This window comes from Strix aluco, chromosome 3 (assembly GCF_031877795.1).
Source record: "Strix aluco isolate bStrAlu1 chromosome 3, bStrAlu1.hap1, whole genome shotgun sequence".
NCBI classification, from domain to species: domain Eukaryota; kingdom Metazoa; phylum Chordata; class Aves; order Strigiformes; family Strigidae; genus Strix; species Strix aluco.
This window is the reverse complement of record NC_133933.1, coordinates 117,684,098-117,756,186: the sequence shown is the minus strand read 5'-3', so window position 1 is coordinate 117,756,186 and position 72,089 is coordinate 117,684,098. Positions and strand designations below refer to the sequence as shown.

Genomic DNA, 72,089 nt, shown 5'->3' with positions numbered 1-72,089 from the left:
GGTGACCATCTGGCGTCCATGACTGTATGTTTGAGTATTAATCTAAGTCATTATTTTGTCAGTCTTACACACACACAGACCACCCAGCACCTTACTGGCCCTACTGCTCAATGCCATAACAGCACCTTTGTTTCTCCCTCAGGAGTGTCATTTGTGCATTGCAGACTACCTAAGGGCTGTTTCCTGCCCACGTGTTCTTAGGCCTTCTGCAAAAACACAGTCTCTCCAGAGGGAAGAATGAGGTTTAATACTGCTGCAACAAAACTTTAGGAAATATATCCAGAGTTATAATTAATTACATCAATATACATTTCCAGTCTCTTTTGGAATCTAATTATATTCTTGCCCTTGAATGTCTGTAGCTGTGACTTCCACAAGCTAATTACAGGTTGGCTGGAAAAGTATTTCCTCCTATCCCTATAGGGGATAGTTTTTGCTTTTCACATTTTTATCATGTCCATCTCCTGCTATGAGTGGCCTGTTTCCAAGTTTCTTGAGCACTGTCAATTTGTTTTGAATAGCTTCTCAAAATACTTTCTTCAGAAGGTAATAATCTTTACTGCATATAAACTGCAGATGAGGACATTTCTGATTTACAGAAGAGTACTTCAGTGATCTCCATGTGGATTGTGTAAAAAAATGGGCTGCCTAACTATGTTTGTGTTTCTGATCTTGACTTCAAATTGAGCTGAAAAGTCTTGGCTAAGCTATCTGTGAAGTGGTCCAGTTTATTCTCTTGAGTCATATTGATTCAGCATCACTTCTAGATGACATGTCTTTATGCTACAGAAATTTAATTTGTCAATAATCAGAACAAAGTCCTGCATAAGTGTTAGAGATCTACACCTTTAATTCAGACACAGGCAGCCCTTGGTCACTGGTAGGACACTTGCTGGCCTCTAAATAGAAGGAATCTTCTCAGGCAGATCTAATAGCTCCTAAAAGTCAAGGCCAAAATACCTAAGCTCTATTGTATGCATGCTTGTGTAGCTACAGCTCTTTATCCCTCCAAGCGTGTACTCTCTTCATTCTGGTGCAAATTCCTTTCTTACAGAAGTTGACAGATAAAACATTTATTTAAAAATGTATTCCCATACCCAGCCACATTAAGGGTACAATTGCTCACCATATTCAGGCATGTTTTTCCATACAGACTTTCAAGAGGACTTGGCATCACCCACATCTTTATATATTTGATTTATTTTGAGAACTTACTCATTTCTCCCTAGTCCCCAGCACCAAATAATACAGGAGAGTTCAGTGCACAAAAAAACAAAGAGAAGCTGAAAGTAGAGCGAAAGAGTGGATTACTTGCCTACAAAATAAAAAGGTTTATGTAGGAGCACATTTAAAAATGCTTTAACAACATTAGAGCTATATATTAGAAATAGATATGTATATAGAGCCTATCTTCATCTTGTGCCTCATTTATACCTTCTCATTTACCATTCATGATACTAATGACATCTGAATTTTCAGCATCAGTGGTTGAGACCACAGATTTAAATACCATGATGAAGAAAGTTGTTTTTGACTGACAGCTCTGTCCAGCAGCACGCCCACCAGCGCTGACCAATACATCAGTGAATTTCCATTGAAAGCACATAGAAGTCAACGAGGAACTGCCAGGGCCCTGACAGATCTGAATGTCCCAAATTTGGATGATAATATCTGCTCCATAGGATTTGTATAGGGATCCCTTATGATCATCATCCAAATCTCAAATAGAAGGGAAACAATGACATCCATCTCACATGAGGTATGGAAACGAATTGTAACAAAATAAACCACTGCTCAGTGGGAGGAAGAAAAAAAAAAAGATGCAAACCTGGTCACAAAGATCTTGGGCAAGCATTGTGCAAATAACAAACTTGTAAATAAGAAACAGATCTTTGTAGTTCTGAGGCCAGTTAGGTATCTAATGGCATGTTGGTGCCTTATTTATCCAGCAACATGTGTGGTCATTGTCTTCCTTTCTTTGGTGGAAGATCAGTCAGACTCAGCTGCATCCCCTTTTCCCTGGCCCAAGTAAATAATCCCATGAAGTTCTCTAGAGCAGAAAATCAGGCTAAGGAGCCTAGGGTCTCAGAAATACTATCTCTTACGTAGTAGAGGTAAATCACAAACAGGTATCACTTTACAGATTTTCTCTCTCCTTTGTTTTCTGTAGTAAAACTACAACCTCTCCGCTTGTGCATTTGACCCTCAGTCCTCGTTCCTCCAAAATCCCAGCAAGACTATTTCATTTGAGGGAAACAACAACAGAACTACCAGCTGCAGAAGCTCAAGACCTCCCTGATTCCAGAGTCTTATGAGGTTCCTTTCCACCCCAAACTATCTGTACACCCAACTCCCCAAGAAACAACGATAAAACATGCTAAAGAACATGAATCTGTCTATGCAACAGCACAGCTTACTCTTTAAGAGATGAGAGGGCCTGGGGCCAGTCAGTTCCACACACTTGTGAGGGTCAGCTGTTGTTTACTGAAAGAAGTACTAGAAAAGAGATTGCAAAAGAGAAATGGGCTCCTAACACAGCCCCTGAAGCAGGGGGCTCTGAGGGAGGCACTCATAATAAATAGTAGAGTTTCATTTGAGCACTTCCCTAATTTTCATGAGTCAGAAATTTCTCTTTGAACGAGATATGATAGGAAGTGCTCCCAGCACTGGATAAACAAATTGATTGCTCCAAATGTAGGAGGGACTGCCCCTCATTCAGTGAAGGGCAGAAATGCATACTGGGTCCCAGCTGAGCAGGAAGGGCTTCAACTAGAGTCTGACCACTTTAGCCAAGACACTCTGTGCCAACCCAGTCAATGTTTTATCTGCTCTTGCCCCCATTTCTAAGTAACATTAGTGTTGTTAATTTCTGCAGAGTTACAGGGTGGCAGTTTTGAATCTTATTTCTCTATACTGTGTACACTTTTTTTTTTTTTTTTTTTTACACAGATGTCCTATAAGCTCTTCATCCTCTAGCTTTCTTACACCTCTGAAACAGATAATGGGCAATTTTGGGCATCTTCAGCTCCTCTTTGCCCCAAAGCCCACTGCTGTGTGAAGTGTCATAGGAAAGGAGAAAGATGTTAGTGTGTCTTTTCAGGAAACCAAGAATAACTGCTCCAAACTAGTCAGTACCTCTTATCATACACCTCCATAATCCTCAAAAAGGTCAGAGACCTGTGTCAGTACACTGAAGTATTTCAGATGACTCCCTGGTACTCTCTGCACGAGGTGGGGAAGGCAGGCACAATGATGGGATTTTCTCACAACACTTTTTAAATCCAAGGAAGGATGTAGCCTTTTCCTGTTAGGGGAATTTCCAAGAGCAGGAGTCAAAATCTCATTTCTGGTATGTATAATCTCTTGAGTCAGTAATATCTTACCCAAGCAGATAAAAAATTCACTTTGTTTCTTTTCTGGCTGCATTTAAGCTCTCCAGTTTCCCTTTGTTAGCATATTCAGTGGGCATCTCCCACAGCTCCAAGGCATTTCAAGGCAGGTTAATACACTTTGGGACTGACCTGAAAACAGGGTCTGAGCAGTCCTTTGAGTCTCTCTTAATGCACCAACTTGGCCTGCAGTAGATCAAGTTACTCACTATGCACAAATAGTTAGGTTGAGTTTGTTAAGCATATCTGCTCTTTTTTGCACCATGATTTTGCTAGAAATGCATGGATATTAGATGGTAGACACCAAAATGGGGATCTCTGGGGAATGACATATTGCAGAATCAAAACGAGGTTGCATAAGATCATACCCTCTCAATTCTTCCTACCAGAAATGAAGAATCAGTAGTCTCAGCATATCAAACAAGAAAGGTGGTGGCCTGCAGGACTCAGCAAATCAGACTAATTCAGCTCTAAAATGAATTTGATTTTCGTATTGTAAGAAAAAAATAATTCTCCTTTTATGTGACAATTTTGAGTTGTGTATGTAATATAAGCAACGCACCAGCTCTCATCTTCTCAGGTGATATAATTGTGTAGCTGAGCTAATTCACAGCCACTGAGATCTTTTCCAAACTTCTATTCCAGGGCCGAGAGGCATAACAGATTGAATATAACTACAAATAGCTATAGGCTTTGTCCTCTTTTCATGCATTTATGATTTAATCTTAAAGTCAATGCTGTTACAACTTTGTTTACTGAACGTTTAATTTGCTGAGCACACAGAATTCCAGCTGAAGCTAATGTGAATTGCAGGTGCTCAAACTGCTGAAAAATAAACTGCCCCTTTTGTATTTAAATGTATGTTAATAGGGATCCATCAGGTTGCTGTGCTTCCACAATGATTAAAACATCAAAGAAGTCATAAATATATTCATAAATAAATAATAATTTGGAAAAAAAACCCACCAAACATTAAATTGTACTTCCTGTCCTTCATCCCAGCTCTTCCCCAAGGGCTTGATCAAAACTTCCTGATGTCAGTTAAAACCCTTCTTTTGCATTTAGTGGACTTTGAACCAGGCTCTAAATGCCTGAGAAGAGAGATAAGCCTATATGACCTGAACACATGCTAGTCTGGGCTACCAGGTTCCAGAGAAAGTCAGCACCGGAGGATGAGACATGGAACACTGTATGTGGCTTTCCCAACCCAGTGTCAGAGCAGCAAGCCCAGGGACCCTGGCAGGTAACAAAGGGTTTGCTGCACAGCAAACCAGGGCAGGGCTGCAAAAACACATTTGTAGGCAGGGGGTTGTTCACCCTGCCAGCTCTGTAAGGCAGAGCTCATGGGCTAAGCACGAAGTCATGTTAACAGGATGTCAAGGGAGATTATGTATCATTTCTGCCATTCATTTCCTTTCCTGGACTTCAGCCTAACTCTTCAGTTCTTTTCAGGACATTTCAGAAACCATTACATAAAGCGAAAACCTCAGGCTTGCATCTAAAATCCAAAATTAAGCTGTTATTCATAACTCCTGATCACCTTCAGAGACAGATAAAGAACAAACAATGCCACTGGCCAATACACTGGCCAACCTTTTGGGGGTCATCTGGCATTGGTTATGTGACTGAGAAGCTGGTTAGGCATTAGGACCACAAGCATGGGAGGAAAGAGAAAGGAAAAAAATCTCCCCTACCCATCATTGTTCAGTGTAGCTATGCTATGGAGTAAATTCGTAGTTGACACAGTAACCTTACTATTACAGCCTTGTCTGTGGCAATACATCCTTCAGCCATCCCCGTTACCTCCCTCCCCTCCCCACACATCATGTTGAGAGCTGCAAGATATGGAGGTAAGAAGGTGGCTGCTTTGGGGCATAGGTTGGTTGTTATAAGATTTATAGTTGTAGGAACAGAATCAGCTATTGCCCTTTAATATTTTTTAAAAGTAGTTATTTCTGCATCTGTGAAGGAAACGGAACATTAATGTAAATTGTGGCCTTTCTCGCAAACTTCCAACACATTCATTTCTTGGCCTTTACTAGAATGAAAACCCAGCTGGTGTGTTGTGTACATCCCAGGACCAAGTGTTCACCATACCTCTCTACTGATTCAAAATTGCACACTTCTGAGAGGAAATTTTATTTATTGTAGGGGCAAGAATGTATTGTGAGTCACTGTGCTTTTCTGCTGTCTGCATTAAACTGGAGTGAAATTGAAATCATACTTCAGTCCTATTTAAATGCCTTTTCTTGGCAGGAAGAATGAAAGTTTGGCCTCCGAACTCTGACTGGCAGCATGCTGCTTGGTTGGTAGCTAACTCTCAGCCTTATTGGGTCCTCCCTGTTGTCAACAGGACAGATCTTGTCCAACAAAAGCAACATCCTGTCAGCTACTCCTTCTTCCAGGAACCTGTCTTTTCCTCCCCCGCAACTGCTCTCTTTCTCCAGGTTCAGGCAAGAAAACAGTGATGCATGAAACGGATAGAGTTACAGAAGGAATAGCCATCAGACCTTAAATTCATGCTTTCTATGAGCTGTATAATATTCTTCCCCATTCATAAGGTCATTAAGGAATGAAATGCAGTCTCCTTTTTTAGCTGGTAAGGAGAATTAGATAAAGGGGAAAAAATGCTTTCATGTGAGGAAGTCATAAGGAAAGAAGGGGAGATATTCTTAGGCCTTTCTCCAAATATCTCAGGAAGACAGTCTTGAGGATGCAGCTACAGGAATCCCAACAAGGAAAACTGAGTTCTTTGGGACAGGGAGGGCAGCCAGCCAGGTAATACAAAGACAATGCTCAGCTTCCTGCCAGCATCCTGCCACTGAGACAAGATCCCACACTTTAAAGCTCTTCTTAAGGGCATATCATAATTTATTTCCAGATGTTAGAAAACATCTGTGTAGAAGTGGAGCATGCTGGGAAGAATGAGAAAAGGAGGAGGGAATGAGGAGGGCTGTAGAGGAAGTTTCAGTTTCTTATTGCAGGCTAGACAGGAGATAGCCCCTTCTTTGATGCTCTCTTCTCTGGAATTCAATATTCCCCCTTCTTTAGCCCAGCAGATTGGGAGAGAGAAGGTGGAGAAACACAATCCATCAAAAAGGAGGGGGAAGCGGAGCCACTCATTGGGATGCAACTAGCAGAGCGATACAAAAGCCCTGCCATTACTCCCAAGGGAGACTCATGACCTCAGATAGTACAGGAGCAGGAGAAGACCAGGTGTTAGCCAAGGAACACGAGTATCTCTCTTCATAAAGGAAATCTATGGAAGAGAGATTGCCTGCTTTCACAAGGGGAAAGGAAAAGGCTGAAAAGCTGACCTAGAAACAGGGGATAACACACACAATGGGGAACATGCAAGAGAACTGATGACAGCCTTAGGCATGACTTCAATATAGTGTAATAATTTACAGGAATGGATTAGCTGAGAACATCCCATAAAGAGTGCACTGTGTTTTCAATTAATACTTAGGTATATACCATGATTATAAAATACCTCAGGGCTATCCATTTTTCAGTGACGTGTCTATATTAATCCTGTATTTTTTTTCACTAAGTGATGGCTGCTACTGACTGCTAAGAATGTTCTGCTTCAGTAAACTTTGATTTTACTTGCAGTTGTGCATTTATTAGGCAAGATTATCATCATCCAAGTTTCCAGGGTTGGGAATTCATTTGAAAAATATGGTCTATTTGCATTTAATTATCACATATTTACTGAGGAAAAATATAAACACGCCTGTTTTAGGCAAGGAATGGAGCCAGTAATGTACTGCAGACTTGGGATTGTGCTTTTTAATATAATCAAACTACTGTTATAAATAATTCACAGTTTCCACTGTGGAAAAAAACTGAATATGGTTTTCCTGATACTTTGTTTTTTTAAAAAAAATGTAAAAAGCAAGGATATTTTACAGAATGACAAAATTACTGAGACAAATTTTTCTTATCATATGAGATATTATTAAAATTCACCTTGAAAGAGGATGTAAAGGGGAGAAAAATCCCCTTTATGAGAACTAGCTACCAGTTTGATCTGCTAGAAGAAGAAAAAGAAGAAATATATTCTTATAAGACACCAAAGCTAACCAACAAGTTGACAAGATGAGGAAATGTCAAGTTAAGTTTTGGGAAACAAATCCTCTGTTCAAAGTTCACATAGTTCCAGTCACTGCGCAGACCTCTTACAATATCCCCAATATAATTGACTCGCAAAAAGGAGATGAGGGATTCTGACTTTACATCAGAAAGGCAGAATTGCAGAATTATTGAACTGATATTAGACAAGAGAAACAAATCTCATGGCATTTCAGAATTTCTGCATGAGTGATTTTCTTGTCCATCTGCTGTGGTGTCCTCTGTACAGATTTTGGTGGGCTGAAACAGAAAGATCAGCTTCTTTTCAACAAAGGACTTTCATCCTTCCACAACGAGCTAGAGGGACTGTCATTGACAGTCAACACCTAGCCCAAAATACTTTCTCCCTGTAGAACATGTTGCACTCAGATTGCATTAGACTAGAAAAGATAGGCCTGTAGGTTACTGGTGGGCTGATGGGTGGGTGCTGACTGCTGAGCCAAAGAGCATGTAGCCTGGGGGCAAGTTCGTAGGACTGAAGTGAGGGGCTATACACTGGTAAAAAGTAAAGCTGAAGATGTCAGTAGGGTTTGTGGGGCATTTCATGGGACCACATGAAGGTGACTAGGAAGAGATAAGCAACTCTTTGGACTCCACTGTAGACACCTAGCTCACATGTAAACACCTACACTGTCAGAGACCTAAGCAAGTGTCTTATGATATTTGAGATGTACAAGATGTGCTGGTGTGACAGACATGACACAGACCTTACAGAAGACCTGTGTTTTCTCTACCAGCAACTGAAGGCTAGTCAGACTAGCCCAACATGTTCCAAACAGTGCCAGACACCTATATTTAGGTAATTGAATCCCACCTTGGGTGAGGAACTTAGGTGTTGCTCAGTGGCTCCAGAAAGGGACCCAGTAACCAAGAGCCACTCATATTACTGAGAAGAAAGGAAACATGCCATATCAAACAAGGTGGGGAAGCATCCCATGTAATAACAGCTATGGAAGGGGCAGATAATCCTTCATGAGAGTAAATTCAGGAGTCAGCACAAGAGACTTCCCCAGATACATCATTTCATGCTGATAATTCCCCTGCTGTGATCTTGTTGCATTATAAAAATAAATAATTATTGCCTAAAAGTTCAACTTTAAGCAATTTCAAAGTGGGTTTTACCTCTTTTTAGTTTGATTTTATTTTGACACTCCTAGAACATTTGCTTGAAAAGTATTGTAAATATATTTATTACTACTGGTTTCATTTATTATTACTGAACAAATGAATACTAATGTCTATTCCTGCTACTACAAGAAACATAATACCCCCTTTCATTATATTGCTCTGTAATTACTAGATTTTACTTTTCAGCTTCCTTCCTTATCTTTAGACAGTGTGAATATTGTCAGCTTTGTCGTGTCTGCCTTCCATAGTCTTGAACTTGGGGATTGGTGTATCAAGTAATATAATGATTTCTCTACAATGGTATGTTCTTCCAAAAAAAACCAACACTCAGTGAGATGCTAATAGCATGAGGCAGATCCAATTTTATATTTTTGCTAAACATTTCAAGAGCCTCTATCTTTGTGCTAACCAAATCATTCCTTGCTTTTGAAATTACTTGCATAACAATTTTTTACCTCTGAATTTGATTTCTTCTACCTGCCTTTTTAAAAAATAAAAATGGTATAGGGTTGTATATGTTGCCAGAAGCAAGTAAATTTATATCATCAGCTAAAGATTTGTGACAACTAGAACTTCAGTCCTAGGTTTAAAAGACATTGCTGCACAACCCCTTTTTTTTTTCATTCAGTTCACCACTGCTGTCAATAGGTCTACTTAGGTGTGTAAGACTCATTCATATGAATATGTATTTGCAGTTATGTCCCATGAAGAAAACAAAAAAAGCTTCAGGCAATTGGCCAGCTGATTGTTGATGACTTGACATTTATACAACTCATTCTCCCCATGAACAATAACATTTATTGTGCTGAGAGTTCAGGAACTAAGTATAACAGGAACCAGCAAAAGATGGCTAAAATTAAAGCAAGACAAAAAGGAAGGCCATAATGCAGAACCATGGCTGTTAATTTCCCTTCAGAAATGTGAAGGAAAAACAGGACCATTCTTTCATCCATTCTTCTCCTCAAAAAAAAAAAAACCACAAAAACTACGCAGATACAGACCACAGAAACTCCAGAACCGAGATCCCGGTTTGCAGAGATTCAGCTTCTGCCCAATGGGCATAATTAAGAGTGTGGGATGACTGTAAATGAAAGCAAGACTTAAGCTGAATATGGAGTATCTTATCCCAGTATCCACTGGTACTAAAGAGAATGGCATCCTGAGGACTGAAACACACACACCCATCTGTGCGCATACCACAGTATTCAAAGGGAATGAGATATGGCAGCCCCACAGAAAGACAACAAGGAAAAAAAAATATCACTGTGCTCTTTTTTTTTTTCTACATTTCCTGAAAAAACACCTAAAATATTAACTCCAATCATTTTGCTCAATAAGGAACCAAATTCTGAGAGAGCAGATGTGGTTACTTTTGATGAACAGTAAGTAGTTTTAAAGTTTCTGGAAATGTTTAGATTTCATTTAGGAATTGGAAAGAAAAGTCATTCAGTGGACCTATAGAACATCTAAAATGAAATTCTAGTCCCAGTGAGGTCAATGACTGGGATTTTATTCCCTTCAGCATGTCCACCACAAAACTTTTCAAAAAAAACATGTAGAACCTAGATGGCAGATTCAGCCTTAGTTTTTTTCAATATTGGCTAAATCACTTATGATATTCAACCATAAGAGTCTTTAGTTCTCAGAAAATACGTAACTGATTAGAATTAACTAGGAGTAAGAAGCAGAACATATGCCTATGGTCTATGTTAGTAAATTGATTTTTGTGATGCCATAGTACTGTATGTAAAACATAAAATTGTAAGTCATGGAGAATCCCCCTAAAAATAGAGGAATCAGCCTGATTTTAATCTGGAATAGCTGGAACATCCTGATGCTGGTTTAAGAAGGATCTTTGTGACAAAGACAGTTTCTCCTCTAAAGTGTATGTTCTCTTACAGCATCTGGTCTACAGTATCTTGAAGAGAAACAAGACTAAGAAAATCAAGATAGAAAAGGTGAATGTCAGCAAACCTATCCCTCCACCTGAAAAGTATCTTGGATATGCATGGCTTCATATTTAATCCCTCTTCTGATGGCAATTAGTAATTAGCAACACCCTATTCAGATGACCACATAAAGAAGTTAATATTTAACTATATTGTCCAGGAAAGACAAAAACAATATTTCTTGTGAGCATTATGGCTCATGCTCAGGTAGAAAAACATCATAAGAATTCCCTGTCATACAGCATTTCACAGTCCAGCTTTCAGATGTTCTTCGAAACAAAAACTAAGCAGCTGTGAAACAATAAGCCTCAAAATAAAAAAATTAAAAAAAAAAAAAAAAAGGCAAAAATTCCCTGTTGTGTTTTGATCTTATTAGATTGAGGTTGAGTAGTTTGGGTCAATTTTTCTTTTATCAGTGTGGTTTACATGTTGCTACCAAACGTTTTAATACAGCGTATTTACAAACTATCACTATAAAGAACAGAAAAGCAAAACAAAACTGTTAGAATGAGCTTATTCTTACTGCATGCACACCAGCCCTACTTCAGCAAAGAACGGCCTTATTGTTTAACAGATTGAGACATACTAAGGCAAAATCAAGTGACTTGCTGTCTGCTGGACAAACTATTGACTGGAACATGATAATTTATGCTGATTTCAAAAGGCCAAATCTTACAAAATCTAAATTAAATTCTACTACAGCACATTCAAGTTTGATTGAATGTAATATGAGTTGGGGATACTGGTTGGGCTATAGCATAAAGCCTTAACTGTCTTGAGGCAATTATGAAAATTAAAAATTGCCTCTGTTTTCATTTTCTGTGTGACTCTCCAAGCATGTGGGGAATAGAAGGGAGGGATATATCCCTTTCAGACTGTGTATTTTGGAGGGGAGAAACTGTGCAATAGTGGCTTTTCTATAGCAATAATTTGCTTCTCCAGATTACTGCATTCCTCAATTCATGATTCAGGAGCCACAGCACCATTCACAGAACAGCAGGAAGCACAAAAGGAGAAAATGGGATGGGAAGAAAACGGAAGGGAAGAGCAAAATTAGTAGATTCAGATCAGGAAGATGCTGGATGACCATGGAGACTGAAGTTCTATCTATCTGTTTGCTGCATTTCTTCCATTCAGCTATTTACCTTTTTTCCTGTTGGAATTAACACCACCAGTCACCTGAGTCATTCTGCCCCAGAAGATCCTCAGTGAAAGGAAAATCTGTGAGATGAGGCATTTACAACCTGCTTCTTTCTTGCTAGTGCCTCTGCTTAACCCTGTTTATATGAAAGGAACTACGCAGAGCAGGCTAATAAAAAAGCCCTGTGTCATGCAGCATGAGACCAACTTGTTCCTCACCTAGCTGAACAGAAGAGACCACAGAATGGACTCTGGTTTTGTCTCTATATAAATACATTTACATGAAGACCTAAGTCATTTCAAATTACAGTCATATATAAATATATACTTTTAATATATAGTATATACTATATGCTATTAATTATATGTAATATTTACATAGATGTAAGATTTTAATAATATCTTATTTCTAAATATAAACAATAATACAAAATACTTACAAATGAGATTAAATATTAAATCATGCTGTGGTTAATTCTTCAGTACCGTGACCCATATGATAGCAAAACTCAGCATCAGGCACAGTTATTTCCAAACACAGGTGTGGAATTTGACAGACAGCTATCTCCAACATAAGAAACAGTATCACACATTCTGGGGAGTGAAAAACCATACTCCTGAATGTTCCCAGCCTGAAATGGCCAAATAAGTGTTTCTCAAATTGCCCTGATAATGTGCATCATTTTTATTATCTTTTATTTCTGATGTTTGGGATATTCTGCAGAGGAATATTGAGTTGCTAAGCAATAATGTATACTACTAAAACCACTAAACCACAAAACTTTTAAAAACCGCTGCTCTTATAGAATATAATTTCTGAGAGGTCTAGAAATTACAGGGAAGTTTAATCTCCTGTTCTGTCCTTCTGTATCTCACCTGGAGTGACCAGTGAAAGGTGACCTTGGACACAGATACCCAAAAAATGGTGATGACATGGAACAAATTAATATTTTTCACAGGAAAAGTACCCAGCCAGAGCTGCATTCCTTTCAGTGTCATATAAGCAGTTGAATGAAATAAGATTACAACACAGTAGTTAGAGAGTTGTGCTTGCAACATTTCTTGGCTTTTATAGTTCAGTTCAGCTTCACAAACAAATAACAAACAAGTCAGGCCTCCAAAACACACACAGGTTGTTTAAAAACTGTGAACCTTTAAAAAAATAACACATCTGAAGATACTTTATGCATTTCTGTCATTTTAGTTTTACTGTGCAATCGTAAGAGACATAAACACAAAGTTTAAACCAGAGACAGAAGAAAAAAAACTCCAAACGATGAAGTCTTAAGAAAAATACTAAAACTACAAAACTTTTTTTAAAAGATGAGGGGAGACAGCACTACAGTACAAGCTGGAAAGATATCGTGTGAATCTACGAAACTCTTGTATGTGTTGAGTACTGCTTGGGAATTGTGCATTGCTATGGGGGGGGCGGGGAGGGAAGTGACAGAGTAACAACAGAAAAAAAAGGGACTGTGGAACATATCCAGTTGTGAGAGGGGAGGAGAGAGGGCTCTGCATTCCTCTTTGTCTAATTTAACATTTTAATCTAATTTTTAAAAAAAAATAAGTTAACCTCTACTCTTCCCACCCTAATTCGCAACCTCACCTTCATGAAGGCTGTTCATTTTGAATAGAAATATGAAGTGAGCGAAACCCCAGAAGGAAGGGGGTTTTGTTATAATTAACCTACCGTAATTAATAGATCAGTAAATGTGTATTGCATTAACCTCCAGCAAGTGCTAAGTACAGGCAATTTGCAACAATATCCCTCTACAATAGCATTTCCTATTGCAAGAAACACCATACTGGTTTATAAAGAAGAGGACTACATTCCTTCCCCTTATGAAGACATTGAGTTTGCCCTTGCAACACTTTTTTTCACATGAAACTATCTAGAGATTGGGGGGTGTGTAGCAAAACTGAGCCATGCTGCAGCGCTGCCTCTCAGGGCTCTCCCAAACTACACAGCCCTGCGCACCCTGAACGCTACTGCAGCTGCAGCGCAGCTGTGGAGACCGCCGTGGCAGCTCCAGCCTGATGCCCACCTGAGTCTGCCAGTGCTGGCTTCAGGTGAGAAGATGCTTTGAGACCCCAAGCAGGGGCTTTGCAGGCTGCATGCAGCCTGCAGGACACCCTTGGAGAATTCTGGCTATGGACTATTTGAAACTGGATCCAAACATCAGAGATGAATTGATATGGGCAGCTCATTAGGGTGGCACAGGCACCTTGCAGCCATGACTATCATGAAAAAAGCCTTGTTCCTGACAGTATTTCCACCACTAGTCAGGACTAAGCATAAATTATATATTCACAAAATGAACAACAGCAATAAACCCAAGAACTCCACAAAACATCAGCGTTTATCAGGAAGGATCACTGTTGATGCACACCTTGTTGGTTTTATAAACCAGTAAACCATGCTTATCAAATGAGTAAATTTAAACTTTTCAAAAATCTTCTCCTATTTCTTTTTTTCTCACAAATCTGAAGAAGGTGATTGCTTACTCTTAAGTATAGTAATACAACATGTAATGTAATATAGGGTTGGATATAACTAAAAAGACTGTTGCTTTAAAAAAAAAAAAACTTTAGAAAATATACTGCATGGTTTCTCTTGGACTGATATTCCAAGGCATACTGGGAGCATCTAAAATTACAAACAATGTCTCAGTTTATGAGATTTTTATGTGACCTTTTTTCAGAGCAAGACCATGAAAAGAAAATTATTCCATTGTTTTCATTTACCCTTAATAGATTATCTTCTGAGTACAGTTGCTGAAGTAGATTATTATATTTTGCTTTCCTTTCAAAAGCTCAGTTAAAACCTGCTTAGGTTCTGTGAGAAATGGGTTTTACAATATTAGGTCAGTTGCAGCTAAAGTTCATACATAAGATTTGTTTTCTTTGTGCAAATACCCCCAAAGAATTCAATTAGAACAAAGCAGATGCCTTGTCTGAAGAATAGGAGGCTGCTGATCTCATAAGATAGGACATACTGTACTTGATCCTAAAACTATTCAACCATTCTAATATATTAGGTTTACTTTAATAGTCATAAGGACCCCCAGTTCTAAGCATATCCAGACTTGATTATGCTGCCATATACAAACATAGAGAAAAACAACTTGTCCTTGTCCCGAAGAAATTGCAATCCAAGTACACATTTTAATAGGGTTAACATATGCATAGTTATACTCTACCTTATTATCTATAAATACATACTTGTATGTATAAAAATACCCAGTTGTACACATACTTCTTTTATTTCCTACACTTAATTTTATTGTTCAAGGCTCACAGAAACCACCGGGAATGTAAATTATTACATTGATTTTCTTGTGTCAGGCTAGAAGTAGGATACAGCTCTCCTGATTTCTGGTGACTACAAGGTTGCCATCTATATTTGATCAAGACTTTTTGGCTCCTGTTTTAAAAAACAAAAGAGTTTCCAGGCAGTGGGTGTAGAGTGCCACTCATCTGATCAAATATCAGTGTCTACTTTGGGATGAGATTATTTGCCTTCTAGGGTCCATGGGCTCTGCTGGTCGGGTCTCTATGAACTGTACAGGAACTGTGACATCCTTCCTGCAGAAACCTAAAGCTCAGAGGGCTGAAATCCACTTGAGGGTATTTAAGGACTGAACTGGTTGGTTCCCCTGTTCTTTTTATATATATGCACACAGTAACACAAATTTTCAATTACAAAACTTGTATATTTGCATGGGCAAGGATTTCCTGAAAAGGTGAAGGAAAGGGTCCTGCTACCTCCCATCAGCCTCCCTCTCAAACAGCAGACATAGCATGTTGCAAACCTCCAGCCTACAGAAGTGCCAAACCTTTCCCCAGCTCTTGCTGAAGCTGTGATGCTCTGAAGCAACTGGGGAATACGTCACTATTTCCTGTTTCAGCTTCTTATCCAGCTTGGTGCAGAGATATGTGAGAAACAGAATGGTACTGTCCCCACCCCCTCTCTCATTGAGGATTGTTCATTTATGCATGTGCACGCACAACCTTATGCACATGCGCAGGCACACAATCCATCTCCACTTTTACATAAGATCCTGTTTGCTGAAGAAAGACAAGAAGTTCCAAGCTTTTACTTATTCAGAATACAATTTTGCAAGAGTTACATGTGTAATTCACCATGGATGATAGGGTTGCAACATCAGGCATGAACCAGTATAGAGAGCTGTCTTGAAGCAATTCATGTCCTGCAATACCATTGGCTAAAGATGAACAGACTGCCAGGATTTTATTGCTATTTTTGTAGGAGGAGGGAGTGAAATATATCATTGCTTGGACATTTTATCTGTATCAAGGCCGAATCTTACAGATGTAGTCTTTGATACCCTGCTGGTAACTGTTAGCTATGCCAGGGTAACACAGAGATGGGCATACACCAAACAGCTGAGCTGCACTGATACTAAATGGATTTTTTTAATATGTCATTTTAAATCTACCATTAGACTTTTTTTTCATTGTTTATAAACATGCATTTCCACAACAACACTGGAAAAAAAAAAAAAAAGCAAAAAAGACCTGTCCCAAACCCCACACACTCCTGTGATAGATATGGGATGGCTTAAGCTGCAAAACCCAGCTCTGGCCATCAGCTGGGAGATGCACTTACATTTGTTTAAATCCCAGGAAGCAGACACATTTCAAGCTATTATCATTATGCTATTTTCATCTTTGCTTTGGAGACTAAAAAATTAGTGTTAGATCCTCAGCAAAATTATAACACCAAATAAATATTATGTAAGGGCAGTATATAAACAGGTTATAGAAGGGCAGAATAACATCATAAAGGGAAAGTATTTGTGACTCATTTTTTCTAATTTTTTAGTTTTCCTAATGTGCAGCATACAATTGAAATAAATGGAAACTTTAAGAAATATTCTACATAAGGCAGAGTCCAAAAATGCAGAAGGTTATGCAAGGCTAACTGTAAAAATAAGCAGATGAGTCCTCTAAAATAATATTGCAACATTTTTTGGCTTGCATTTATTGGTTGCCATAGGATTTTTACTCAGTGAGCAACTGCTAAACACAAGGCTGCCTCATACCATAGCTTGGCTTTTAAGAGAAGAAAAACATTAACATTGTTTAATGAACACACTTGTCTGGAGAAGTATTAGCAAATGCTAGGAACTCATTTCCCTACTGCCTGAAACCAAAGAGATTTGCAAGTGTTGCGTTTATTCTGCTGTGCCCGATTTGAATCTTTGTCTCTGACAACAGGCAAATCTCTTTCCCAAACAAAAAGCAACTTGTTTTTGCAGGAAGTTGTGGGGAGAGAAAGTCTAAGAGCAAACAGGTTAAAGTGCCATGCTCACAACAGAAAGGGTCACAAGGCACCTTTAACGAGCTATTTGAGTTACACCAGCTGCTTCTGGAGCCAGAGAGCACATCCTCTGTTGGACACTATAGGAAAGAAATGAGAAATGCTTTTCTAAAGCATTTAATGTCTCTACTTAACAAACAGGTGGTAGTTTTTTATTTCACTAGGTGCACATCCCACATGGAGGTGTAACAAGGAAAATAAAATAGTGACATGCATAAAAAGTAAATAAATGCATTTGCTCTTCATCTTTTATTCAGTCTCCCAGTATCTCTCGATACATCAACGTTCATCATTACCATTTTTTATTTCGATGATTTGTGCTGCCTCTGCTGTTGGGTTTATTTCTGGGTTTTGTCCAGCGACCGCTTGATGTAAAAGGCTTAAAGCAGTCCACGTGTGCCCATGAATGAGTGCTTACTCACGTATTACATAAGGGTCAGGCCTCCTTTGGCTTGAAACCCTCTGGGCCAACAGTGTTTGAAAGCTTCCTTCACAAGTGGCCATTTCTGAAGGGGGAAGGAGAGCATTTTCCCACATAAATTACATGTGTATTTACATTTTTAAATGTACCCAAGTGTTGACACCTAGGAATCTCTCAAGCTAATGAGACAATAGTGTTCTGAACCTTAGGTTTTCAAAAGTTAAGGTCTTCTGGACCACCCTACATGGATGCCCATATAGATGTGCCCACCCACTGCTATCTGAGATGCTCAAGGGCACCACACCACATCTCCAGCTGTCTCGTCGCAAAAGAGCCTTCTTCCATAGCTCCTGTGTCACATCTGCAAGCCTTGTATAGATGTCTTGGATACTTGGTGTATTTCAAAAGGAACAAGACATTTCTGTGTATGCAAATAAATTTGGGCTCTGGCAAGCAGGGAGGATTAATCCCATTTAACTTTAGACATCTATGTCTGAGATAGTCACACTGAGCTCCTTTTATAGTCAGCAGAGAGAAATACAGTTGTCAACATTTAGCTGGACAAATCCCACCCCCAAATTCCACTTGTGTAGGCCATAACTCCTAGCTTCAATAGCATTAGATGATCTGAATCTTGTCCTTGTCCTACCTGTATGTGTAAAGCTGGCAGTGGGTTTCTCTGCCGCTCTGTGAGAAACTTGATTTAAGAAATGAGAGGCAGAAAAAAGCTTGGGCTTGTCTATTCTGACTCCAGAAGTGCAGTCGGCCTCCCCTTCTGTGCTCTGACAGGATAACCTTTTGTTGTGAAAACAATCTTGGAACAAGCTTTGAAATTGCCCTAAATATCACAAGGTTAGCTCTAGTTCTGCAGTAATGAGGGGGGAGGGGGAGATAACTGGGCCTGTTATTGAAGGATGGTGGACTGGTGAGGGCTCTCCCTCTGCCATTTCATTTGAGAGAAGGGAAAGATGTTTAGGAACCATGGAAGCACCTGAGAAGGGTCTGGTAGGGAATGTGGCCCACACTCACAAAAAGGTGTTGGATTCATTAGCTCATCTCAAGTGCATCTACACCAATGCTCGCAGTATGAGCAACAAACAGGGGGAGCTTGACGCCATGATGCAGCACGAGAACTATGACATAGTAGCTATAACAGAAACATGGTGGGATGCCTCACACGACTGGAGTGCAGCAATTGATGGCTACAAGCTCTTCAGGAGGGATAGACAGGGAAGGAGAGGTGGTGGAGTGCCCCTGTATGTAAGAGAATGCTATGACAGCTCAGAAATCAAGTATAGTGATAACAGGGTTGAGAGCGTTTGGATTAGTTTAAGGGCCAATAAAGCAGATCTTGCTGTGGGAGTCAGCTATAGACCTCCCAACCAAAGCAGTGAGGTGGATGAAGCTTTCTATAAACAGTTGGGAGAAATCTCGCGGTCACTTGCCGTTGTTCTTGTGGGGGACTTTAACCTCCCGGGTATCTGCTGGGATCACAGCACAGCAGAGAGGGAACAATCCAGGAGGTTCCTGGAATGTGTGGAGAATAACTTCCTCACACAGCTGATGAGTGAGCCGACCAGGGAAGGTGCCCTCCTGGACCTGCTTCTGTGAACAGGGAAGAGCTTGTGGGGGAAGTAAAGGTTGGAGGCCGTCTAGGGTGCAGGGATCATGAGATGATTGAGTTTTCAATCCTTGGAGAAACAGAGGGGTTAGTAAAACTGCCACCTTAGACTTCCGCAGGGCAAACTTTGGCCTGTTCAAAAGACTGATTAACAAAATCCCTTGGGAGGCTGCCCTGAAGGATATGGGAATCCAGGAAGGCTGGACATACTTCAGGAGAGAAGTCTTAAAGGCACAGGAGCAGGCTGTTCCCGTGTGCCGAAAAACAAACAGGCGGGGAAGGAGACCAGCCTGGCTAAACAGGGACCTTTGGCTGGATCTCAAGAACAAAAGGAGAATCTATGACCTCTGGAAGAGGGGGCAGGTCTCTCATGAAGACTATAAAGATGTAGTGAAGTTATGCAGGGAGAGCATTAGGAGAGCCAAAGCACAACTAGAACTCAACTTGGCTACAGCTGTTAAGGATAATGAAAAATGTTTCTATAAATTCATTAACAGCAAAAGGAGGATTAGGGAAAATCTCCCTCCTTTATTGGATGCAGAGGGAAACATGGTAACTAAGGATGAGGAAAAGGCTGAGGTGCTCAACGCCTACTTTGCCTCAGTCTTTAGCAGTGGAACTGGCTGTTCCCTGCACACCCAGCCTCATGAGCTGGGAGATGGGGAGGGGAAGCATATTGAGGTCAGCACAGTTGAAGAGAAGGTGGTCAGAGACCTGCTACACCACTTGGATGCACACAAGTCTGTGGGACCGGATGGGTTACACCCAAGGGTGCTGAAAGAGTTGGCAGATGTGCTCGCCAAGCCGCTTTCTATGATTTACCTGAAGTCATGGCTAACTGGGGAGGTCCCATTGGATTGGCAAATGTGACACCCATTTACAAGAAGGGCAGAAAGGACGATCCAGGAAACTATAGACCTGTCAGTCTAACCTCAGTACCAGGGAAGGTCATGGAGCAGGTCATCTTGGGTGCCATTAAAAGTCATATAATGGACAACCAGGGGATCAGGCCTAGTCAATATGGGTTTATGAAAGGCAGGTCCTGCCTGACAAACCTGATCTCCTTCTATGACAAGATGACCCGACTATTGGACAAGGGAAAAGCTGTCGATATTGTCTACCTAGATTTTCGAAAAGCATTCAACACAGTTCCCCATAGGATTCTCATAGAAAAACTGGCTGCCCATGGCCTGGATGAGCGAACAGTCTGCTGGGTCAAGCACTGGCTGGATGGACGGTCCCAGAGAGTGGTGGTCAATGGAGCTAAATCCAGCTGGCGGCTGGTCACAAGTGGTGTTCCTCGGGGCTCGGTGTTGGGACCATTTCTGTTCAACATCTTTATTGATGATCTTGATAAGGACATAGAGTGCATTATCAGTAAATTCACAGATGACACCATGTTAAGCGGGAGTGTCGATCTGCATGAAGATAGGGAGGCTCTACAGAGAGACTTGGATAGATTGAATTGGTGAGCCAACGTCAACAGGATGAGCTTCAACAAGGCCAAGTGCCAGGTCCTGCACTTGGGCCACAACAACCCCATGCATCGCTACAGGCTTGGGAAGCTGTGGCTGGAGAGCTGTGTGGAAGAGATGGATCTGGGGGTTCTAATTGACAAGCAGCTGAACATGAGCCGGCAGTGTGCCCAGGTGGCCAAGAAAGCCAATAGCATCCTGGCTTGTATTAGAAATAGTGTGACCAGCAGAAGTACGGAGGTGATAGTCCCCCTGTACTCTGCACTGGTGAGGCCACACCTGGAGTATTGTGTCCAGTTTTGGGCACCTCAATACGAGAGGGATATCGAGGTGCTGAAGCGAGTGCAGAGGAGGGCAACGAAGCTGGTGAAGGGCCTGGAGAACAAATCCTATAAGGAGAGATTGAGGGAGCTGAGACTGTTCAGTTTGAGGAAGAGAAGGCTGAGGGGAGACCTCATCACTCTCTACAACTATCTGAAAAGACATTGTAGAGAGGTTGGTGCTGGTCTCTTCTCACAGGTGATTAGTGACAGAACAAGAGGGAATGGCTTTAAACTGCAACAGGGGAGGTTTAGACTGGACATTAGGAAAAAAATTTTCACAGAAAGAGTGGTCAGACAGTGGAATAGGCTGCCCAGGGAGGTGGTGGAGTCACTATCCCTGGATGTGTTTAAGGGTCGTTTGGATGAGATGCTGGGGGATATGGTGTAGGGGAGAACTTTGTAGAGTAGCACTGATGGTTGGACTCGATGATCCCAAGGGTCTTTTCCACCTGAATGATTCTATGATTCTATGAAAAGCACAATGATTCTAGCCCAGACAATGTAGCCTACAGCCTGTCTACTAACCTCCTGAAAGAAGGTCTTTCCTAGGTCTCTAGAGATTATATCTCCTACTGATTCAGCTGACTGGTTCTCACCATAAATTGATGGTGTCGAGAAGTTGCAAAAAAATATTGAAAGATGTGGTTTAGACACTTTTTTCCACTTCTCTGAACAATTGGCATCCAACAGCAATAATGTTAGAAACATTACCTATGAATGGAAGCAGCAATATTTAGAGTCTCTTAATCCCATCTATCATTAGAAAGAAGATGAGAAACGTCCTACCCTTTAGAAAAGTCTGGTACTTATGAGATAGATAGTCTTTGGATAGAATACACGCATTTCTCCCTTATTTTTATCATGTGCTCACCTTGGTGGCCTCCAAATGCACTCTGAGTGATCTAGCAGCGCAAACTCCAAGGTAACAAGTATTACTTACAATTGCAGTTGTCCTAAATAAAAGTAAAGTATATTGGAAGAGTAGAAAAAGTCAGAACATAAAACTGTTTAAACATGACTGAGGGATTTTGGTCTTTATTCTGCAATTTAGGAAAACAGATTACCAAACGTCTATGATGGCTTGCATAAAATACCCTATATCTGCTAAATTTGTTATTTTCATGACTTATTTGTAGGCAAGACTATCTGAAACCTAAAAACTTAATTTCTCTAAGTTTTACTAACTACAGAAAATGGTGATGATGTTGTTGAAGAACTGTAGAAGGAACAGAATGATATGCTTGTTAAATCATGGAGGTGTATTATCAACAGACTTCGAGGCATTTTGCAAAATCAGTTGTATAATCCCAGTTTACTTAACGGAAAAAATAAGGCTCAGGCTTCCCCTTGCTCAACTAGTAAATACTTAGAACTCAAAATACCACTTGGCCTTTGACAGGTCAGCATGCAGAGTTCTGGAAAAGCTCAGCAATGTTTCTCCTACACAAGGGGCAAAGGACATTATCTTCCTTACCTTTACCTATGCACACAAACTACTCCGAAAGGAAAAACAAGAGGAAGGGTGCAATCACTCTGCACTTCCTGTGCTCTGAGGACATAAATGCAACCTTGACCTTGTCCTGGCTTCCTACACACAGCTATATTTATCCTGGAAAAGTTTCATCCTGCAGTAAAATGTGGGTTATACTCATGGTCTGAACAATCAGTAGGGATGAAATCAGACAATTTTCACTACTCCAGTTTTATCAGCTGCAGTCAATAGCAAAATGTCAGTGGATTTCTCTGAATCATGCATTTCATGCTGCCTGATGTTCTTTTTTTAAATTAAAGACAGCACATTGCTAACTTTCTGACAAATCTCACTGCTGTCCTGAGGTTACATGAGATCACTGGTTATTCATGTTAGCAGCTCCTCAGACAGAGCAAAGACTAGATATTCTACACAGTACCAAGAAAACACATTTGTCGACATTTCTCATCATGTTGAAAAGATAAAAAAAGAAAAAAAGATGTTTTTTCTTCCTCTGCCATAAAGTCTCTGTTGCAATCATGCTATTGCTCTTCCAAGATATGTTCCTTTGAATGAATTATAGAGTTCATAAAAAGTAACAACTGGTAAAATATGCATGTACTTACTCATCTTGAGCATGTTGATTTGATTGGCCTTGATTTGAGCTACCAAGGAGAGTAGACACATTACGTAATTTTTGAAGCAACGTTTCTTCTAATAAAAAGTTTGTATGTAGTAAAATCTTTTTACCCTAATGCAGCTGGAACCCTCTCAGAAACTCAGCACCCAGAAGAGCTGCAATTTTTACCCACAGATACACTCCATCTTACAGCTGCTCTAAAGGCTGTTCACATGGATCATGCACATTTCTTGCTAATGTGAAAACTGAAATGTTTAATTAGCAATTACAAACACTTAGAAATTACAAATAATCTGCAGTTATGGTGATTGCACATAGGAGGGAGTAGAGTACAACAAAATATGAAGTAATAAAATGCCCATTGGTGACCAGTAAGCATGAACTCCCCTTTTCTAGCAGGCTGATATTGAGCTTTTAAAATTAAACTGTAACTGCATGGAAATGAACTTTTTTTTCAGTCCATGATATTCTAATTCTGACTAAAATGCATGTCTAAATTTTATCCTTATTTCCAGTGACTGAATTAGATCAAATTTCTCTCATAAACTGCTATGAGAGAAACAATGAACTAACTTGGAAGAAGAAAACACGAAGACTGAAATAAAGACTGAATTGCATCAGACAAGTGGTCACTAGTTGGGACCAGTGGTCTTTATGGAGCAATGAGGCTCCTCTTGTGGAAGCACACACAAATACCCAAGCCAGGTACTCAGAGCAAACACTGAAATTGTCCTTTGAAGGGTAAGCATAGAATGTAAGTGTACACTTCATGACATCCTTCTGTGGCACAACATGTGTGGGTTGAGTCAGGTCTCAGTATGAGCAAAAATCAGACATTCTCCACCTCTGTTCCATACCTAAAAGAACTTGGCTTGACCCATAGAGCACAACTATTCCTAGGTGTCCTCTTAGTGCCGGTATTTAGTTACTGGTATTTAGTTACACAGGTGGAAGTGTCTGTTTTTAAGGGTACATTCAGTTACAACCAAAAGGAGGAAGATACCTGTTTTCTGGTGCCGCCCTTCACCTCTCTGGCACACTGCTGCAGATGTGGGAAACAGAGGCAGCGTAGCTCAGACTCCAGCTGCAGCCGCTGGTGCTGCCTGCATGCTCTGGGCAGCAGGCAGGGGCAGCAGTCTCCCTCCTGCCCTGCTACTTGCCGGCCAGCGGCAGCTCTCCTGTCTTCCTCACTGACTGATTACACACACTTACAGGAGGATGCAGAAGATCAACACTTGCACTGCTGTGTCACAACACCCCTTTTCACTTTGTGACTTTGATTGGCTTTGTGGAGGCCGAAAGTTCAGATTTGGACTTCCCCACGAGGAGAAGCTGCCCAACACCCACCTCAAACTGCGTGCTTAACACTTATGTTTGGAGATGAAGATGGGAAAAAGTCAAGCCCAATGGTAGCTCCAGATTTTTACAGGGGCCTTAGCGAGCACAAAGTGTTTCAGTCTTTCCAGGACCGATTCCGGTGTCAGAGGGCAAGTGGGAAGCACGGACAAACACATCGTTTCCATCTTTGTGTGCTGCCTTTGCAGTATGCGTTTTGCTAACCTAATCAGATGAAGATAAACACCTTGCAATATACTGTATAACTGACGTCAGCTTTTTGTGTGCTTGGAATGATGTCAGCACCAGCTTTGCAACTACACTTTAATCTCTTGAGCAGAAATAAATGCAGCGGCTAACCTATTACTTTCCACAAGCTGCCACAGCAAGATTATTTTATTTTTCCCCTGCAGGCTATGGATGCTGTGTGAAGGAGGCAGGAAAGCCAGAACAACATGATCCACTCCTGTACTGTGAGGAGTCTAAATGAATTTAAATTGAATAATAACTAGAATAAATGACACCTCTCAGCACACAAGTCAGGCTCATTTAGGCCATTAAGAAACGGATTCCACTCATTTACATCAGCACAAATATTATCAAATTAATTTCTCAGGATTTACACTACCATTACTGTAAATACATTTTTCACCACATTTACATACACTCACCAATATACTTAAAATTTTCCAAGCCAAATATGGCCTAGTTTCAAACTTGTATAGAGGCCTCTGGGGAGGCATCTCAGGAGGATCGAAATTTCAAGCAAATAGCCTGAATTGGCTTAATTCCGAAGTCAAAAAAGCAGAAATAGAGGCACAGAAACTGGTACCAACAATGTAACTATCAAGGACACTGGGAAAAGCAAAAGTCAGTGCCAGAACTGGCCTGGATTCAGGTTGTTGGTTTGTTTTTGTTTTTTTTTTTAAATTTTCCTCAGTCATTTTTCATGTTGCAGTAGAATTACATATTACAGGTCATTTATACTCCGTTTTACTTATGCTTTGATTTCAATTTGTCTCATCTTGTTACCCATTTTCAACATTTGCTTCTACTGAAAGAATGTGAAAGTTACAAACCAGTTGTTAGCTATACTGTCACTTATTAAATTAGCAAGTTTTTCATATAAACCTTAGACAAAACTTTAAGAATAAAGAACTGATCATTACTAATTCTTTTGGTATTCATTATGCTATTAGTCACAGAGCTCACTCATACATTTCCAAATTTCAACATAATCATTTCAGGATGAGAGTATTATTTTTTCCCTTCCCAATAATTTTTCCTTGGCATCACATTTCATACCCTTCCTCTCTGACTGCCAGGAAAGTGCAGTTTGGAGTTTTAGGGGCTTGAGTTTGACTTTTTTTTCAGAAACACAGATTTACCAAGGTTATTTCATCTCTAAGAGAATGCATTTTTAATTGACTTGTTTATCCCCATAACATATGCACACCTCAGTAAGGCTAAGGGATCAGGTTATATGACATCATGGTGTCAAAGGAATAATTGTCACTTGTTTGTGCGTTCTTGAAGAAAAGCGTGTAGCTTGAAATCACACACAGTGCTGCCTTGACAAAATAAATATTGTGGTAAATAACAAAATTTTTAAAATTATCTTTTTTTTTTTTTTTTTTAATTGGGAGGAGTAGAGGAGACAGAGGGGCTAAAGGGCCTCTGCTCCCCAAGTCTGCCATAGGATCACATTCCATGAACTGGTTTTGTTTACAGACACGGCTTTTAACCCTGCACAGATGTGAGAAGATCATCCCTTTCCCCAGAACAGGGAGGCAGCTAAACCCATCCGACAGTCACTGCTCAGCTAAATCCTGCATCCCACTGCAGTTGCTACCCAAATCGAGGGTTGAGCAGCGCTAAGAAAGCTGTTGAGGCATTTCTGCAGCAAACAGTGCTATATCCGTAATCCACTAACAGCACCCATGAAACAAGAATTTAAAAAAAAAAAGAGCCAGAAATCGGCTGTTTGAATCACAGATCCCCCTCTCAGGTTTCAGTTTAGGGACAAGAAAGCTCCAAAAACAAGGCACCCTTTCAGCATTTTATAAAGCTGACTTCAGCTGCCAAAGGATTCCTCCGCAGCAACACCAAGACAGCTTTTGCCGCGAATTAAAAAAATTCACTGCAAACGAGCAATCATTAGTCAGCCACATTTTTCATACAATTACTGGCAGTGAAAAAGCAAGCATGCAGGTTGCTGTAAAGTAAGGTCTAACTACTTCCACCCAAACAGAACAGAAGCCGTTCACATAAGTTTTAGTGGGGGAGAGGGAAATCCTCAATGCTCACCCCTCCCTTTCTCTCTATGACTGATTACAATCTGCTTTTTTCTGAAAAGCACATTTATTGTGGGAGTTTGATTTGAAAGAATTTCAAGTAATTTAAACTTTGGCTGCAGGCATATAGATCACTTAAAAACTGATCTTCAAGTGTTTCTACATGTTAATAACATTTCTGGTTGGTGCTATAATCAACGGTTTCAATTCTCAACCTACCAACTGAAATATTCAACACATGCCAGGAATTACCTAGGATGAAATCACATAGCACAAAGTTAGCCAGCCTGACAGTAATCTCTGTGCTAGCACTTATGGTGTAATACTCTTATTTTGAAGTTGAGAGGTTTGGGGCTGGGGGGTTTCTTTAGGGGTGATCATCAGCCACTTAAAGCTTTTTCAAACCATAAAACTGCTGAAAACAGACTGCATCCTGGTTCAAATCAAAGCCCAATTCAAATGGTCTTTTCTTAATGGACCAGGATTCATCTGTCCTGCCTCATGTTCACTAAGCACGTTAATACTCCACATGTACTTCTACATGATCTCACTGATGAATGACAGAAACAGAATCTAACCTTAAATAATAAGACAGTAAATTAGGAGGTGCTATTTCAGATCCATCCTTCTGGAATTGAGGCACAAATGCAAGATGCACATTTCTCTAGATCTTTGGAAAGTGAAAATGCCAACTTGCTCCATTTTGGTATCTCTCCAGCCAAAGAGCCTCCCATCACCAAAAAAACCCATAGTTCTCACTGTATTTCAATACCCTACTTGAAAAAGGTAAATGGGCTTGATGATAAGTGGTAGAAACAAGCGAAAATAAACAAAATAAAAACCAGTTTCATTCATAGCAAACTGTAAAATTTTTGATGAAAAGGCTTACAGTGTTACCTTGTAAATATGTAAGTGCTAAGCTTTCTCAGCTCATGGGTCTGGCAAGAGCTTGTTAGCAGCACAAAAAATACCAGCTAAATGATCCTAATGCAGCAGACTCCTGCAACACCTCAGACATTCAGTAAGAACATCGTTCACCACTAAAGTTTAGTTAAATATGCACAATTTTATTTATTGAAGAGATTAGGACAAAAACATTAAACCAAATACATGACAAAGCACCAGAGGCAGTAAAACCCCACCATGCACATCACCAATCTTTCCTCCTATAAGGTACTTATAAAATAAAAAAAAGTCCTTCTTGACACAGCACCATCTTCAGAGTGTAAAAACATTACTCCTTTATATTCTTAGTTACCAAAATAGAACCAAGGCAGGTCAGCTGCAGCTAGCTTTGTCTCTTGATAAAGAACTGTGAAACATCCTCTTGAGAGTGGGACCATAACTTTCCTGCAAGGCAGGCAAATAGCATCCATACGTCAAATGCCAAGTAGCTGTACGCACATGCCACATACTATAATTAAGCACAAATTCAAGTAACATTTACATACTACAGAGTCCACATGTACCTACCCAAAAAACATGACCACTTCACAAAACGTATACAGGCAGTAATATCAGAACAACTGAGGTACTGGAAACACAAATATTTATGCCAAGAGATTTCAATATCATACAGCAATATAAAAGCAGTAATAAAAACATTTGCCAGTCTAAATCAAATAAAGCTATCTAGAAAAAGAAGCTAAATAAAAAGTTATTTAGGGACAGAAATACCTGAACAGAAAAGAAGTGTGTTAACTACAGCATGTAACATGTCATCCCAAGTCAACCCGTAATTGAAGTACTGGCTTAATACATCACTACTGTGACATTTTCTTCAATAAATAGAATAAGTCTTGACAATACAAAAGGTGCATATTACTGTGTATGTTTCAAGAGGAATATCTGTAATATAAATGTTCAGCTTATTAATACCCTCTTATTTCTTATTCTGGACATAAACAAAAATCAAACCCAAACAATTCTTTTCCCAAGTTGAGAGGAATTCAAAGAAAAAAACCCATAATACTCTTCTTCAATAATAAAGAGCCCTCTATTTACATGTGGGCCAGTCAGTTAAAGAAGAGATTGGTTCTCAGATAAAGACACGATTAAGGGCTTTCTGCCCTCTCTAGTCATATATGTGCAGCATGGCAGATATGGAAGCCAGTATCTCATATCTTTAAAAAAAAAAAGTTATACAGTTTTCTTCTTTTTTTTCCCCTATTATAGCAGTAATGCATCTGGAAGTTCGAGTTATAATAGCTTCCTGCAACAAACCATTTGACACAAAACAGAACAGCTTGTTAAATGACAGTTACTTCCCCTTAAGGGAACAAAGCATTAAAATGTCATTTCCTGACAAGAATATTAAGTAGTTTATTTAGAAGAAATGAGTTGAAAATAGCTATCAAGAGACATGAACTGAAATTTTGTTTGTTTTTAGCACCCACTTTTCATGTCCGTCTTTGTGCACCTAATTTTTTTCTTAAATTAATCCCGTTAATTATTAGACATCCGATTTAAAAAAGTGTTAGCCAATTGTACTTTCCCTGAATAATGGCTGAAGTTAAATATCTAACAGTGCGATGCCAAGATGTGAGCTGAGGCAAAAAAGTTTCTATTTGTCGTGAGTTACCACTATTTTTAATGGAACAGAAACAGGAGTGATACAGCTGCACCAGAATTGGCATGTGCAGTCTCCTTGGCTCCAAAAAGGTGAGAAGCTACAATTGCTCCATGCTGCCTTTTCTCCTCCAAATCAATCTAACCTGATAGCAAGCTCCCCCCGCCCCCCAATCTGTCCCCATGCTACATTTGTTATATTAGCTCCATGTGGAGGTTCCTTCTCAATCCGAGGACCTCTGAGTGTCTTTTGCTACCAAGCTAGGCTGATGCAGGATGTGATTTAACACGGTCAGGAAGGGCTCCTTCATGTGTCCATCTCCAGGTTGTGTACCTTCTGAACACCAGTCTTTGTGCTCAGTTAAAGAATGGGTCCAAGTCTTCTTCCATGTTGACATCAGGCACCAGCTGATCTGATACTTCCTTAGCACCATATCCTGAATTTGATACATTAAAATCTGTAGAAAACCATGGATGGTCCAGAATTTCCTGTGAAGTCAGCCTTTCCGATGGCTCCCGACGCAGTATGCTACGTATGAGGCATTTTGCCTTGGGGGATAGAGTTTCTGGAATGTTAAACTGCCCACGACGGATCTTGCTGAAGAGGGAACTAGGCTCAATGTCATGGAAAGGATAGCGTCCAACTAGCATGGTATAAAGCATGACACCTAGACTCCATACGTCCGCTGCTTTGCCAGAGTAGCTGCCATTTGTGTTCAAGATCTCTGGACTCACATAGGCTGGGCATCCATGCTTATCAGAGAGAGAGTCATCATTTCCTCTTAAAATATAAGCATCTTCTAGGCTTTCCAATTTCACTCTAGTCCTGCGGGCAAAAAAACCAAAACCATCAAGGTAAGCAAACATCAAAACACAAATTCCTGGCCATTACAATCACATGTTTATAATAGTAATACTCTACAAAATTCAACAATCACTGAAGTGCATCAGTTTAAAAATCCCACTCACAGCACTTCTCACAGATTATTGATACTGTCTCTTCTATACTGGTCAGAGATACTAGGGACATATAGGGGATATCGCCACACACACACAACTACAAGATTTTTAAATACAGTTATGTCCATAAACTCATTAGTAAGGTCTTAAAAAGATAAAAGTAATTGCCATATTCATGTGGTTGGTAAATTTTACATAGACATGAATTCCAAAAGGAGGCAAACCTCAAAATTCTTTCTGTGTTGGCTGCACCCTAATGTAGGACCCATGCCCAAATAAAGCTTAGTCCTAAGTAGACAAGGTTATTTTGACACTTTCACATTGGTGTGGCAGTTACTTGCACCTGTAATGTCACAAGGTTCAAGAGGAATAAAATGGTCCCTCTGCTGAGCCTAAATGATCCCTCTGACCCACCAAAATTTTTTTGTATCCCAGCATCAAGGAAAAGCAACTTTAACAGATTTCAGTCTTTCTAAATAGACCTTCGGGCAAAGGGAAATCAGGTGAGCTGAATGCCACCAAGATTAACAGCAAGCTTATCTCCCCAGCCAAACCAGAGGAGCTTCTCATGTTGGAATGAACAGAGAGACTAGCAAAGGGCTTGCAGAGAAATGACAGGGATGCCTTATCTAGACTGTAAACTCCTATTCACCTGCCAAGCACTGTGAACTTGTCATTGTGCTGCAGTAATTATCTCTGCAAGAGAATTTTCTTCCCTTATGGATATCACACAGGAAAAGAAAAAATGATGCCGAGTTGCTTGTCACAGCACTAGATGAACATAACCTTTCTTTCCTTTTAATTCTCACTGCTAGCATCCGTAACTATATTTAAAAATCTGTCCCTGTTAAAGGCATCCAAAAGGATTACCGACCACCCTTTAGACTATCTGCCAGCAACGGTTGCTTTTCAGAGCAGAATCACTACAATGTGACATGACTTGTCCAGTGCATCTGGATGGAAGTGACCTAGCACTAGCACAGACTTTCTTTTCAGCATCTCAGGATCATAACTCAGCTTTGGATATTACTGTCCTTATCTCTCAACCTCACTGGTCTGTATCATCACTCTTAGCCCTGTGTCATGGCCATGTTCCCATACCACAGACATTCACAGGCAGGGACTGAACTTCATCCCAGAAAGCAGAACTTGCTTTTCTTGACTAAAGCACATCATTTAACAGGCATTAAAACAGACAAGGAGAGCCCTGTTTCTTAAATGTTTACTGAAGACAACATTGCTCGGGCTTGAGCTGCAAAAGACAGCTGGGCCAGTTTTGGCTTAGACTTGGTTCCAGGGCAGCTCAGCGCTATCTTCTTTGAACCAACAGAAGAGCATTTTACTCTGTGGAGTACTCCAGCGGCAACGGTGCCATAAACTCTCATAATGACACTTGGACCTTTTCAACAGCTAGAGACATTTACTAGCAGAGGTGAAAGCCCCTTTGGCAACGTGCCCCGAATCAAGAAGTCATAAATACAGAATTCAGAATACCTGGCTCCCAAGCAATGTGTCAAGGCAGCTCCCTCTCTCCTTAAATAGGCCAGTGTTTTCTCCTCCAGTTCGAATGCTGATGGGGTTTGCTCAACACACCTGCTTCCTGATTAATTACCCATTTCCAGCCTAACAGCACTTCTCCCAGTGATGGACAACCCCCTCATTATCACTCAAACAATACTTTACAGCAGCAATACCTCACACAGGAAGCTGGCTGCAAGGAGAAACATAACTACAATTATCAAGACCACAGCAATTTCCCTCTGTACACAGCTCAGAGGGTCCAAAACAGGAGAATGACTAGAGAAGAGCCCTTTCACAATGCTCAGCTTCGACATGTTCCTGCACCTGCACAGCGTAGGAAGAGCAGTGAGGAGAAACGCCCAGAGGAAAAAAAAAAAAACATCAAGGCAGGTGGAGAACAGAGAGGAGGAAAGGAAAAGGGAAGGCAGGGACATGAGTTGTGGTTCCATTTGCATTGCCCACCTCAGTTTTTCCATTGAAAAGTGTGTGTAGCAATAAAACGGTGAGGCCAGCTACTCAAACATGCATTAAGTCACTGAACTGCCAGACAGGAAAGCATCAACTCACTCCTGCAAGCTAACAGAAGCAGTACACACACACAGGGAGCGGGGCAGAGCATGCTATTTATAAACAACTTACAGAAGGGAATTCACCCCACACACACACTCTCCTGCCATCTCAGTGTCAACAGCACAGGGAAACGCTGTTTACTCTCCCATCCTATTTTACATTTCTGAGAGTTGCCAAAGAATTTAGAGATATAGTTCAATGAGAAGCTTTTATATTACAGAAAATTATTGGAATTCCCTATCTCTTATTTTCTACAATGGACGTGGTACAAAACCATGAAGAGGAGACTGCAAGATGTATCAAAAAATAATCTTTTTCTCCAACAGGAGAAATAATTTCTTGATAATAAAACAGAAGCAGCATACAAAAGCCTTATCCCAGTCTTGCTTTTCTTGCAAGGTGCTGCAGGCTGCAGCTCTCCATGCATGCTACAGCGGGTTTTGTTTAAGCAAGCAAATGGAACAACAGCTGGCCGTTATCTGCCTGCTCCTCCATAAGCCATAGCCAAATGAAGCAAACACTCAAACCAGGTTTTTTATCCTGCTGAGTTGACAGGCTTTGAGGAAACAAAAGGTCCCAAATTAAACAAAACCACAACCTTCAGTTCTCCTCCTTCCTTGCCAGCCCCCGAACCCTCAACTAGTAACACCCTCATGCATAAGGTGCAAGTGGTTGAAATGGCTGCTCCGCAATGAGCCGGTGCTACGGTGCAGCACTGGACACGCCACTCCGCGCAGGTACGCATTTCCCTCACAAACTGCATCTCTTGAGCACGTACTGCCAGGTATACAGCCTCAGCGTGACTTTCTCCCCCTCCCAATTACCACCAGAAGCAACTCGGGTGTTGCTGTTTTCATTTCTAAGGTTGGGTGTCTTTGCAGAAGGTGACAACACAGGTTTTCCATCCTCACAGCAAGGAGAGGGCAGGAGTAAGGGAAGGGCTTGCCGGCACAGCAGCAGCTTGTCCGCTTGGCGCAGCCAGTGCACAGCAGCGCTCACGAGCTTTTGCTGCCAAGGGCCCTGGCTCAGCTCTGCCGGCACCCCTCACTGCAAGCCAGCACCGGGGCTGGGGAGACCCACTCCAGCCTGTTTTCACCCATGACAGATGACTTCACGTACCTCAGCCTCGCATACAGAACACAGTCTGTGACCATAATACAGTTGGGTAATATGCAGGTGTAAACGGCAAGTCTCACTCCCCTTTTTACAGTCATTTCACGTTTTTTCAGGCAATCAAAAAGGAGCAGCCTGGCTCAGGAGCTGCTATTTCCCAGCACACGGCACCCTATCTCTGCAAGAAACAGCTTCCAGCTCTGGCTCGCCTTCCCTTCCTCCACATTTCAAGCATTCCCTAAAAGAGCTCTGTTTTCTGCAAGCCAGAGAGCTTTTTTTAGGGGGGGTGGAGGGGAACAGGAAAGAAGGGAGTCTAAATACACAGAAACGCAGAGACACGCTGGATGAGAAGCAATTTTTTTCTCCCCCACACACTCTCTCTCAGAGGAAGCACTGAAATCAAATATCCAGGAAAAAGAATAAAAGCCAACAACAACAAACAGACCCTCAAAATCACAAGTAGTTTCTGAGAATACAGAATACTGCAAAGAGTGGGGAGTGCATCCAATTGCAGAGCAACCAGACAACCCTATATTCGACACTTGGCAGGCAAGGGGCAGACTCAAAACCAAACACTGAGATGTGAAATCACAATCAGCTTTGAAATGCCTCCCATCACACAGCAGAAAAAGGACAAACAAAAATAATTCTCTTTTTTTTAAAAGTCACATTTCTAAAAAACTCTCATTCTCTAAATAATTAACTCACATCAGTCAACTGAAGGACCCCCACAAGAGAAAACAAGTTTTCCAAAAGCATCAGCATTCGAGTTCGACCATTCAAATGGTTGCAACAAAATTAATCCCTAAAGTTCAAATGTAAGCTACTGCCAAAGCCGGATGAGAATCACTTTGTACACATACTGTAGGCAACAAAGACTTTTGTCAAGGCTTACGTAATTACAGTACATAATTTCAAGTTTTAATGCAGACCCTGAATAAGCACTTGGAAAAAGAGCATTATGCATCTATCAGATCATTGATAAAACACTGCATTAGTCTAATGCATTAAAAAAAAATACAACCCTGAATCATGGCTATTTAAAAAGGGGAAGCTATTCTGCCTATGAATGCTTTCCCATTACTGGTGAATGAAACCACAGAAGTGCAATCAGAGGGCAGCAGCAGCACTCAGACGGGAAATGCGTCTTTGTCCCCATAGAAACCGTCAGGGAAACCCATGAAAAACAATACCACTCTGAATTTCTTATCAATATGCCATTCATTACTTGACTGCATTCAGACTTTGCTCTTCAGCAATGTAACAAAACCTAATCAATTAAATGTCTTCCAGAAGATTCTTCAATGCAACCTCCTGAGTTAGCACCCAATGGCTTTGTTGCACATCCCACACTTTTTTTCAGAGTGATTCGTATTATTCCTCCCTGCAGAGCTTAGGGGCTACTGGCAAACTGCTATCCTGCCTTTTGACACTAAAGCCAGGGCTGTAAGAACCCGACATTCACACTTGCTCTCCAAAAGCAAACACAATTTCCATACCAAAATCAGTGGAATTATTCAGAGGGCTCTAAGCTCATAAAGCAGAAAGAAAAAAAAATCTGGAACATTTAAAGCAGAAACACTGACTGAAAGTCTGAGTGTTTCAGAGGAAAATATCTCCAGTGCAGTGAATAAACAGTCAGTAGTAAAGGAGCCCATGCTGGAATCAATGAAAGCAGTTGCTTCTACTCTGTCCCTGAAGCCATCTGTGTGGGAAGTAACACCTGAACCACAGCTGAGCCACCGTTACCATTTTGGAAACACTAACTGCAGACCAGACCCACAATTTTAGTGCAGCATCATCCCCCAGATCAGCTGCTTTGGGAGAAGATGGAAGAAGCCATCCTGCTATGAACACTCCAGGTACACCATCCACTTGCTATTCAGGTTAGGTCAAAATTAGATGATCCAGATTTACAGATTCTATATAGCAACTTCATGCTTCCAGAGATCAGAAAACAACCGTCATCACCATGTGAATTGCCATTTTATTAATATGACTGCAGGTAAATATAAAAGTGGCAACTTCTAAACGGAGGAAGTGCCTCACAATGTTCCCTCCTACATATAAAAAATGAAGGCACCCAAGCAATGCTATCTCATATTTCAACATTACTCTGACTGAGGCCAGGAAAGCCTTTCCCTAGGTAGAGCACTCAAGCCATCAACTGCCCAGTAGATCAGGGATTGCTCCTCTGTGGCCAATAATTTACAGGTCATTTAATCCAGGTCAGTTGCTAGCACCCCATCATAAAGCCGAGACCAGCACGAATGCAATCATGCCAGCAGAGTCACAAGGACAGGGAAAAAAAAAAAAAAAAAAAAGGTAGCTCGACATTGAAAACAGTTATCTCTTGCTAATTGATTTTTTTTGTTTTTTTAACTAAGGGAATCTCTCCTAAATAATGCAGAAGTACGCTGCCGTTGTGGAGACAGTGAGATGGGGAAGGTGGCTAATGAAACCCTGTGCAGATGATTTGCAGCTTGGTGCAAAGACTCATTCTGAACTCAGAACTACCCGATCTCCTCCGGGGGCGGTGAGGCACGCAAGATCAGAGGGGAAATGTTATGCCATCAATTTAAATCCTGCTCCTTTTAGCGTAAGATCCCTTCCAGTGCATATCAGCACACAGCCTGGGAGTTCACCGCACAACATCCTACACAACTTCAGGGGGAAAAAAAAAAGAAAACAAACCGTGCACAAAGGCTGCCAGACAAACCGTCTCTTGCATAATGAAACAGGCTCAAGGATATGTTTCGAAAGACAACTGGGACTTGCAGGCAGTGCAGGTTTACAGAATGAATCTTGTTCCTAAGGGAAGATTCCCTCACTGGTACTTCTGCAGAATAAGGAAGCCTCTAAAAATTACATATCCCCCACCCTTCCTCCAAAGGGATGCTACAAGCACACTCAGCCCTGCCCCGCACCCCCTTCCTGATGTGCAGGACCCAGCAACTTAGGGCTTTTAACTCGTTTCACGCTGGTTTATTTTCTACAGAATTCCACTTTAAAAAATGCTTGAGACCACCCTCTTGCACACCTCCAGGAAGGGCTGGGACCCCAAAGACCTCATCTTTACAACACTCAAATAGGATTGCTGGGAACAGCCTGTCCTGTACACCATACACTTAATTTCTTCCATGCCCTTATTACCTAAGGAGACAACGCATTCCCCAAAAAGTAGGTAGGTAGGTAGCGATGTGTGTGTTGGGGTGCAGACTCTGAAATTCAGACGCAGACCCTTCCACAGAGGGGCTCGGTTACAATACTGAGAGGAGTCCATTATTTGATAAGCATCTGGCTCAGAGCAGCTACTTTACCTCACTTTTACCTTTTTAGATGACATAGAAGGTCAGAGTTTTAAAAGGCTCTGCTGGCAGCTGTATACTGTGTTCACCATCTTTTCTAGGTCTTTTCATACAATGCATGGTGAAGCTCCATAGGAAAAGGAGACCAAGATTTTATTTTGTTAACGTAACTCTGCATGTTGTGAAAAAAGCGTTACACTTTGTGAGCCTGCAGTGGGTGCTCAGCACCTCTAAAGCAATGCCATTATTTCACAACCCCACTGGAAACCTTTTGCTTAGATGTCTGTAAACCTGTCTCCAAGGAGTACACATCTCCCAAAAAGCAGGTGCTGAAGACTAAATATGCCCCAGCTTGGCTCCTGTTTACAATGTCAACCTTTCCCTCCCAAGCCTGAAGAAATCTCACGGTGTGATAGCAAGGACAACTAGAAGAAAAGGCAACAGAAGAATTTCACCATAACAGTCCACTGCAGCTGAAGCTAGCTGGCCTCCCTGCGTCCCCTCCTCACCCCCAGCACAGAGGTCCACAGAAATCTTCAGTCTCCACTCAAAAGTCAACATGGAGTATTTTGCACCAACACTATGAATGGAGGTTTTCAAGTCTTCAAAATGACCTGCTGTTGAACTCTTAATGCAAGGTCTCAAGAGACATGTACTTCCCAGGACTGCAAAGCAACTATCATCAGGGAGATCAATCTCATGATGGGCACCCAACCATGCCAACCATGTCTGGCATTACAGCCAACATGTAACGCAGCATTCAGCCAAAGGCACCTCTTGGAAAGTCAGACCTCCTGGCTGGGGAGGTCTGGCAGGACATGGGAACAACCTGCAGCAGTACAGCCCAGCCTAAAGGCAGGTCCCCAGGCAGGGCTCCCCTCCTCCTCCAAGCATGGCACAGGGCTGCACCTCAACACCACTCTTCAGCAGAGCTAGTAGATGAGGCTGCAAAGGGGGAAAGACTGAAGAAAGAGTGAAGAAGAGATACAAGTTCAACTATGAGCCAAATACCAGAAGACAGCACAGTCCATGGGTAAAGCCTTCTGCAAACTTCAGAGTTGGGTACTACAGCAAAGGCTCTCACCACTCATGGTCTCACTGAAGGGCCTTGAGCTGACTCAAGGTCCACTGGAGGTCCCCATTCTCATCCCCAGGCCAGCCAGCAGCCAACTTTTCCCTGGCTTTTGCTTTTGTTTATGCACTTAGGTGAAGCACTTAACCTCTATGACCGTATATGCCCTCAGGAGATTTAAGCACTTCACAGGGCTGGTGTGATGTTCAACATCTGCAGATAGCCTCCTGCATCCCACTGGGAAGGGTACCACATACCCAACAAATCCAAAGTGTGCTGCTCCCAGGAACACTGGGAGAAAACAGAGGCTTAGTAACCAAACCACATGAAAGCAAAAGGGAGCACGAACCCTTCTGCAGAAAACAGTTGTGCAACTGCTTCATCCTCTATCCTAAGCTTGACAACAGAGATTTGCTGCTTGTGAAGAAATTTGCCTTCCTCCCCATATTCTAGGAATCATTTCTTGGTTGAAATCTGATCTGTGATTCTCCACTATTGAAGAAATTATGCTCTTTGGCCCTGTGGCCCCATTCAGGGTATTGTGTAGTGCTTAAATGACAAAACAGATGAAGACTGGTTTTGTTTCTGTATCTTCTGGTATTTAAAGAGCACTCCTATTTTGTTTGATTTTCTTCCACTTTAGGACTCTCTTTCTAGGACTCAGGGAAAGCGTTAACTTACATCTTCTCTATGGAACTGTAAGTAAAGCAGCAAGTTCTAACACAATGGGGAAAAGCAGCTGACCACATTACAATTTGACAAATGCTGGGGAGGAAACTTACTACTAACTTTAAGAAAATGAAAGGTCTACTTGGAAAAGCATTCTCTTTTTGTGGGATCAGTTTTGTATCACTAGGATTGCAAATAACATAACTAGGTCACCTTAAAGCATCATCCAGTCAAAGCTGAGAAATTCTAGAGGGAAAAAAAAAAACATTCTAAGAGTACCAAATAAATACGTTATGCTAACACAGGCTTTCTAAATTAGTTTATTGTACTGGCTGCATTCCCCTGGCGCAGAGTAAAAAGTGTCAAATTCCATTTATTTTTATTGAATCCTACCTGCCTCATATTTACTCAAAGAATACAGGAAAATTACAATATCTAAATACCAAAATTATTTTAATTTTCCCTTCAACAAGTATGATGAATGTACAAGGTCTTTAAGCTTCAAATATTACGACAGCTAATATTTTAATATAATTAAAGGCTTAAAAATGCACTAAAGAAATTAATAATCCCCTGACAGCAGAAACGCTCTTGTATTAAGAAAACCATTGGAACAACCAACACAGAAATGCTTGATTTAATTCTGAATCTTTGAGGTGGCTCCTTTTCAAAGCATCTGCTATATATCAGACTGATGAACTGCTTTATTAGTTATATACTATGTATAGTGCTATTTTTAGCACAACCCAAAAAGCCCTGCCCATTCTGCAACATCATTATGGGACACCAGCTAGGAGAAGGGCACAGTCGCTCTGCTCCAGGGCCTACTACACAGCCCCACAACACCAATATTGACCTGGCTTAATATCCAGGACCAAAAAAATTACCAACATGGATGGAAACAGAAAACATACAAAACCACATGTTTTATCTTAGCTCATCTCCACTGTTTTGGATTCAAGTTTTATTTAGAAGTTTAAGGACCCGATTTTTAAAGTATTCAAGAATCTTATAGGTACTTTAGAAAGTCCAGTGAGACCCAGCATGGCAAGTCAGTGCTTTCCATATTTTCAGTGCTCTGAAAGTTACTGCCCTCATTTAACGGATGTGCTGCTGCTTGCTAACCACGTCTTACAAAACATTTCCAGCCATGCTGTAATGTCTTAGAAGTTCTGCTTCATCAAGATCATCTGCAGGTTTAAGGAGCTTAAATCTGAAATTTCAATGCCACAAGACTGGCTATTTCACCTATCATTTACAAATGGAACCACAGACACACCTTCCCCAAAAAAACACAACCCCCCAACCTTCTTTCATGCAAAACAAAAAAACACCATAAAAGACCTTAGGGGCTTGGCAACAGCACACATCACTTTCATGGAATGCAATTTACCATATGTTCAAAATTTCTGTGGGTCAGGATTAAAAGAAGCTATAGATAAAGTACCTTGAAACACAGACAAATTATTTTTGTTTGTTTCCACACTGTGGAATTTCGGATTTAATTTTCAGTGCTGATGTATTTACACACATGCAATAGTAAGATGTAATATACCATCACAGTCTACCTTTGATTTAGCATATCAAGAGAATGTCACTAATAAGATTAGGACTCCTACAAAATTCTCAGCACTACCAGCCTCCAACACTACTTTTTTCCACCTTCTTACCTCCTGATTCATTACAGACATCTCAAGGCACTGCAATTCACAACATCCAAATAACACACATCCTTAGCAGTGACATCAGGAGGAGCAAAGAGCACTCATGACACTACTGGATCAGGAGTTTGAGTCTTTGCAAATTCCAGGTTTAATTTAGATAACGGGAATGGGGTGAAAAGAGTTTCTATGCTGTATGCACCAGTCTGCAAAACTCCAGGAGCTCTGATTTAGTATTGAACTACCAGGATATCATTAGGATAAACGGAAGTCGTTGTACTAAGAAACGCTTTAACTGATTTTCTTTTTTAAATGATTGGAACTACGTTCATATATGTCCTTCACATTCCCTCTGGCTCCTCCAGTCTAGCAGCTCTTCAGCTAAGAGCAGACAAGTATCTTACTAAAAAATAAAAGAAACAAGTTTTCCATTCATGTGTTGCCTGCATGCTGGATTTCCCATCTTTTCTTCTATGAAAATAAAAACTGTGAGAGTCTTCAAAAAGAGGAAGTTTCAAAGCAGTAGGTACTAAAGGTGAACTGCAGAAAAACAGACTTGCAGAAATAGTTAAGAACTACTAAGAAAGATCTCCACTGAAGAACAGGCGACACACAGCAGCAGAGTTCAGACACATTTCTCAGAACATTATTTTCACCTCTTTTCTTCCTCCTTGGTTCATTACTAGCATCAAAGATCGTGCAGCACCCATTTCCCAGGCACTGCTTGCCGACAGCAGCTTCTGCAAGGCAGGCTGCTCGACACACAGGCATCCTCACCAGCACCAGCAGCCTCGGGGAGACGTGAGATTGGAGGGGTGCAAGAAACACACAAACACCTCCGTGAACCCGGAAGAACCAGGAAGATTTTTTCAGCCTAAATATAGCAGCAGATTGAAAGTGATGACTGATTACAGTCTGATGATCAGAGCATGTGAAAAAAAGACAGTCGCTGTTTAGTTCTATTTCTATCTCACAGTATTTCATCTCTGTTTATTTAGCAGAGAAAGGACTGCAATACCTCTCTACTTACAAATCAACACTGCATCCAGATGAAAACCGCATTATGATTATCTTAAAAATAACCAGTAAGTCCTTTTTGACCTTTAAAGTGAATTATTGTATCATTACAAGACACTGTTCAAAGGTGAGTAACTGTGATTTTGCAGACGACAGTTACGTTAAAAACATTCATAAAAGCAAACGCTGCTATTATAGTACGCACCACTCTTCTTGGGTGGCTAAAGGCTTTGGCCCTGTGCCTCGTGTTGCATTCAGTTCCTAGTAAGCGGCAGGGTAGGAGTTCAAAAGTATGCAGCACAGGCCCACGTCTGCTCCCACTGCACTGCTCTGAGCTCATGCTGCCTTCACTTGAAGCAGCTTTTCCAAGTCCTGTCTTCCATGCAAAACCACACAAGTTTACATATATCTCCAGGAAAAAAAGTCTATTTTAATGTTATGATGTTATCAACTACAACAGAAAACAATCCCCTCCTCAACTATTTTGTACAAGTTTCCTTCTTATCTGAATCAGAGGTGCTATAATGTTGTTTAATTATTAAACTCAGAGTTGTGAAAATGCAGTTTACATCCATCTGCTTTGCATTTCTCTCTGAATGGACATTAGGCTAGTTTCATTTTAGGCTTTTTTATTTGAAGAGGAGGGAGGGGTAATCATATATATTGGGGCTGCAGTAGAAAAATAAGGAATAAATATTTGCTTTGCAGATAACTCCCTGAAGTGAATTAAGAGGTGAAAATATGTTTTTTATTTTTCATTTTGTAAAGAGATTAAAAGGAGAAGTTTATTTTGCAAAACTCAGCTTGTAATAAAATTTAAGTAGAGAATATTTCAACAGGATAGACGGTTGTCATTTTTATTTTAAGGCCAGGAACTTCTCTTTCCGGACTGAAATGTGTATTAGGTTTTCTCCTAATTCTCAGATCATGGACTTACTGAGCCTATAGAAAACTTACGTGCCTCGGCTGTTGTTTAACTTCCCCAAACAGCCCCAAATGGAATTGATAGGCACTGGTTATTTTTAACAAAGCTCTCCAGAACATCTATTTCACTCTGCAACAGTTTGAACAAGCTTTCAGACAATTTATAGGATTTAACTAAAAGTGAAAAACATCTCCCCATCCTTTACCAAGATACGAAGAAGCACAAAGGCAGGCTCTGCCCCTATTTAGTTTCATTTTTTTTGTAATGGCCATCTTCCAATTTAATCCCTCTGTGAAAGCCTGACATTACTCTAGCAGCGTTTATTACTCTGGTGCCTTATGTGGAAGCTGAAAGCAAATACATGATGTAACGTAACAAAAAACTGATAACCACAAGGAAAGAGATATGAAGTTTCCACAGGTACAATGGTATAGCTACAGCTCAGCATCAGAAATAGCACTTCAACAATATACACAGACTATCCAACTTTATTTCTTTCCCTGGCTTCCCATACTCTTCCCCAAATCATTTACTACCCAATTATCGAGAGGACGGTGTGCAGGATGGAGATACTAAAAAAAAAAAAAAAAAGGTAGTTCCCCAAGTACCAGAACAGCTCTGATACTAAAAACAGGCACCCACACAGCAAGGCAGTTGTAGTCTTAGTATGATTAGTGACTACATAATACTCTCAGAAACAGCCTCCAGACCCTTCCAGCACAGAAAACAATAAGCTGTCCTCAAATCAGTCCTTCAAAGCACTGGTGGCCTTTCCCTCCAACCTGTCAGCATTAACCATGTGGCCCAACCCTCTTTAACATAGTGGATCTTTTGCTTCTTTCCTCTTTTAACACCAGCAACATTTATGAAACCAGAGCTCTTACACCAGACATCTATACAGAGACTTCCTCCAGAACACGTCCCCTCCTCAGGAATGAGGATGCTCCTCCAGGTGGAGATGCAGAAGCCAGGCACATATGCAAACAGCACTCTATACTTACTTTACTCCAAAGCCTAAGCCAGAAGGCAAAATGGCACATCCATCCCATGATCAGGTTGCAGAGGAAAATAAAGGAAGTGTAACACTTGTGTACCATAAACGAATGGCACGGTGACAACGAAGGGCACAGCATCCTGTAACTCTGAGTATCTGACCTCAGGCAACCCGACCTGTGAAGTAAGGGAGACTCTTACCTTTCTTCATCCTTGAAAATAAACTTTCGCAGCTTGAGATCTCGCAGTACCAGTCCACCATCATGGCAGTGTGCAACAGCGGAAGCTATTTGATAGAAGAGTTTGGCTGCCTCCTCTTCTTTAAGCTTCTTGCAGGTACGAACAAACGAATGCATGTCCCCATAGCTCCTTTCAAAGAACACATACGCTTTTGTCTCCCCAAGAATTATTTCAGTAATTTGGTTGATATTTTTATGCGCAGGCAGACAAAAACATGGTGCTAATAACTCCTGGTAGCAGCCAATATCAAACACCTGCAGGAACAATGACAGTAAAGCCAGGGTTAGCGACATGAAGGACCGTGAAGTTATGGTACATCTAATTCTGTTAACAGAACCATCTCCAAGTACAATTTATGCTGCTGCTGAAGCTGCACTGATGTAAACAGGATGTCACAAGCTCACAGGACTGAGGACAAGACAAAACAGACTACATAACCCCACACAGAACATACGCGTGACCTTGGCAAGAAAGGCCAGTCTTCAAAACTTGTAGCAAGAACAGTTCCATTAGCTAATAACGGATCAAATTTAGAATGTAATCTGAATTAAGCTCTGAAGACATAGAGGAGCTGGACACTTAGAAGAAAACGTGTTTATCTTCTATTTTCCATCCAAATAAACTCACAGAGAATATGGCCAGTAGCTTTAGATATATTAAATACACCCTGATCCACATGCCTCTCTCTCTCTCTTGATTTTTTTAACACATTAGAGCTTTAAGGATTTTCAGGTTTAAAAAAATCATCTAGCACTATTCATATTTACTTCCTGCCTTTCTTTCATCTCTGACAAACAGCAAAGTCACTTTCACTTTCAAAGTCTGTTTTACAATGGCTGTTTATAAGATCAGAAGGACAACCCGGCAAATAGCCCTGCCTGTTGGGAGTGCAGACAAACATCCTTCAAAAAGCAAAGACAAAACCACCATGAACTCTCTGCATTTCAATCAAGTGCTCCATTAAAAGCAAAGTGTCCCTTTACTAGTCAGTATGTTATCACTGATCTTATGAATGAGCTGTAAGAATTAGAAAGGCTGCTGGGAAACCCAAATATAAAAAGTTACTATAATCTAGTGATGACGAATGAATCAGTATTTGAGTCAATTGAGAAATGCCCACATTACAAGAAAAAGAAAGACTTCATTGAGAATAACCGAAGTCAGTGTGCTAAAAGAGAATAGGAGCAAAGTATTGATAGGAGTGATTTTTATTTTTAATTATAACTGCTCCAGAGGTACTACAAAGCAAGGGATTAGCATTTCCACCAGCATAAAAATTTGATTAATGTGTAACTTACTCTTGGGTGGTTTGTTACTTCGGTAAAAAGAATTTAAGGTAGTCGTGTCATTCTAACTGAACATAAAAATGAAGAACTGGCATAGGTCTCTAACCACCTGGCTTAAACGGCAATTATTTTTCCTCTTTTTGTATTCTAGTTTTTGTATTCCAATAACAGGTGTTTGTACCCTCTCCTAGAAGCAAATCTCCCTTTCTTTGAAGCTTTAAAAAGCTTTCAAAACTGAGTGAGAGAGATACGGTACAATCAAAATTTACCTGAGGCTTTAAAACCTGAGTCATTTAACGCTTCAGAGCGCAGTCCTAACAAACTCCTTCCGCAGAAAAGGACCCAAACCCTAAGAAACTGGGACACCCCCTCCTCACACACCTCTTTCTCCCCCCACCCCATACCTGTGCTGCTATTACTCTGGCACAGGCAAACACAACCTTAAAGACAGGCTGCCAACAGATCCAACACATTTTACGGGGGGTACATTAGCACTGAGGCATTCTGGTGACATGGTGCGCCAGGAAAGCAGAACTGGGGTGGGAATGGGAAATCCCTGGTGTGTAATTCATTCCAGAGGAGAATTCATTGACATTTGAATCTCAAAACTCTTAACTACTACAATATAAGTGAATGGCACTTCTACAAAGTGGCTGCTATAAAATAAAATAAAAGGGGGAACATTCATATAGCTCAAACCCTTATGTGAAAAAAAGCCTTTCCAAAATTCTCTCCGAACCAGGTTATCCTGATATAAATTAGTTACATTTTGTGGTTCTCAGACTACGTTAAACAAGTAGGTCTGGATATGTACTGGTACTATGTTTCAAAGGGGAGAGATGGGAAGTGCTATCACACTGCTACAGTCTAGAATACCTTTTATAAAGGGCTTCTTTGTATCCCAGCTTTTAAGATCCCTGGCCTCAATTCAGCAAATGCCCAATAAGCTGCAGTTTGATTTAGTTCTTGCTGGGAATTGGAAGTGAGAAGTTACCATTGTTTGGATGCCACAGAGCCTTGAAGCAAATAACAGCGTCTGTACAGTCAGTGGGTGCAGCCAAATGAATCTTGAAGAATCATCACTACGTGTCTGTTATCCAAACCAATGTTTCTGCAAGCAATCTCTAACAGCATCTTCAATAAGATACCAGATATCAGGTCTTTTAGCCGGAAGGCTACTTGACAAATAGTAGTCATGATACTGCAGGCATTTTAAAGCACACATTAAATTAAGATGAGCTCAGGACTGACAACTGCGTATTCACAAACTAGCAATTCAGGCTAAGATCATATTTTTGGAGCACAGCTAGAAGTAGTGCCTCGCACATATGGAAAAACTGATACTATTCAAATGTCAGGATCAGCTCAAAAACATACAGCTTAAATGGGAGGAAAAAAAATAAACTCAGCTCTTTGTGAGCTGCAGTTATGCTGTTCATACTGTTATCAAAACAGTGCCTTAATCCTGCAAACCAAACAGGAAACAAAGAAGAGCATAGCCCCCGCTTCACTACTTGCTATGCAAGTTCACCTATAATTTCATGCAGAGCAGCAGCTTCGAGGGCTCTGTTTATTTCATGAAAAGATGCCAATGTCCTAGAGTGCAGCACTGTACTACTGCAACGAGCAGGGCTTTCATTCTAGAAATTCTCATGTTCTGTTTCAGTTTAGTAACAAAGCATTCAGTTCAGCATGCAATATTAGTCCTTTGCAAAGTCACGGGCCCTTTTTTCCCCCTAAATAATCACACAAAGTCCTAGGTTGCCTCAACATCAGGTTTTATAACTCAATCAGTAAGCACATTTAAATTGCCCTCTGAACTCCAATCTTTACAAATAGCAAACGGGAGCAATTATTTTCACTTCCCTGCTACAGGCTAGTCCGCAACTTCTGATGAATCAAGTATGGGAAAGTATGAAACATTCAGCAATACTAGAATTAAACCCTGGAATACAAATAAGCTGTAACATGTCTACTTTTCCATTTTGCAGTTAGTTCGACACTAGAAATTTGCCCAAGATGGCCAAATGGCACAATTCCATATTTTGGGAACAATACAAACACTGCAGCATGTGTTGCAAGGTTGCAATTTGCTACGAAGTTATAAAAACTACTATTGGGTACTGCCTCAGTTTGCTGGGCATAAGTCTGGCTCACTACAGACAATGAGAATCGCAATTTAGGAACAAAGGAAAATATTCCCTCAGCCCGAAAAAAACATGCCTCTACAGATGTGCATGCATGTGGGTTTCTTTTTCCCACAGCTCACCTTTGAATAGTAGGAGCAAACTGGGAGGAGGCAGAGAAAAGCAGGCTGGCTACAAAGAGTGGGTTAGCTATTTTGTCTGCTCTTCTAAAAACCGTAGGTGTGCAGGTTTTATTCTTGCTCAGTTGTGCAATGGGGGAGGATGCTGTTTGCAAACAACCTCCACGGTGAGGGAACTCAGGCTGATTAATTCGATGTGGATTTTTTTTAATATCACTTTTAAGACAAAGCTGATGGCAATCTCCCCCCGCCCCAGCTTCTCCATCCTCTTCCGTACCCCAATTCACAGAATAAGGGACAGGAAAAATCGAGGAAGGCAGCAGGTCCCAACACCTTAAAATTAGCCGGGGATTCCCTACTCCATTTTGAAAAGTGAGAGTGGGGAAGATAAGGCTTTCTCCTGATCTGAACTCACGTTAAGACCTACTTAAAGAACGGCTCTTTCCAGAACAATATCTCCCGGGTAAGAGGCAGGACTGGCTCCGGGCCACGGCTATAACGTGGCCATTGTCTAGAGAGAGGGAAAAGTTACAGGATGCGCCTTTAATCCTGCCTCCCTGCCTTTTGTTTCTCAACTGTTTAATAATTGAGCTACCCGACCGTGCTCGGTCCTCCTGCAAGACACGGGAAACCCACGCGCGACAGCGGGCTAGCCCGGGGGGAGAACAAGGAGGAGAGGTATTACCTTGCAGACCAGCTCCTCGCCACTGTGCAGATGTACGGCTCGGAAAACGTGGTCTCCCTCGAGAGGCTCCAACAATAAGTATTTCCCGATGCAAGAAACGCAATGCGACAAGTTCGGGGTCTCCGGCGGGCTCGGCGAGCCTAGATTCGGGCTAAAACTCTGGCTTGGCTCGATGGACCGTATGGACGAGAGCTCCTCAAAATCCTGGGTTTTATTCCGCGGTCTCCCATATCGTGCTATCGTGATAGGGGTTGACCTTTGTATGTTCATGAGTATGGAGAAGACCAGCCGAGACGCTGCACCGGAGCCCTGGCGTGGAGCGCGGTCCCTCGCCCGTCCAGCTGCGGCTGCCTTTGTGTGCCGGGGGGGGCGGGAGCGGGAGCGCGGCGGCGGCGGGCGACCAGCCTCAGCGCCGCGTCCTGGGCACAGGGAGAGAGCGCTCAGCCCGCGGCCCTTTGTTCCCGCCGGCGGCCGGGCGCGGAGCGGAGCGGCGCGGAGCAGCGCGGCGGCGGCGGGGCAGCGGCGCCCGGTGCCTGGGGGGGGGGGGCGGGCGGCGGCGGCGCGGGGCACGGAGCGGCGCGGCCGGGCCTGGGCGGCCGCCGCTCCCGCGGGGCGCGCAGCGCGGGCGAAAACAAAAGGTTAGGTAACGCGCTGCGCGCAGCGGGGATCGTCCTTTCTCTCTCCTACGGCGAGGCAGAGCCGCGCTGCCGCCGCCGGGCTGTAGATGGCGTGTGAGCCTCGCCGCTGGCGCCCGGGGCGCTCCGAAAATGCCCCGCGAAATAGCGAGGGAGCATTTAACTTGGAGCGGGCAGCGGCCGGGCCGACAAAAGAGCGCTCGGCGCGGCGGGAGGCTCGGCAGAGCCGCCCCGGCGGAGGGGGCCGCGCAACGGCCGCGCGGGCAGGGGCAACGGCCGCGGAACGCGGAGCACAGCAGCGCGCACCGCTCCGCGCCGGCGAAAAGAAACGCGCTGCCCCTGTCGCGGCCGCCTCGACAGAACAAAAAGTGCAACCACAGGCGAGGGGAGAGGAGCGCTTTCACCGTTCCACTGCGCAGCGGGATTTTCGGGGGGGGGCTCGGCGCCTTCGCGGCGTTTTGATGTAGTTCACGCACAAAGAAAAGAAAAACCAGCACGGCGAGAAGGGGGCTGACTTCTTACTGCAGGGGCTGGAAGGGCAAGAAGCGAAAGGCCGGGGGTGGGGAATAAACTGGAATCGTTTAAAAAAAAAAATGCAGGGAGCAGATTTGGAGTCGTCTTTTTTTTTTTTTTCTTTTTCCTTGGAGGTAGGACAAGGGGGAGGAAAGGGATGGCCGCGCCGCTCCCCTTCAGCAAGGCATCGTCTTCCCCCCGGCGTATTAATAGCTACTTACGTGGCGGGGACGCTGGCTGCCTCCGTGCCTCGCTGCCGGCCGCCGCACGCCCGCACGGTGCCCAGCGCGCAGGCTGACTGCCCCGCCGCCGCCGCCCGCCCCGGCCCGGCCCGGCCCGGCCCGGCCCCGCCGCCCACCGCGCCGCGCCCCGCCCCGGCCGCCCGCCCGCCCCGCCCCGGCCCGCCCCGGCCGCCCGCCGCCGCCTCCCCCCCGCCGCCAGCCGCCATCGGGGTAAACAAGGTGAGGCGTCCTTCCGCAGCCCCGCCGCGCTGTGCCGGGGGCTCCGGGGCAGCCCGCCCAGCCGGGGCCCCTCGTGCGCACCGGTGCGATGCTGGCCGCGGGTTCCCCCCGCTGCTGGGCTCCGGCAGGTCCGGCCTCTCGGGGGATTGCCCTTGCGGTTGGGGGTGAGATGTTAACTCATTAATTTTAATATAATAACAAATTAATACATAATAACAACAATACTAATAATTGATAATGGAATAAACGCCCCTAAAAGACGCGTCCGGCCGCGCCGCCCGGGCGCGGTGCCGGCTGCGTTCTGACATGTGCTGCTGGCGCCGGAGCCCGAGCCGGGAGGGCTTTTTTTTCTCAATGAAGAAACCGGGTTTTTTTCCGGGCAGCGTGGGTCTCCGCGTACTTACGGGAGCAAAAGCGGTTGCTTCCCGGTGCAGTCGGGTGGGAGGAGTTCTCCCGACTCCAGGCTTGTCTTAATTCATCCCCAAATTAAAAGGGCTGAGGGAAAACGTAAACCCTTTCGCTCTGCACAGAGAAAGCCATGAATGAGGTAGGTCTGTCCCCGCCCAGCATCACTGCGGTCTGCTAGGTTTTTTTCACCCGCTCCCCTTTTATTGTTTAAATAACAGGAATTTGGATGTATATTAAAGTTTGATGAGCGGCCTCCTAATGAGCCTGGCATTTACTCCCTGGTTTTTGTCTGAGTGTTGGTTGTGAATCCCTTTAAAACAACAAAAAATAAACCCCCCAAACAAAAAACTCACCACCACCCCCCAAAAAAAGACCCAAAACAAACCTAACAACGGTGAGAAGAGAACAGGGCGGTGGGGAGAGCAGGGCTCTGTCCCAGAGCTGCAGCCTGTGCAGGGTGATGCCAAGGGACTGGCCGTGTCTTGGCTCCCGTTTCCCACATCGGCACAAGGGAGGTTCAGAAATGGGTTGATCTGGGCTGCAACTGAGGACCTGTGGATTTGGATGATGCTTGTTTTGAGGGGTAGGGAGAAATGAGCATGCTAATTATGAAATAACCCTGATTGATAGAGAATGCTGTCCTGGAGGTGCCTCCTTTGGGCTAGAGAGAAACACCTTGTAACAGGGCTCCAAAGAGGCTGTCAGGACTCTTCCATCAGGGGAGACTTCAGAAATGGCTGTGGGTAGCTCTCCCTCCACAGCACGGCACCTGCCTCATCTCATCCCCCACACCAGGAGCTCTACGTGCCCTGTTATGCAGTTATAAGATAAATAACACTGAGAAGGGATCGTCATGATCTTAAGTCTGGCATGGAGAAGATGAGCCTCTGGCAGAAGAGGGGATTTGACCCAGTGAAGGTCCCAGTGATCTGCAACAACCTGTAAGACGACCTGCAGACCTGGTCTTTGCTATCTGCTGTAAAATGAAAAGGTGTTTTCCTCCCATTCCTCACTTATTCCCATCACCTCTGAATACTCTGTAACTTTTCAATACCATTTTTAGAAATGGGATGAGCAGTGCCGGATACTGAATCATTGCAAATAAGGACAAGCCATAAAGTTATGCAATACATTCTCCAGTCTCACATCCTGTGATCCAAATCAAACATTCTTTTCTTAGTAGATGGCTTTTTACACAATTTCTCCCTTCCTCTGCCCCTGTGTACTCCTTCTGTCTATGACAAAGCATGAGACCTAGGCTCTTGCATCAACCTTTGTTCTCCAGACCAATGGTTTTTGTTTAACTTTCTTAGTTACCCAGCATCAGCTGGAGCCACAGTCCCTAGCAACTCTGAAAAGGCTACCCAGAGCCTCCAAGCCCAACAGAAGAAAAGAGTGAAAGGAGAAAGGGGTGAAAAATTTAGTTCATTCTAAGCCTCTAGTTGGAAACTCCTGATTTTTAATAGAACCTGAAGAAGTGATTCAGGGCGGAATGGGATACGCTTGCCATAAATATCCAAGTTTGGAAGGAACAGGTTATAAATTTTGCTTTCTGGATTTAATTCTACCCTAAGAGGCATGGAAGGATACATATAGTGGCAATGACACAGGTATCTATCCATGGGCTGAATTTTGCTCTTCCAGTATATTTTAATAATTTTACTTTCCTTTTCTATGACATCCTCCCCCAAACCTAACACTCAGTAAACATTGCTTCTGCTCTTAGATATGTCGATAAAAATACTGCCATTTCAGTCCAATGTTAAAGGAATAAACTCTGAATGAGCAAATCTGTATAAATCTCATAGAGGCATTAGGTGTACATAATCCCATGCCTGTTTTTATTGATCTAAGTCTACGTCTGTCATCTGAAATTGTAGAGCAAGGTCAGTGTTTAATATGTCAGATGTGAAAGGGAATCAGATCCTAAAAGTCAGATCAAAGTCTGAAGAGCAAGTCAGCAGTGAAGTTTTGTCTAACTGCTGCCTGTCTTGCATAGCTGTGGTGCTTATGTAGGAGGCATTAATGAAATGAGAAAGAGATGTTTGACTTGAAACACGTTGGCCAGAATGTCAGGGCTAAAGGGATGCCACTGGCTGGTCCAAGCCTAAATGCTGTGTTCACAGTAGTTGCAGACTCTTGTTTGAAATACACTCTGTTGGTAGTGGCAAATATTGTTTCATTATATTTTTTTGCTTGAATGAGAGGAATTTTCTGAATATGTAATATAAACCAGTTACTGAATCAATGGTACCAAAGAAATAGCCAGCAGAATGGCATACAACAAAAATACCATGATGTCCCCATGACCTTTCTGAAGGTATTGATACATGTCAGAATGAAGGTTGCCTTCTTTCCCCCAAGTGATCTGGGGAGGATATCTTTCAGAAGTGTTTATTAACTGACTTTTCATCTCTGGACTTCATTGTGCTGATCTACCTTGTCTGGAAACTGTCACCAAGAGACACAATCCCATTAGAAGTTTCTTTATCTTTTAAACAGACTCTGCAATTATCCACTTTGATGATCGTGTCCATTACTATAGTGCTGAGTTCCCCCTCTGGAATGGCTCTTCCTGCGGGAAATACAGCGGGGGGGGGGGGGGGGGGGGGTTGGGGGGGGTTTCCCTGGAGCCTTATTGTCCCTTTTCTGATTCTTCAGTGTCCTGGGAGAGTCTATGGAGGAGGCCTTCCATTTTCATGCTGTGGAAAGTATCCACCAAGCTCTTCCCCTTTGTGTATGCAAGGTTTATCTACAGCTAAACATCAGCAATAAATGTAAAATTGGAGTTTCCTATGTCAGAGACTAAGAAAAAAATATTAAAAGTGTGTTATAAATCTAACCTTGTGCAAAGAAAAGTATCTTTTCTGTAACTGACTTTCAATATGTTTTATCTTTTAGCAACTGCTTTTGCGTATATGGACTTTGTGTGGACAGGAGCCAACCCTCTCCTCCAAGTCAATAGCAGTCTTTCTTCCATTGATGTCAATGAGCTTAGATCAGAGTACAAGTCTTGTGAGTGATCAAAGACAGTTCTACATAAGAAAGACTTCCTTTTCCAGGTCAGTCTGCTCCTTGTCCCTTTACAGAAAATATATTATCAGCATACAAACACAAGCCAGAACAAAAAGGATGATAATTTTTGAAATGGTAAAATAAAGATCTTCATTTTATTTTTTGCTGATTTACAAAGTGGAGGGCTGAGCCTACTGGGAACATTAAACAACTATTAAGTGTTGAGAACTGTCATATTGAGAAGACACTATTGTTCCAGCAAAATTAATCCAAGTAGCTAGCTCAAAATATGCTTGCAAGTACCTCCCCACCAGTTGTCAAGGCTGGATCCCCATGCCAACTTGGATATGTTTTGCTATTTTTTGTAATCGTTTTTTGTAATCATTTACACTAGAACTTTAGTATGTTAGTAAGAAAGGCTAAGCAAAATGACAAATCATGGGACAGTAAAGGGACAAGTCTTTTCTCCGTACATCAAGAACGGCAGTTCAAAGACATGGAGCAAGCATTTGTTGTTTAAAAAGAGGTGTGATTTTGACTTTTGGTATGTGAGCCCGTTTTTTATTAAATGAGCTGCTGTTAAGAGGTAACTTGACAAGAAATGTACCCATTTGCATGAACTGCACGTGTGGGGCTTACATGCATGTGCAATAAGGATACAACCGAGTATGTGAGGATAAATGCCTATGTGCCATATCTGTAGTCAGAATCAAGCCTTAGGCTTCATTCTTCACTCAAACAATAAAAAAAAAGGTGTTATTGAATAAGTCAGTGCAAGATTTACAACTGACTACAGTGCAATAAAAAAAAAAAAAACCAAAAAAACCCTCCACAAAGTAATTTATGTACAGAAGCCAGTTAAATGAGGTAGAGAGAAGCAGGTCCAACATTTCTGCAAGAAGTTGCCTTCTTGTTATATTGTACAGAAATTGTAAAGGAAAAAAGCTGTTAACTGAAGTGCTGTGAGGCTTGCCTTCATATGTTTATTCATCTGGGACCTAAGAAGTGTCTTAGTTGTCTGCAGGACAAATCTCTGTGTATGGGAGTGTGTTCTGCCTAGGAGGCAAAGCAGTCCTTGGCTCAAGAATCAGTCATCTTTGTCTCCGGTTCCAGATCCCAGTAAGGTATTAGGTTTTTCTAAGTGATAGTATTACATACCCAGATTTTAGCTGTGGCTATGACCACAGTATGTTCCCAGCCTAGCCATTCCTGGTAGTTTAGAAATCTCCATCTGTGTGTCGGATGCATTGCTGATGAGTCTCAGGTAGCATGGGCAAAAGCAAATTGACCTTCTAAATCACAACACTGCCCTCCAAATCAAACTGTTAAGACTGTGGGCTGTTGGCTACCCTGGTCAGACTTTACATTTTTCTGTTACCACTAGCTCTCATTATTTGCAGATGGCACCACTCCCAGAAGCTAAAAAGTGGTTGGGTCATGTATATCCATATCAATGTTATCCCTCAGTAACTGAAATCAATCTTACGCGGTGGAATTCTCTTCTGAACAGCCTCCTCTTTTAGCTTTATGAAATTAACTGAGGAAAAGCACTCCCTCACTGGTCAGATGTAAGTGGCATCAGATGTAAGTTATGCTAGTATTGCTAAGAGAAGAAAAAGGGTGGGCTTATTTCTTTTCTAATGGGCCAGGTGAGTAGAGCACACCCATGGGTGTAAAATCAGGAAGAAAAGTGCTATGTTTGCACATTCCAGGGAAAGCCTTATGTGCAAGAGAAGCTATTGAAATCATAGAATATGACTATATTATGGTCTATATTATATAATGTTGGGAAGTTATTTTCCAGACAAGTACATAACCTGAACTCAATCCCTCTTAGGCAGGTTTTGCTACCTCAGTTGCACCCATCAGCATGATGCTGGTGGAGGCGAATGTGAGATGGAAACATGACAACTGGATGTGCTTCTAGGAGCTGTTCTCCAAAACCTCATTGCAATCTTGTGTCGCCAGCTTTTTGGGTAGCACTGAAAAATGAGCAGGTTCCCAAAGCAGAGCTAGAAAGAAACACCACCCCCATCATTCACAAAGCATCTCTTGATGTGCACAATAAATTCCCATTAGCTAAATTTGGATCCCATTCTTCACTCAGAAACATCTTTATTTTATTTACTGAAAAATGTATGTTGATACAGTTTGCACAGTTGCATTCACAGATGTTAAGGGTGTAAACCATCTTAAGACCATTTCTGACTCAACATGGGTCATTAGTTTACCTGGAATTGATTCCTGCTGAACAAGAGCAGGACTTAAGAAGGACTAGGCAGAAAAGACACCCAGCTCTGTGACAGTGAATTGTAAATGGCTGCAATAGTTACCTATCCTTAATCTAACTGAAATTATGAGCCTTCAGCTTTTCATTGGATTTCCTTGAATATTTTTCTACCAGAGCAAAAGTTCCCCTATTAGACAGTGTCTGTTCCACATGAAAGCACTTACAAACTATAATTAAGTTATTCCTTAGCTTTTACTTTGATACACTAAATCTAAATAGACTTACCCTGTGGAGTCACTCCATTTTAGAGCCTTTTATCTTTTCATTCATATTCTTGTACTTCTTCCCTGAACTACCTTCAATTTGCCAACATCCTTGAGTTGCTGACATCAGGACCAACATTATTCCAATAGCTTTTACCAATGCCAGACACAGAAGTAATACAACCTCTTTACTCCCTCTTTGATGCTATCCGTTGGACACAGAAAAAGATTGCATTGTCCCTTTTAACAACGTGATTTCAGAAAGCTCTGGGGATCAGCTGGTTGTCTGCCGGGACCCCCAGTTCATTTTTCAGTCTCAGCTTCCCAAAAGAGAACTCTTCTTATGTGAGTAAGGCCTGAGATGTTTGTTCTTAAATAGAGTCTTTATGTTGGGTTACATGTGAAAGATGTGTTATTTCTTTTGCACCTGCTCCTCAAGCAATGTTGAAAAGGCATTGCCCACTTTTGCCCACTTCCAAATTTTGGTTAATTGAAAAATATTATTTGCAAAGGCACTACTTTCTACCTCTTTGCTGATAGTATTATTAATAAGCACAAGGCTTACAAGCAGTCCCTGCAGAACCCACTCTCTGATAGCCCCATGTTACATTAGGCTGTTAGGTCTAGTGATAGCCAGCTTTAAAACAAGTTGGTTGGCCAGGTGTGTTCATCACATTAGTTCTGATTTCTGTCAGAATCTCTTGTAATACTGTATGGCAAATGAATCCAAAGTCAAAGTATACAATATTACCACAATTGCTTTTATCCACCAAATTTGTAGTCTTACAAAAATAGCACATTAATTTGATAAGATCTTTCTTCCATTAATCTGTGTTGATTGCCATTAATTAAATTGCACTGTTTTAATACTTTATTAATTGACATTCCTATCAGCAACTCCATCACTCTGCCTGGAAAAGACGTCAAACTGACAGGCCCATAATTACCTGCTTGCCCTATTTTGTCTGCAGAAGCATTGGCAAAATATTAACTTTCTTCCAGTCCTTCCTCAGAAGGATGTTGGTTTTAGCCAGTGTGCGCATCTTTCTTAATTGTGGCTTTTTGAAGATCTAATTAAATTTTTCTGAGTCGCTGTAAATTATTATTCACATTTTTGTTGGTTTAAATTTTCTCCTCCAGGCTGGCTGATACATCTCTTCATTTTTTTCAGCTTTGTGGAACAGGATCTTTCGAGGCAATGAGTATAAATTTTACTGGTTAGGACTTTATCCTGCTTGCATGTAAAACATGTAAAATGCATTTTAAAAGCACATAAAACATAAAACCAACTCATTATCTCTTTCACCTAAGCAAACTCTAAATTTTGTGATTAATATTTCCCTGTCAGGATGAGGTCTAATGTAGAAGTTTCCCATGCCAGATACAGCTTTTTGAGTCAGGAAGTTGTTTTGTGTATTTTTTCTTGAAAATCCAAGAATGCTTTAGTACTTGCATCATGAGACATCCCTTTGCTCTCCCTTCAGATTTATCTTGCCAAGACTGAAAGTGCCATATATAGTGAAAGACTTTTAAAAGGCTAATCGGGAAGGTCACTCTACACCCAGAGGTAGGGCTGGTTAGATGAGCCAGTTCCGGGTTGTTTGGAACAAAGCCTTGCTTCATGCTATACTGTCAGTGTTACCACGCTGCTGGCACTGAAGACTGAAGTCCGTGAGAGCACTAAAACTGGAGAGTTTTCCTTGAGTGCTGGCCTGGGTTTCATCAGAACATATTAGCCAGGAGAAGTTACTGTCTGTCATGATTCTGGCTCAGCACTGTCCTGCTACTGCCCAGGTGTGTCCTAGCTTTCAAACGATAAGCATCAGGTCTGCCAAAATCTGGAGAAGAAAAACAAAACCAAGAAAAGAATCAGATCATTTCATTGTCCTTCTGCGTCTGTGCTCTGGCTGCAGGTAGCGGAGGTCTCTTTCAGGTCCCATGGAGCATGAAGAGTTGCAGCTCTGCAGGCACCAGCCTGTGCCTCTTTGTTTGCAAAGTGCTTCCTGTTTGGATTTCCATGAGCATTTTTTTACCCTCCATTTGCTTAAGTGATGACATCAACCAGACAAAAAGGTATATGATCTTACTCGGAATGATCATTTCTCATCTTCAAGCATAGGAGTTTTGTAGGTACACGAAAAGCATAATGACCATAGAAAGTCGGACCAGTGGTCCATCTAGCGCAGTATCTTCTCTCTGACACAGTGCATCAGCAAATGTCTGTGGGAGAGGACAAGAACAGTGCAAGCATATAATGACACACCCTCATAGCAGTCTCTCAGTCCCCTCTCCCAGTGATTTGCAGCCCATTTGCTCGCTGAACCAGCAGCAGTGCCTTTCTATTTGATAACCATCAGCGGATTTTTCTTCAGCGAATTCTTCTGATTTGCTTTTGAGCCCTTATGTGCTCTTAGCAACCGCAGCATCCTGTGGCCAGGCATTCCATATAACTTAATTGTATATATGAAAAAGTAACTCTTTGTTTGAACTTGTGTCATTCAAGGCTCCTAATTTCATTTGATACCCCCTTGTTACTGCATTAGAGGAGACAGCAAACAGTAATTCTGTATTTACTTTCTCCCTGCCATTCATGATTTTATAGACCCTGTATTATGTCTTTCTCATCTCTTTTCCCAGCTGAAGAATCTCAGTCTATTTAATAATTCCTTTTATAAAAGATCTCATTTCACTGTTCCTTTTCTGCTTCTGCTATACCCTTTGGGATGAGAAACCAGAATCCCACTCAATATTCAGGATACAGCAGGAGAATGGATTTATAGTGACACACTGTTTGCTTCTGTTTTGTTCTGTATTTCTTTCTAATAGTTGTTGATACTGACTTGCTTTTCTGACTACTACTAATTGCTGTGCTGCATGTGACAGTCTGTGACTATGGGTGTATTCATGACTCTCAGATTTTTGTGTCCTCTCAGTGGTTAAGACCAGATCAGAGCCCATTGCTGGATCATGCAGTTAAGGTTATTTTTCCCTCTTGTGAACTGCTTTGCATTTATCAACATTGGATTTCCTCTGCCATTTTATTACCCAGTCATTCTGTAGCATAAAACCCCTCTGCAGCTCCTCAGAGTCAGCTTTCATTTTTATTACCTACCCCACATGAGCAAACAGTGAAGACACGTTACTTTCTCCCATTTCCTGATTGTTTTGAATATAGACTGCAGGACAATATATGTACTAGGTGTTCAGTATTGGGAGCAGCTGGCACCACAGAGTAATGCCAGAGCCAGCCTCCAAGGTAACATACAGATGCAGTCCGTGAAAGGGGACAGACTGGAAAGAGAGAGCTCAGCCTTCCTACAAGCTTTTTGGAACTTCAGAGATAGGCTTGGCTCCTTTTCTTCTCCTTGAAAATGAACTACGTAACTGAGGCTCCTAAGTTGAAATCAGAGTCACCTTGGGCTCCATCAGTAGCCAGCAGTGGATCTCCTTAAGGACAAGTTAAATCCTAGGTGAGCTAAAAGGAAGTTTTGTGTCTCTTTCCTTCAGCCGTAGGAGAAAATTCTCCATTTTTAAACACCTGATTTAAGTATCTCCAATGAGATGGGATAAATCCAGACTTCAATTTATAGGCTTTTTTTAGTGAATTGTAGACTGTGCAATTTAACAAGCACAGGGAAAGTAGAGTTATATGGTATCACCTAGGCTGGAACACTGGCTATTTGAAGCATGTTATAGCTGATCTATAATTCACATGCTTATTTTGACAGGCTGGCTCTTGTTAGTTTTCAATGGGTGTGGGAGGAAATAGCAGTGCATAAAACTTGCACATTACTAATACCATTGCCATATAAAACAAATATTTGAATAGGAAGTTTCAGAAATGATTCAGTGCTCTAGCTACAGAATATCCTACAGGAATTTTTTATAGTAACAGAGTTAATGAAAAGCAAATCCTGTTTCTCCACCATGGGCATAGGGTGGTCCCAGTGCAGCAGAGCCAATGTGATAGTCTATCTCAGGGATAGAAAAAGCAGCCTCTACAGATTGCCGGCCCCCTGGGTGACTGAAGCTTGCTTTGAAAGGACTCCTTGAGCTGAGAGGTTGCTGTATGCTTTTTAAGTGACTGCACCAGATCGTGTGTGGGTGCAGCAGACAGGGGCTAAAAGCCCTGAGCTGCAATACAGAAGCAATTGAAAAGCCACTCTGTTGTTGCTGCTCTACCAACTGCAAAGGAAAACTCTCTTCCCACCCCTACAGACTATTCTAACCACATCCTTTGAAGGTACTGAAGTTATTTCACTCACTTAGCCCACAGTTTTCTCAACATTAAGTCATAACTTGAAAGCTACAGGGTGAGGAGATAATTGTTACGTCAGTAACAACATTTCATTCAGACACTGTCATAAGCGGAGGATTTCTAGGTGCTGAAAATGTGATATGACCACCAAACAAAGAAGCCAAAATATCACTTCAAAAATAACCACCTTCGCACCATGGCTTTTTAGTTCACTGGGAACAATTTGCAGGAAGTTTGGTCTCAGATCTCTTTCTAATCTGAAGTATGGCTGTTCCACTGTACTTAGGATCAGCCTGCAAACAGTTTGGAGCAGATACTGTGTCTTCTCTTGTCTTGTGCCCACTTTATCACAAAATGTCTTTGAGCTTTCTCAGTTTGTGTCTCAGTTCTCTATTGAAAAATGGGGAAAAAGCACTTCATTAACTCCTGGAGAACTGTGGTTGTTTCACCTGCAACAGTAAAAGGGGACACATGAATTTGTGAACCTGAGACAAATTTGACACATCCCTGGCACCACTTTGGCAACCCCTACTATGTGCAGTGACACAACATTGTGAACTTCAACAACCTGGCTAAGGAAAATTTCAATTTTTTTGATTTACAGTAACTTCTAAAATGTTGATTGAGTGTATAATAGGTTTTTGACACTGGAAAATCCACCTCAGACTGGAGAATCCCCTTTATCTTTCGAAATAGGAAAAGACTGTCTCATTCATATCTGTGTTTTGTTCCTAGAATCATTTTTAGATTGAAATGTAGTATACTACTATTTTTTACATGCATCTATTTTAATGATCACTTATATATGATACTGCAACAGGTGGGGTTATTTATACACATGGAAAAAGATGTTAGATCTGTAAGTTGTTCAAGGCCTTAAAATAACTTGTGTACTACAGGAATCCTTTCTGTTAACCTTAGAAAAGGGTGGAGGTGTGGGGAGGAAATGAACATAAAGTCATTTTATTTCTGTCTCACAAGGCATGAATGAATAACTCTTGTCATCTAATCTTTCAATGTGGGTCCCCAGTCCGCTACTTACAGGCATTTCATGTTACTTATTTTCTTGACTTCCTCAGCTAAGATGGACAAAGGAATATTAAACAGAGAAAATTTATGTTTTCAAAGTGCAATGGACTTCAGAAGTGTGTATTTTTTCCACGTTTTAGGTATGTGGAAATTAATGGAAACGATTCTAAGAGTAAAGTAAAGAGCTGTCCCTTAAACTCAAAAGCTTGTAACATCCTGCAGTGGTGATGCAACAGCTTGCAAGACTGACTGAATAGCCAAGTGTAATTCTGATCCCTCTACTTTGCCAGGCTGTGACACTGGCAGATTTCCAGAATAAGCCAGTTTCAGAACTGTGGAGCCTCCAAATATGATCTTCTGTCAGTCACAGAGATTCCAGCTCCAGGAAAGGAAAGATTGATCTGGCAGATTATCATCACTACTGTATGAGACAGTGAAAGAAGTGATCTTTCCTATAGCGGGATGCCAGCTACTCTGGGACTAGTCATCACCTTGAACTGTGCTGGGAAGCAGTGGCTTAGCTCAAGTATCACTATGTCTCACCCTGCTCTTGTGATGCAAACCACTGTTTTTTCAATAGGTGCTACAGTGGCAACTCCCAACCTGTGCTGAAACAATCAAAATGCTTCAGAGTTTCCAGAGCCATCCCTGTTCTGGGCTTTTACTTCCCTAAAAAAAGAGAAATAAACTGTGAAGCTGATGCTCACACCTGGTTTTTGGGCTCTTACTGCAGGAGACACCAGCTGTCCCCAGACCAGTTCCTAGGGAATGCTTTGCCTTCCCCATCCCATCGTGAGGCAACAGCTACGCGCCTCCATGGCTCAGCCCAGGCAGCATGTCGCAGTAATTGAGGCTTCAGCAAACAAAGCCATGGTCAGGGGAAAGTTTATAATCAAGAGGTGCAGCAGCACCTCGCAGCTCCCATGAGATTTCCATCTTGCATAGGACCCAGTGCCAGCATGCAGAGAGAGGGGAGTCTGGGCAAAGGCTCGTCATAAATTACCAAGGGAAATTTCTCAGTGCAAGGTGTGCGACCCAGCACTGGAATGGCTTCATGAAATCAAATAACCCTGATAAACGGACTGGCTGTAATAAACAAATAGACCTGTATGTATTTGCTCCAAAACAACTAAAAGACTGTCCAATTCACTTCAAACCCCTGAGTATGATTTTCATAACCTTTTCTAGCCTGACTAATCAACACGCCAAATTCACTTTCCTTTCTAATCCTAGAAAATCATATAAAGGAATATACTGTGTCTGTGACAGACCTGGATCTCTTGGGTGGTCCTGATAATGGGATACTTGGTTAGGCAAGAGCTTTATTTTTGGTGAATTTTATGGCTCCTGCCAACACCTTAAGAAGATTACCATTTCTGGTAAGGGCTCAAAACATTAAGGGCAAACTAAAAAGAGAGCAAGTTCTTTCAAGAGAATAAAGCTGATGCTGTGGGCAATTGGAATGAGCTACATCAGCTTTCAGAGATTAAACAGGAAAAACTGCAAAGAAGATTTACCGGTCGAAACCTTGTGTCATTAGAGAAGAGTTTTTTGCCATCAAAATAATTTAGAAAATGAAATTGTATGTGTGTTTGCTTAGGAGTAGGAACAAACAACTATTCCTCCACCTACCACTCAGCTGCTGCTTTATATAATGAATGACTACTCATTTTTAGCATTTTTGGTGTTTTATCTAAATGAAAAATATGAAAGGACAATATTAATTCAGAGAAACGGCTGCCCATCTTGATACCTGTAATTATCTATTATAACTTAACATTATGGGCAAAACTGTAATAGTCTGGCATTCGGTAGTTCCTTATTACAATTATGAGCAAAGTTAGTTGACTGTTGTTAAGGTTGACTAACTGTTAGTCAAGAGGAACGTTGGTTTTTGTTGTTTATAATCTTATCAGACTCCGACCAACTGAATTGAAAAAAACACTGCCAGACATCTGTCTCAACCTCTTTTTATGTGTTTCCTTTTGGAAAAATTCAGCTAAAATGGTGTTTTGGAAAAAAAAAAAAAGGACAACGGAATCTATGTTTGGCCTCATGAGTGTCATTGGTAGGCTCTTTCAACCCTGTGCTTAAACAGGAAAAGCTAGAGGAAAAGAGAGGGATTTTTTTGTTCTACCACCACAAAAATGTTTTTGGTGGCCCCATGAAACAAATCTACCTGACCAAATTTTAAGCCTCCTACCACCAAAATATTCTCCTTTTGCATATGCTTAGTAGAAATGAGACCTAAGTTCACTGAAGAGGCCTCTGCAATGACCATGTTCTGTCAAGAGCTAAGCAGGATTTTCTGTGCATTACAGGGGATGCCAGACAACTGCCACACAGGAACCAGTCCAGCTCCTTCCTTCTGGACTCTCCAGTCATTCTACATTATTAGATGGGTATAAAATGACAGAAGAGGTATGTATTTCTCTTGCTTTAATGAAGTGCCCAAGTTACTGAGCCATTCATCTTCCTCTGCATCTTTCTCAATGTCTCTTGCATTTGGGATCTCTTGGTGGCTTGGCTTCAAGAGAAGGTCGAGGATGGGCCTGTGTTGTCTATGACCTGGATGTGGCACTGTCCTGACCTACAGAATCTTTGGGTCTGCATGTGTTCAAATTGAATGTAGGTCCCCCCTCCCTATGCGTCCAGACTAGTAGATTGCTGTAGGAACCATAACAAATAGCACCATTTCAATGGCTGTCTAAGAATTGTCTGAAGTAAAGCTGGAAAGATGTAAGGCTTGAGGCGTTATGCACACATGCCTGATGTACCCCTAGCTCCAGTGACAACGTGCCAGACGGTGAGGGTTCTTGTTGACTCACTCTGGACAGCCTCCTTCAGCATATTGTGTTTTGTGGGTCAGCTTTAGGAGATGCAAAACTCTTCCTACTGCCTCTGTTTACCTGAGTCACTTGAGAAAGTGACCTGGAAAGTGACCTCCACTCACCTGGAGAAAAGGATCAAATTTAGACATTACCAGGTGTCTCTGCATCAATTGCCAGATAGTAGTATCACAGAATCTCCCAGGAGCCTTATGTGGACAAGCTCTGTAACAATTATCTATGGAGAGAGAACCCACAAAGAGGTCAGAAAGAGTTTACTATATATTTTATACCAAGTACAGATTTAAGGGGATTTATTAATAAAACTGGAGTCCTTACTTTGAACAAAAGGGCTAAAAAAATTAAACTGTACACCTAGCACTCAATACAAAATGGAATTGCTGAGGGAGGAAAAATCTAAAAGCTAGTAGAATGAATATTAAAATTGCTAGCATTTATATACGATAGAACAGTATTCTTAAAAGGTTTATCTCTTGGGAATTTCAGTGAGTAGCACAGTTGTCAACTGGGGTGACTAGACTGGCTCACCGTGAATAATGTTCAACTTCTTGTTCTTAAAGAATAGGTCACTGTTTCAGTGACAGAGAAAAGGAAACCATGCCATGTAATAAATGTTCAAAATATTGATTGTATTTACCAGCAGGTAGGAGGAAAATAGTACATATAGCAGTTAGATACAAAACATCCCCTTCAAATTATAATTACTTCTCTCTCTCAAATTAAAGGGTCAGATACCAGAATACATGCCGGGAAAAGTTTGGATAAAAGATCAAATCTAGGGCATATTGATCAATAGTAGCAAGGAACTTGCAGTGAAAATTGCAGTGTTTTAACAACTCGCAGGATACTTGGGGAATAAGGTAAATATTCTGAGCGGGTGGTTTTTTTAGGAGGGAATAAAAGAGATTTCAAAAGTTAAATCTCTCAGCTTTCTTATTACAGCGTGTTTACATAATCATATCCAGATGCTTTAGGCAATAGTTGCTTCCTGTGCTTACAGTTTGCTGTTGTCTCATCACTCCTTTATTAATCTTTGTGAGGATTAGCAAAACAAACAAGATAACTGTGAAGCAGAAAACAATTTTGTGCTACTTCCTTTGAGAAGTTGTTTTCCAAGGAGCAGTGTTATCTTTTTACATATCCTGGATTTCCTCACAAAATGCGTTGGGAAATTTTTGCTATTGGTATACTTTCAGTGTCAGAGGTAGCAAGGCGCTGAACTCCTCTCTCCTCAGTGTCATGCATAGGTATGATTCAGCATGCCCACAACTCATTGCAGGAACAAGGCATTGGTTTTTTTTATGTCTTCCATCCAGCCTTTGTATGTAAGACCATGCCCACCTATAGTGGCCTATAAACAACAGCACCTTTCACATTATTGTCTAGCTAAAAATAGACTATGCACTTACTATAACATGACATTTACCAAGCAGCTATTTCCTCTGCATGTCAGCAGGATAAAATATACATAAATAAAATATCTTCTATACACTGAAAATAGCACTCTATAATAATCCAAGCACACAGTACAGAGTTATTGTGCAATGACAACACACCTTGTTGAGTGATAGTGCAGAGCTGTTGCCCTTTGCCTAGCAACATACCAAAGCATGGGATAAGAGTCTACACCCTGTCTTATTGCTCAATTAGGATCTGGCAAGCATCCCTCGATGTTACCCTGGCCCATATCCACATATTTTACTCACATATGTAACTTCAAATTGATATTGTTAAGGGTAGACCTGCTTACGTGTCTGCAAGGTCTGAGGCTGTTTCTATCTCAGATTGTCTTGCAGGAATCAGACTCATCAAAGGAGAGAGGCTTTCCTGGCTAATGCAGCACAGGTAGCATTTAACAGAAAGTCATGCTCCAGAAAGTCTTAACTGTTGAAGAAGCCAAATAAATTGAGTTGAATATTGCCACGGAAGAGTTCCAAAGAAAGGAAGAAGTTAAAGTAAACCCTGCAATATATATATTACATATGTAAAATTATATTTTAAATGGAAAATATGTATTCATAGGCATAATGTTAAATCTTTAGAAAATCCTGGGATTTTTTGTTTTACTTTTGGTATATTTTAAGTGTATGTAAGTGAAAGGCAGTGGTTTTAAAGTGTTGTCATCCCAAGACTATCATTATTCAGGACTGGCTTGGTCACTCAGAGTCCCAGTAAAGAATAGATCACTGCCTTTCTTCTGGTCCTGGGAGCCACCCTCTTGTTTCATTTGAGTCAGAGGAGCCACCACCTTGAATTCAACCTCTGTGTTAGACACGCAGCTATTGGGAACTTCCTCTGCTTAAAGAGCAATTCAACTGCAAAGAGTGTCTCATTTTCATGAAATAGTAGCTGCACAAACTGAGGAATGGTAAAATATCTAAAAACACTATAAGGCCTAAGAATAACTTCCCACTTCTTCTAGGTTTATCCTTAATTTTCTGTAACATTTAGTATTTCTAATATTAGCTTGAAATAATTTTAATAGTTTCCTGATAAAATTTGACCAGTAATTAAGGTGAGACTTCCTTCATCTAAGGAGTCAGAAGTACCTCACTATATACTCAGGGTTTTGAAGTTAATTGGACAAGATCTGGAAAAACATAACTCCCATCTGGTCGCTGTTTCTCCAAACTGAGATGTTGTCTCTCCCGGTACGAGCATCATGAAAATGTCTCCATAGATATTCTCTTGGATTTCAGAAGACCTATTTTTGAAGGATGTTGTAAGTGTCTTTTTTATAGTTTTCACTGAATGGTGTTACAAGCTGTGATGATCACAGAACCATCAACTGAAGTCTCAGTTCAGCCATACCCTTCACATGGGTGGAGCTCAAAGCTAGAGTGATGCCTATGGCCCCTTAGGGCTGAGTGACAGCCTACCTGAGTGTTGAAAAAAATTTGGCTTTAGCTAGCCCATGCAGTTTGCAGGGAAGCCCCAAATACCTGAAACAATGTCCATCATGCTCATGGGACAGAAATGTATCATACACAAAGTTGTAGACAGTCAAAATGAATCTGAAATTAGCATCTTTACAAAATTATGGAGTATTTTCTGACAACAAATAGGAAACAGAGGTAAAATTTTAAATTGAGTTCCACTAAAATTTCAGGACCAGCTCAGCCCTTGCTACAACGCAGTGAAACCACACCAGTGAGACACTATAACTGATAGATTCTCCATCATTGACTAAGGCACAAACTCACAGTGAAATTTTTGTAATGGTTGAGACACTTCTGTTTTGTGTGTGGATGCTCTTATGCGTAATCAGGAGTGAGCTCACATTGCATCCTTACTCCCATTGGGGACAGTTAACATCATATCTCTCTCCTATGCAGTTTCATATTTTCAAAGCACTTTTAGCAATATGATAACATTGAAATTTCTATTTCTCTGAAATATTTCAAGAGGTCCAAAACCTATTTGTGAAGCCAGGCAGAGAGAATGATGGTGAGACTAATGGACAGGTAAGTGTGTCATGGTTGCATTGGCCCCTATACCTTAGAAAACTAGATTAAAAAGTAAAAAAAAAAATTTGAAATAATGAAAAAAAAATTTTTTCAGCAGCTTTATAGCTTCAATGAAGAGCAGAATGCCTACTTGTGAAAATGTAATACTTAGTAATACTTTAAAGTTGTTCCTAAAAGAAACTTAAATGTTTTAAACATTGAGAAAAATGCTATTTAAGAGCATATTCCTACAATCCTGTATAAACAGACTACTCACACCAGTACAGTCATTACCTCTTACATGTTTGAATGAAAGTTTCTTTTGCAAACAAGCACTCGGTGTTTCCTTAACAAAAGTAAACATATTAAACACACTGGAGGTTTTGAGTGCTTCTGTGTTTATATTCTACAAGACCATCACTCTGATGTATGCGCCTTTACTTAAGCTTGTGGAAGATGGAACTTGTTTACTCTTGTGGATCTGGCCCTTTTTCTGCCCCTGTCTCTTCAAAGGTATTGCAAGAAGTTGGTGATGTACAGAGAAGGAAATTGTAACTGCATCCAAAAAGTTGGAACCATAGAAACAACCTTCCTCTGTTGCAATTAAATTGTTTGTCGCTTAAGGCCAGAAAAAAAAAATTACAGGCTTACACATACCCTCATTAGAGCTGTACATGACAGTCAAGAAGCCTTTCTTATTGTCATTAGAGTACAACAGTGAGCAATGAAGCCAAACCTTTCAAAGCAAGGTTTTCAAATACAGATTACCCAAGTCACACATGACACCTCACTGAGAAACCTGATCCTCAGAAGCTCTGTACACCTCTGACTCCCATCGACACTGAAACTGCCAGATATTAAGACAGTAAGACTTTACAGCATAGGATTTTCCAGAAAATCTAATCAACAATTTCAGAGTCAGCATCTGTTGCTGTCACCACCATTACCACTGCTGCCACCAATCCACTGCTAGTCATACCTCTTATACAGGAGTAGACATAATATCCCTGTTTGAAAACCTTCAGAAAAAGGAGAATAGAAAGACCGGCATCTTAGGAGAGATAACACACCTTCCAAATAGCTGTATCACTTTTGCTGTGTGCTAGGAAATGCATGGCTGTGCCGTAGCCCTATAAACCAGGCACACGCTTTCTAAAGGTACACGTTTGCTTAAGCAGCAGGGTTTCTCTGGCCTCATGCTGAGTGCATGAGTGCCAGTTGAGGGTGCATAAAAATATGGACTATCGTAATCTTCTAGAAAGAAACTGTGATGTGATCTCTGGTTTTACAGACCCATATATAATAGTAACAAAAAGGACTGTATTCCCCAGATGTAAAATTCTCACCCACATTACAGACATAAACAAGCCACGTGAAAGCTGTCATTTGCCCCTCCTACAAGGAGGAGGAACTGACATCATCTACCTGGAGTTGTGCAAAGCATTTGACGCTGTCTCGCATGACGTCCTTGTCTCTAAATTGGAGAGACATGGATTTGAGGGATGGACAAGTTGGTGGATAAGAAATTAGCTGGATGGTCACACTCAAAGAGTTGCGGTAAACAGTTCAGTGTCCAAGTGGAGAGCAGTGATGGGTGGCGTTCCTCAGGGGTCAGTGTTCAGACCAGCACTGTTTAACATCTTTGTTGACGACGTGGACAGTGCGGTTCAGTGCACCCTCAGCAAGTTTGCCAACAAACACAAGCTGTGTGGTGTGGTCGACACGCTGGAGGGAAGGGATGCGCCATCCAGAGGGACCTTGACAGGCTTGAGAGGTGGGGCTGTGCAAACCTCATGAAGTTCAACAAGGCCAAGTGCAAGGTCCTGCATGTGGGTCAACGCAATCCCAAGCACAAATACAGGATGGGTGATGGGTGGATTGAGAGCAGCCCTGGGGAGAAGGACTTGGAGTTATTAGTGGATGAAAAACCGAATATGAGCGATGGGCGCTTGCAGCCCAGAAAGTCAATCAGATCCTTGGCTGCACCAAGAGAAGTGTGGCCAGCAGGTTGCGGGAGATGATTCTCCTCCTCTGCTCTTGTGAGACCCCACGTGGAGTACTGTGTCCAGCTCTGGGGCTCCCAACATAAGAAGGACATGAACCTGATCAAGCAGGTCCAGAGGAGGGCCATGAAAATGATCAGGAGGCTGGAGCATCTCTCCTATGAGGACAGGCTGAGAGAGTTGAGCTTGTTCAGCCTGGAGAAGAGGAGGCTCTGGGTAAACCTTATAGCCGCCTTTCAGGGGCCTAAAGGAAAGGTGTGGAGGGACTCTCTATCAGGGAGTACAGCGACAGGACAAGGGATAATGGCTTTAAACTGAAAGAGGTGAGATTTAAATTAGATGTAAGGAAGAAATTCTTTACTGTGAGAGTGGTGAGGCACTGGAACTGGTTGCCCAGAGAAGCTGTGGATGCCCCATCCCTGGAAGTGTTCAAGGCCAGGTTGGATGGGGCTTTGAGCAATATGTTCTAGCGGAAGATGTCCCTGCCCATGGCAGGGAGGTTGGAACTAGATGATTGTTAAGGTCCTTTCCAACCCAAACCATTCTATGATTCTATGATTCTATATTTGCCCTGTGTGTTGGAGCAAAGGCTAGAACCACTTTGTGCATCTTATTAATACAAGGAATCTCACTCTTGCAAGGAATGCTCCATGTTCATACAATTCTTATGATAGGCCTAGTTTCAGTGCCACCCTTTAGACAGGTGTGCATTTGTCTGGAAGATAGCTATGTGCAGTTTAGTTCTTCGTTGGCATTACATGTTTCTCCATCAAGTGTTGTGATGGTTTCACAGTCCTCACCTTCCCTCTTTATGTCTGCATCTGTGTCTTCTAAGAAATATTGAATATTTACAATACCAGTAATTTGCTAAGAAAATATTTTGCCACCTGTATGATTTCAAAGGGCTGGACCCAAATTCTGTAGCCAGCTGAACACAGAGGTTCCAGCTATTGTAAGTCATTTTCATGAGTTCAGTGCTACTATTCATTTTTGTTCAAATCCTCCCATGTGTATGCATTTGCAGTATCATGGCTTTAAATAGCTCTGTCACATATTAAAGAGAGCAAACTCTTTCAACCTACAGACTTACCTCAATCTTAAAAGTATATAGTGCTGTAAAGGAAAAATTTACTCAGTACCAGACATTCAAGACTTCCAGGATTGCTGCATGCTGTTAAAGTGCAGAAATGGATAAAGGGGTAAGTGTTGGTGTTTTTCCGTTTCGTTGTAAGCACAAACTCTTTTTGAAAGCATTTTGCAGTTGTTTATGCTCTGAAGAGAGCAATATTTTTAGCTTTACCACTTACAGTACTGGGATGTATTGCAAACTTTTTGATTAAGCATCATAGGCTACAAGAAAAGCTTAGAGCTGTAATGCCTCTAGCACATTTTTAGGCAGTTACCATGCCAACCGTAAAAATTATGAGCAGAATGAATACAAGAAGTTTTTTGGAAAATAAAATTGTGCAAACTTAATGCAGGGTCCAAAGTTTTGGAACACTGTATTCTGTTGTTGGAAGATTTATCATGATACATATATAAACCTACTGGTATATCAAGAGTTCATCAGCTGTCACTAACCTGATCTGCAGACCTCCAGAGCTTTCACTCAAAGGCTAAAGCATCTGTTTTAGTCTTTGCAGAATTTGGAATTACTGTAGAACCATGAGCAACCATTCAAGCAATGGATCACTTCAGATTTTGTACTTGAAAAGTGTATATTAGGTGTATGTTAAGTAGTGAAAGAGAATCATGGGATTCTATAGAAAGTCCTAGACAAGATCTCCATGATGCTAGATAAAAGTTCAGTTTACATGGAGAAACACAAATGCAAACAAATAAGAAGTATTCCAAAACCAGTCCTTACAACATTTGAAAATCAGATATGAGGTTAATATAAAAGACATCTAACCAAGTTAGGACTGGCAGTCTGACCACATACCCTGGGCTTTGCATTGTGTGATCTAAAGAAAAAGCAATACACTTAGGATAGGCATGTAGTAGGCTTTGTAGTCTCAAAGTAAATGCAGCTGATTGTAAAAAACAGGTTAATTTTTTTTCCCTTGTGTGTCATATTCCATGATATTAAGATGTCATAATTGTGTATTTCTATACATTCACATATTTGAGTGTGGTGAGTTGACTCTGGCTGGACACCAGGTGCCCACCAAAGCCACTCTATAACTCCCCTCCTCAGCTGGACAGGGAGAAAAAGTAGAATGAAAGGCTCATGAGTTGAGATAAGGACAGGGAGAAATAATTCACCAATTACTGTCATGGGCCAAAACAGACTCGACTTGGGGAAATTAGTTTAATTTATTGCCAATCAAAAGTCAGGTTAGGGTAATGAGAAATAAAATCAAATCTTAAAACATCTTCCTCCCAGCCCTCCCTTCTTCCTGGGCTCAGCTTCACTCCTGATTTTCTCTACTTCCTCTCCCTGAGTGGCACAGGGGGACGGGGAATGGGGATTGCGGTCACTTCATCACACGTTGTCTCCACTGCTCCTTCCTCCTCACACTCTTCCCCTGCTCCAGCGTGGGGTCCATCCCTCCCACAGGAGACAGTCCTCCACAAACTTCTCCAACATGGGTCCTTCGCACGGGCTGCAGCTCTTCACAAACTGCTCCAGCGTGGGTCCCTCCCATGGGCTGCAGTCCTTCAGGAACAGACTGCTCCACCATGGGTCCCCCACGGGGTCACAAGTCCTGCCAGCAAACCTGCTCTACCATGAGCTCCTCTTTCCATGGGGCCACAGGTTCTTCCAGGAGCCTGCTCCAGCACAGGTTTCCTATGGGGTCACAGTCTCCTTCGGGCATGAGCCTGCTCCAGCATGGGGTCCTCCCTGGGCTGCAGGTGGAGATCTGCCCCACCGTTACCCTCCATGAGTGCAGGGCACAGCTGCCTCACCATGGGCTGCACCACGGGCTGCAGGGGAATCTCTGCTCCAGTTCCTGGAACACCTCCTCCCCCTCCTTCTTCACTGACCTTGGTGTCTGCAGAGTTGTTTCTCTCATATATTCTCACTCCTTTCTCTGACTGCAGTTGCTCCCCCACAGGTTTTTTTTCCGTTGCTTAAATATGTTATCACAGAGGCGCTACCACCATTGCTGATGGGCTCAGACTTGGCCAGCTGCAATGCCGACTGACGTTGACTCTGTTGGACACGGGGGAAGCTTCTGGCAGCTTCCCACAGAAGCCACCCCTGCAGCCCCCCTGCTACCAAAACCTTGCCACACAAACCCAATACATTGATCTACCATATTTTCCAGATGTGAGTTGTTTTCAGAAATTTGGGATAGGGGGATGAAGAAAAAGCCTTTTCAAAGAATAATGTTTGCAAGCATCAGCTCTGCAACCTCATTCCCCTGGAAGACAGTGAGATTTGAACATCTGTTTTGAAAAAAATAAGTTATTTGTGGAATTCTCTGTGAAAGAACAGTCAACTCCAAGTCTGC

At 41.7% G+C, this 72,089-nt stretch overlaps 1 protein-coding gene across 1 annotated transcript; it reads right to left on the bottom strand.

Annotated features, from left to right (window-relative positions):
- Positions 1 to 27,713: 27,713 nt before the first annotated feature.
- Positions 27,714 to 48,950, bottom strand: TRIB2 (tribbles pseudokinase 2). The gene is made up of 4 exons (XM_074820079.1): positions 48,891 to 48,950; positions 47,522 to 47,940; positions 43,246 to 43,538; positions 27,714 to 30,061 (listed from the first exon to the last, which is right to left on the bottom strand). The coding sequence occupies exons 2-4, from the start codon at positions 47,789 to 47,791 to the stop codon at positions 29,593 to 29,595; spliced, it is 1,032 nt and encodes a 343-aa protein (XP_074676180.1). The 5' UTR covers positions 47,792 to 47,940; positions 48,891 to 48,950; the 3' UTR covers positions 27,714 to 29,592.
- Positions 48,951 to 72,089: the final 23,139 nt, after the last annotated feature.

Excerpts from the sequence above, each read along its gene's own strand:
- TRIB2 (XM_074820079.1), bottom strand. The coding sequence starts at position 47,791 with ATGAACATACAAAGGTCAACCCCTATCACGATAGCACGATATGGGAGA. Across the intron at positions 43,539-47,521 it reads GCGAGGAGCTGGTCTGCAAG|GTGTTTGATATTGGCTGCTA; the intron begins GTAATACCTCTC and ends TTGTTCCTGCAG. Across the intron at positions 30,062-43,245 it reads ATTTTCAAGGATGAAGAAAG|GACTAGAGTGAAATTGGAAA; the intron begins GTAAGAGTCTCC and ends TTTTGCCCGCAG.